Source organism: Schistocerca nitens, chromosome 9 (genome assembly GCF_023898315.1).
Source record: "Schistocerca nitens isolate TAMUIC-IGC-003100 chromosome 9, iqSchNite1.1, whole genome shotgun sequence".
Taxonomy (NCBI): Eukaryota; Metazoa; Arthropoda; class Insecta; order Orthoptera; family Acrididae; genus Schistocerca; species Schistocerca nitens.
Window position 1 is genome coordinate 206369018 of NC_064622.1, and position 72089 is coordinate 206441106.

Genomic DNA, 72089 nt, shown 5'->3' on the forward strand with positions numbered 1-72089 from the left:
TGTCACAGATGAATAACCAGGGACTTATACTTGGATATTCGTGACATACTGTGTAGCTGGCGTGTGGTGGGCGACTGAATCCTCAACAGGAACCAGTCTTGGCTTGGTCATATTACATTGCCTCTGGAAAGGTGCGCTTTCATTGCTAAAACTGCATCACATACAAAATTAAGTTCAACTATAAATTTATTGTCTTGTATAGCCATGGCTAACCCAGTCTCCGGAGTTTCAGTGAGGCGTAATGAAAACTCGGAGGTCATGTCGTACGGCGCGCACATCACTGTCGTCAATAGCGGCGAGCAGCGAGACATCTCAACGTAACAGGAATTATGTAAGAGTATTGTATAAGGTACACAAAATAAATAAATAAATAAAAATAGAAAAAAGGAGAGTACTATATACTAGGATAAGTTAAACTTCAGGATTTAACAATAGCTAGATCCTTAAGATTGTGGGGGTTTTCTACCATAAGTGTTTGGCGCGCGCCTGTTGGATGCTATTTTTCAGGTCACCAAACCACAGACCCCAAGTGGAGGGACGATGGGTGAGCGAATGTAGAATAGTTGCATGTTCTTTATAACTCAGTAAAACTTCCACCTGCATAAGCACATAATTTATTCAAAAGACATAGAATGTAGATCGTTGGCAGTTGGTAGTTAACTCTTGAGCATGTCTACTGTCGATCTATATAAGTAATAGTAATATTGGTGCGGGCCCGCACATTTAGTTGTTCATCCAGTATAGCGTCACACACCATGTACAGTAGTGAGATCGGTCTTGACACAAATATCAAGATAGATTATTTCCATGTCTAGATTAGATACACCTAGATTTTGTTATAATGATTGCCATAGATTGATAACTATAAAATTAAAATAAGATTGTCTGAAATGACAGACCATCAATGTGTCGCTATGTAAATTATTATAACATAGAAGGTCATGGGAAAAAGTTAGGCATAAGATTTTTGTCAGAATTGTGCAGATGACAGGTATCGTGGCAATGCAGATGCCAGCCGGAGCAAAAACAAGAGGTCTTCGGCTACCTGCAAGAAGGGGAGCGTCAGCGCGCCACCTGACGAGAAGGGCGCGGGAGCGTCCGGTCCTGCAAGCTGACAGTCACCAGGCCGTATACCTGAGGGATTAGGCGGGATCCTCGCCGGGCCACAAGCGAAAGTGAGGCTAGCCGTTGACACTGACACGTGACCCACACACAACAGCCTGCTAGCCCTCCGGAAGCGGCAGCCGTTTGGAGGGATTCCCTGCAGCAGACCACGTTGTCGTGAGTACACGAAGAAGATCACATATCGTGTAAGAACTTGCACCTCATGTGCCTCAGGACAGAAAGGGACGCTATGTAATCACCTATTTGAGTGTTTACAACTCACTAGCATTGGCCGATCTGCATACACAAATCAGTATCATGCCACAAACTCTAACAAATGAATTGTCTCATTTTTAATTTCTCCTCTCACTTAGAGAGCAGTTGTAGCAATCGTTGCTCCTAGTTCGATCCTGTCTGGATCACCTCACACACTTGTGGAGTCACTCCACGTGCCATCATCACTCTTCGAACTGCAATATTGGGAAACTTAAAGTACTGTCCAGGGAGAGAAGAGACCTGGACTAGTGATGCATCCCATCTAGTAGACCTCAGAGACATTTAATCGACATGAGGAGAGCCTATGTCTTCCTACCGTACTGCCGTGATCATATGCGTGGGTTTTGCTGCAATCTCAACGGTGTACTGCAGATGCTCCAGCACACCCTATTGCTGTTGCAACAACGTAGCAACAACACCCGACGTTTAGCCCTATGTGATGTCAGTACTGTGGCCCCATCCCAAAAGCCCCCCCTCCGATGCTCAAGACATGGAACCACGTGCATCAATGCATATGACTCAACATACTAACCCCCTCAGAGAAACTGACGAATTTGTGAAGTGCTTCGAATATTTCCAGCAATGTGATTTAGTGCATCATTCTCAGCACAGTCGTGAACATTGTGCAATGTGACACCCCATGAACCTTGTTTTTTTTTCTTAAATTTCTTTCTCTAGTGTTGTTTTTGTAATGTATGTTATACCTTGTATGTGTTTGTGTTTTACACTGTAATTCTGATGTAAGTGATAGAGCAGGGCGCACAAATTACAAATTACTGTATTATTCTTCACACCATGTTTTTTGTTTGTATTTTGTATTTATTGTTGTGTGTATGCAAACAGTGTGCCTGAAGTCCCCATAAACTGAAGCAGATTTCCACCACTGTCATTGTGAATGGACCATCAGTCCAGGGAACATTTTGTAAAGGATATTCTTGCTGCAGGGAGACAGAATGAATCGAAGGTTGTAATTAGATTCTGAAAGCTCACAAAAAGAGATTGTTAACTTAAATAGTATCATGTGTGAGTGAATTCAGGTTAGTTTAATGATTCAAATTGTTGTAACATCTTGGGCATTTAATTGCGGAGCACTCCAACTCTGATTGTAAAGAATAAACTGCTCCATATTTGGCTCACATGCCCGGGCCATATTTAGAGCGTGAATGTCTGTATGAATCGGTGTTTGGAAGGGGCTCCCTGGGTATGGATGTGTGATGTGAGTGTTAGTGTTCCATATTAAAAAGGTGAAGTTGGCTACATCATAAATAATCCTCCCTCTATGAGCTGCATTTTTCAGTTGCAGTGATTTTCTTTATAGAGTGCGGCATGTGGAGTCAGTTTGCGAGATTGTTCTTGGGCGATTGACTCACTACCTTGTTCCTAAGTGAGCCAACCGCTCACCAATTACAATCTAAAATGGCGTAGGGGCTGTGAGAGGTGGCATGAGCCCCCTCTCATATTTCTATCTCACGATCTTCCTCTCGAATTGCATACGGTGAAAAGTCGCTATTCCTTCACACACGGACTTCCCACGCAGCGTCTCTCGTCACCCAGGTGGTCCGGTGACAGGAGGGCTCTGCTGATCTTGAAAGGGTTAAGCCGACGGGTGTGAGGGAGTCGAGTGAATGCTTTCCAGACGCTGACATTGTCAAAAGACACGCCCGCAGGGGCCTGAAGTAGCGGCTGGGCTAGAGGTTCCGTTACTTCGCAGAAACTTAGCGAAAACACTTTCTGGCGGGCTACCAGCGAGGCGTGGGAATGACTTGTGTACCCAGGCAGTTGTGGCGGGAAAATTCTAACGCTTTCTGCAAAAACGTAACTGTGATTGGCTTGCTCAGGGCGTAGCAAAATCAGGGCAGAAATTGGCGCCAAGAATCTCCATTGGTGGAATCGTATTGCTCCGGCAATAGAGTGGAATTTTCCGCCGGTTTTTGAGTTTCTGATTGGAACGTTTAACCATGGCCACTGTCGTGGGGGCGGGAATGTTCTGTGTTCGGCTTGTACGGGTGCTCTTGTAAGGAGTCGGCTCTCGCCTTTCGGTCGGAGTAGGTTACAAGACTGAGCTCTCACTGCTCTTTGTCAGCCTGCCTTCCGTTGGCTGTCTAATATACTTTTATTTAATTGTAACTGTTTGACGAAGTTGCTTTTGTTTCGACTTTCCGAGTACAGTTCGCAATTGAGCGTTCTGCGTACAAGAGGCCTATGTTGTCTGTCTTGAGCAGGTTTGGCTAAAGTTGACTCTATCGGAGTTACTGAGTGACTTCGCTTGTTAAAATCAATCACTGTACCGTCAATGATTGTGTGGCGACCCTTCTTCGTCTCCCTGAGAGGCGCATTTGTATTGCTAGGAAGTCTTTAGTGTGGAACAACCAGACCAGGATAATTAGTTTCGGGCTATACTCGCGACATTATCATCACCACGACGGGACGTCGAAGCAACCAGCCATCGCCTCCGGTACGCCAGATCGTGTTCTTGCAGTTAAGAAGACAGTTTGGTAATGTATGTCCACAGCACCGGCACATAGGGATTTTCCTAGGTGATAATCAGAGCTCAGCAGAGCGCGCCTGTTTGTCTTTTCTAACTTTGATCTGGCTTGGGTGTTCATTGTCTGAGTTCTCACTAATGTAGCAGCAATTAATGCTGGGTTGGCTGTGTGTCTCTCTTAAGACTTGAGTTGCAAGGAATTGGCTCCACATACCACTTGGTCATAAATGTCACAATATAGTTTAGGGACAACTTCACCTTCACAGCATTTATTTGAGTATTCAATTTGAGCCAATGTAATGTATTGTAAATGTTTCATGTGTTTTTGTTTATTATTTTGAGTTATAATAAATCATATTGTTATTTTGGACAGAACTTTCATTCTGTTAATCTTTAGAGCAACCCTATCATTTCTCACTACGTTAATGAAACTTTCCTTTATTTAACTTATTTATCAAATGAAATTATTGCAGGTGCCAAACTCTTTTCTACTCCACTTGCAGGGTCGAGTACAGTCAGTTCGCGTTTCTTTTTAATCCATGTGCAACAGCAAAAGTCGGAGTTAGAATAGGGGGGGCTTAGAGCATCATTTACATATGTAGATTCTAGAAGAATTTAGTGTTAAATACACTGCTAGCCCCGGCACCTCGCAAAGTGGAGGCTCTGGTGTTTCAAAACCGGCGAATTTCAATCGAGGTAATAGGGGAAAATGTATCACTCATGTGTCAGTAAAATTTTCTCGGGCTACCAGTCGCGTCAGGTGGTTAAAATGCCAGTAGCTTGCGATCGAGCTCTCCTCGGCCATTGTGAAGTGGTAAATGACTGCCGTGTTGCTGTGGCCCGCTGTTATATACGGTGCTGCCGGCTATGACGTAACTGTTGCTCTCTCCACAACTGTGGTAATGTTTTCGTCCCGAGTCCGTCGTGCCCGCTTCAACCTCGCGATGGCCAGGTCCCAGGCTGTGCTGATCGACAAATCGGTGTTTTCAGATATTTTTACTTTTACCGCTATCGTTATTAGCTGGCTCCTGAAATACAACATTTCATCAGCGTTCAGACCCACAGAAGAGATACGACAGCTCATGAGACCTTTACAGGCCTTTCGCCTGTACTGTTCGATCTGTACATCGAGGAAGCAGTGACGGAAATAAAAGAAAGTTTCAAGAGTGGGATTAAAATTCAGCGTGAAAAGATATCAATGATACGACGAACTGATGACAATGCTGTCCTCAGTGAATGTGAACGAAGAAACACCCATCAGTCGGATGGAAAGAAATAGCATAATGGATAAAGAATACGGACTGACAGTAAACCGAAAACGGCAGAAATGAGAACAGCGAGAAACTTTACAACAAAATCGGGGATCATGAAGTGGACGAAGCTAAAGAATTCGTCTATCTTCGAAGCAAAATTACCCATGACGTGCGAAGCAAGGAGACCATAAAAATACATAAAAACACCGGCAAATTGGGTATTCCTAGCAGAGAGAAGTCTACTCGTATCAAACAATGACCGTAATTTGAGGAAGAAATTTCTGAGAACGTAAGTCTGAAGAACAGTATAGTATGGTAGTAAGAGATGGACCATGGGAAGAACAGAAGAGAATAGAAGCATTGAGATGTGGTGCTACAGAAGAACGGGGAGAGTCAGAATAAGAAATGAGGAGGTTCTCCACAGAATCGGCGACGGAAGGAACTTACGGATACCGCTGATAAGAAAAAGGGGCAGTATGAAGGCATCAGGAACAGCCTCTATGGTATTAGGGAGTACTGCAAGGGAAAGCATTTAACAAATAATTGAGGGCATAGGGTGCAAGTGCTACACTAAGATGAAGAGAGCAATACGTGCAGGGCTGCATCCAACCAGTCAGAAGACTGATGGAAAAAAAAAGTCGAAAAAGAAATAGCTGCTCTGATGCTGAGGCATCAGTATATAGATTTCATCAACAAGTTGTTTACTCATCACGATACGGGCCACGCCATCCCTCACAACCCTGGCGATGTAGGAGAATTACAGTAAGACTGTGGGCTGGGCCAGGGGCTACTACTAAATCTTTGAGCCACCAAAATGTTGATTCATATGTGACTGGCAGCATTCCATCGGCATAACGAACGTTCCATTAATCAGTATCAATACACTCTGATTTTAGCAGAGAGAGGGGCAGGCTGGCAGCACCCATCATGACGCAACGTGCGACAGTTTGCAGAGTACGTATGTAGATCCAGATGCAGACGTGACGGCTGCGGCAGTCACAGCCAGGTTATGGATCAACAAGCAGCTGACACCGATCTGGGTCGCCGGCTCCTCCAGACTAGCTCCCAGTGCTAAGTCCACCATCTGGAGATTTAACACTTTGTGACAGCAGGACTTCTTCAGAAGCAGCAGAACTTCCACCGTGGAGGACAATGGTTCCTATCCGGGCAGGGTGGCTGCCGACACTCACCAACTGCGGGACGAGCACACCAGCAGCCGCCATTATCGCTCACTGCGATGATCACTTCTTCTGGGTCCTGAAAGTACCCATGGGACTTCTGGCGGTCATACGCACCACTGGCACGCGCCGAGCGACGCCACTCTGTGAAAACTGGTGCACTGGAATAACCTTAAGTAAATCTTAGGAACTGGTCATCAATCCGTCACCCGTATCAGTGTGGAGCAATAGAAGAGATAGAGAAGATCCAAAAAAGAGTGTCACGTTTCTTTACCAGATCGTTTAGTCGGTGCAAGGGCGTTGCGGAAATGGTCAGCAAACTCTAGTGGCAGACGCTACAAATGAGACATTTTACATCACGAACAGGCTTTCGAAATTCCAAAAGCATACGTTCCTGGAAAGAAGTTAGAGTTCGTGGGGAAGTTTCCCGACAATAATTCTTCCTACTCGTCGTTCAGGAATGTAACAAGGAAGGGGAAAAACATAGTGGTACCAGGAATACTCTCCACTATACACCATCAGGTGTTTTGGGCAGTATGCCGGAAAAGTTTTACTAAGAATGTTTTAGTGTTAGCGTTAACGCGCATTTTGCGTGAGGAGACAGATTTACGGAACGAAACTTTCCTTCTGCTACCCATTGTGCGCTGTTGTAGAAGTTCCTGATTGAGTAAAGCCGTGTGTGGAACCAGGACTCGAACATGTACTCTGACCTTCAGTGCAGAAAGTTCTTACTAAGATATCCAGATATGACTCATGATTACCCACTGACGCTCTTCTACATAACTTGCTGGACGAGGAGCCCTGAGGGGGAAGACTTCGCTGAGAATGCCTTAGCTGGAGCCTGCTGTCTGTTTTTAGAATTAAAATTGTACAGTGTAGCGGTGTATGTGATAGTGTCAGTCTTGCTCACAGACTGTTGGTTAAAATGTCGAAACAAAAGTCTTGCTATTTGACACGTCTTCACTGCGTAGAATATTACGCCTGCGATTCATATGTTTTCTCTTCCTCGTTACAACATGGCGAGTTGGTTTTGTGGGTGGAGTCTGCAAGTATTTCGTACTTGGATGGTGATTTCATTACATCATCCAGCGAGATGACACAAATTGATAAAAAACTGGACTCGTATTCGGGACGACGATTCAGATCCCCGACCGGCTGGGTGGTCAGAAAAATGGTGTTGCAAGAGAAGTGGTGCTGAAAAATAATTGTGATTTCATTACATCATCCAGCGAGATGACACAAATTGATAAAAAACTAGACTCATATTCGGGACGACGATTCAGGTCCCCGACCGGCTGGGTGGTCAGAAAAATGGTGTTGCAAGAGAGGTGGTGCTGAAAAATAATTGTCAAGAAGAACATTTGATAGGTTGTACCGTTTCAGAGTTACTTAGCATTGAAGTTAGCCAATCTGGTCGTCGCGCGCTCAAATTCAAGCACTTGCACGAATTTGCGCTCGATAAAATGCGATAATGCACAGATATATGCGGGTCTGTGAGTTACCACTTGCTCAAATGCTCATTACCATATTTTTCGTATGTGATAAATTTAAGCTAGGAGAGGAAATTAAACGAAGATCTTGTTTGGCGACACCGCCTCTGGTAGGCTCCTTGAACTTGCGTGCGCAACTAACTAATTGGCCAACTAGAGTGCTAGATAACTCGGGAACGGCGCAACAGGTAGAATTTTTTACTTAATAATTGTTTCTCAGCAGAGCCTCCCCTGCAACACCCTTAGAACCTCTTTAGACTGTTTCTGACCACCCTGAACTTTTTCTGTGCTATCCCTGACTCGCTTAATGCCAATGTCGGGGTAGTTCCTTTAAAAGGGCACGACTGATTACCCACCCCAATACGGACTTGTACTCCAATAGCTTATCTGTCTGTGCTCGCTTTCTTCATTATGTTTTGAGTCGCTATAAAATTGTATATAGTCAGCTCAAAATCGCAGAATCATAGTACCTTTCCAATGTCTGAACGCTGTTATAGTAGGGTTTTTTAATTCACAAACAGCGAGAATGATGAATGGGGTCGCTACAGTTATCGTCTCACAATCGCGTTTTACTCGTTTCTACATGACTCGCGCATTATATTCGATGTCTGTTACGATCCGACGCAGCAGTTAACGCAATACACCTCATTAATTTTCCGAACGCCGTAACCGCTACGGTTTAATTCCCTCCTAACCTTTAAATGGCGAGGCCACTAACACAATCGACTACATCTCCCTACTGATTTACTAGAGTCCTCTTTTTGGACCTTGGAACAAACCCCTTTCGAACTGCTGCATTTTATGGCGGGGGCCAATACACCTGAGCACTTCCAATGTGTTCTGAAAAGCTAGGCACGAAAATGCGATTTTTCAGGGGGTCATTTCACGGGTTTTATTGGTCACAGAGACGTGAGGTCAAATGTTTTGGATAGCGATGGGCCTAGCGATAATTTGTATACCTGCCCGAAGAACGGGTACACTGTAGCGATCAACTGTATTTCTCTCTGAAGAACGGGCGTCTGTAGCTACCCTGCAGTACAGAGACAAAATTAAAACAGTAAATGATTCCTCCAGATCAGGCTAACTGAGCAAATCGGTTGGCTCTTTAGCATTAGGTGTGATCCGGAGCGAACCGTAGACGGTTTATAAAAGCTTCATTTGTTCATGCACAGTTCCTGAGGAAACTGCGAAAATCTGCCATTTTTGGGTACAAAAAATACCAGTTGTTGGGTTGGCCACTTCTATGATTTGTGTGCACGGTAAATCGTCGAGGTTTTTACCATATGTTCTTAAGATAATAGTTTCGGGGAAATTCCGTTACTGAGACCCAGAGGCACAAATTCATCGTACTTATGAAGAAAACCACAAAAACAGGTTTTTATCTATTTTGCAGGGTGGGCCACAATTACAAAACAACCGAACATAGAAAATGCCTCAAACTTTAACTGTACGTTCTTTAGACATTTATCTTGAAACGTTATTTTCCCGTTTTCGAAAATCTTTATTCGGTATCAAGATATTAACCAAAAACTAAACTTTTTTGGTTACGAAAGTACCAGCCGTCGGAGTGGCAACTTATGCAATTTCTATCCATGACAAACCGTCGAAATTTTTAGCGTGTTTTCCTGATACGATTTTCTACAAGAACCTTGAATTTTTTTATGGCTTTCGTTATTCGTTATCGAGTTCCAGAAGCTTATGCACATAACATATGCATTTAAAACCCGTCTGAGGCATAAATGGCGTTTTAAATGACATAGTCAACATATGGCAAGAGGTTCTGTGGTCATCGCAAGAATTCTGAGGTCAGCAAACTCTGTTTTTAGTTTCAATTTTTCCAACAATAAAACCTTATGAAGCACTGTCTCTGTCTAATGGGCACTTCACGCCTACACAAGCCTTCTTGATCTCTTAAGTATTCGATGGTGCTACCTGGGGGCGTAAGCACCTTACAGAAAATTCTTTTGTCACAGGAAGATTATTGTGCTTGCAAACCAAACACCGCATATTTTTGTATATTGTAGGAGTAGCCTCGAAATGTACATTTTCATGTAAAGTGTTGTAAAGTGAACTTGCTTGGTTGGGAAATGATTTTGTTTCAGACTTATATTATGCATACTTATTTGCTGTTGTATGTGTCAAAGTATATGAATGTGTCGTACAATATAAATAAACTGTCAGAACCTCACTGACCTGCAGAGTAAGCCGAAACAGGGAAAAGCAGGCACCTGCTGCAAAACGCTCCAGCTACAGTTTAAAAAAGGCCAATATGCTCCTCTTTGAAAGACTGACACAAACGTGGGAAACCAACTGCTTCAGTCCTCATTCTGGCTTTCTCACCAAAAATTTTGGAGTGAAAATATATTCGCGCTTTTTTGTGCTGAAACAGGGTAGTAGAGAGGCAGTGACGGTGGGTGAGAGAGGAGACAATTGGTTTGAGAGAAAAAGAAAGAGGAGACACTGACACTGGGAGAAAGGGAGTGGCAGTGATAAAGAGAGTTGGATGAAGACATTAGGAATGGGACCCAAAATAGCGGAGACAGTGATGTTCAGTGAGAAACAGTGGCAGTGGAAATGAAACAGAGAGGTGACTGGAGACCATATGTAGAGTTGGGGGAAGGGAGGGAGGGGTTTGGACCGCCTCCTACCGGCGAACTTTGACATGAAAAATTTTTTCCACTTTCCTCTATTCACGTGCTGGAGTTTCCTGGTCTAGGGGTCAAAATCCCGAGCAAACCATTTCCAAGGACATGTGTAGAAAAGAGACAATGGTGGTTCAAGAGAAAGACAGCGGACTGTAAGCGAGAAAGAAAGAGACTGTAGCAATGGGAGTGAAAAAGAATGCGACAAAGAAACAGGCAGTGGGAGAGAGAGAGAGAGAGAGACGGTGAAATTGGCAGAGAATGAGACAGTGGTAAGGAAGAGCGAGGGGAAATACGAAGACAGTGACAGTGGAAGCGACAGACAGAAGAAAGTGCCAATGGGAGATAAAAGAAGACTCTAGGAGAGAGACATATAGGGACAGTGGCAGTGAGAGCGAGTTGCTGAGTTTGACGGTTTCATTACAAAGAAAGACTGGATAAAAGGATTTAGAATGTTTTGTGTTAAAAGAATGAGAATGAATATTTTCGTGTGCCAAAATTTTTGTTGGGGAAGGAGTAGCGGTACCGGCCACGAAAACTGACAACGGCCGGTAGGGGCGGTGTGCTGACCACATGCTCCTCCGTATCCGCATCTGGTGACTCCTAAGGGCTGGTGATGACACGGCGGCCGGTCGGTACCGCTGGGGCTTCAATGTCTGTTCGGGCGGTGTTTATTATCCTCGTTAGTGACGGCCAGCTATTTCCGCTTAGGGAGTCGAATAAAAAGGTAACGAAACTGACACGCAAGGCACCGAAGTGGGATCAGGTAGACCATGGTATTTATTTCACTTAGGTCGCCAGTGTGGTTGTCCTGCACTGGTTTCCATGTAGCATCCAGTAAGAGGTGGCTGCTCTGAGGATGAGTCCACTCTAACGAATCCATCCTTCCCCTGTCCTCTCCACCATGGAAGAAATTCCAAATCTCTGTCAGGGTGTGCTGTTCGAGACATGGTCAAGTAACAAAATGAAATTTATCTAACAGAGTTAGGTTTCTATAGCATGGAGATATAGCTCATTACCGTCGAGCACTCCGTGTCATATAGTGCAGTAGAGTTGTCATTACGTATATTGTCATTTTTTTGCGATGGTCGACGTCTGTGAACTCCCATCAAAGCATCAACCGGCTTTGATTGTAGCTCTGCCATAGTTGGTGGTGTTCTCGTTAGCCTTTAGTTGGGGTTCAGGATATCGAGGTATTTAAATCTTCTTCAGATTTTTACCTTTGATTTAGAGAGGTTCAGGAAGTGGAACTGTTTACAGGCACAGAGTTATTTAGTACTTGATACGTACGCATAAGATGTGCATGGCCCGACTTTTTGCGCCACGATGAACACTGGACCTGAGATATTCTGGCAATTCAACCTCACACATTGGTTTGAACTTAGAGATTTTTTTGTGTGTATCCACAGTACTTGTCAAAATTTCGGAGATGAGTCGCAGCCAAGGCGCTGACTTTATTTCATGGTTGCTTGGACTTGCGTATTTCCTGAGTACAGCCACTGAAAACTCGTAACATATTTCAGTAATGTATGCTGAATGCCACTGTAAGTACTTGTTTTTACTGAATGACCAGCCGAAACTTATACTTATTTGCGGATTCAGATCTGTCGAAACTTGTGCTTATTTGTGATTTAGTGAATATCTGAGACGTGTTTATTTGTGGATTATCGAAAAGTATTTCTTTTTTCTGTTTTAGAATCAGCACTCGGGACTTAGAAATTCTACAGTTTTGTCTACATTGTATGGCACTCATGAGATAATATTCAAGCAGTTCGTTTCGGCTACTGTGAATCGTAGTATCTTGCGCCGCTTCAACCTTATCGTTTATTTATTATGCATCTTGAGGAAACTGAGTGCAAATATTCTGTTTATTGTAATGACTGCGACGGATGAGACAGTCCTCGCAGATAATAAAGAGTCGAGGACAGTTATGGTGTTTGTATTTAAGGTCAGTGGGCGCTGTTAGATCCGCACTTTAGGGAAAATTTTGTTACCCGAGCTATGTTGTAGTGCTCAGTTAAAAAAATAATGAATTGTGATTAAAATGGGTTACAACAGTCGCACAAGACTGTCCGTGACTAAGATGGACAGCGCTAGTGACTGTGCTGGCTCTGGGTGAATATCTGTTGGCTGGACTGAAAAAGGCACACTGCACTTCTGAGATAACTTCTATTGTAATGTCTCTTTTTTCATTCATTTTGTTCTTAAAATATCTTTTTACACCGGAGTATTATAAGTAAGAACGCTTTATATTGTAAGTCAATCCCTTAGGGACATCGATTCTGCCACAAGAAATGGTTCTGAGCACTATGGGACTTAACATCTATGGTCATCAGTCCCCTGATTCTGCCACAGTACTATCATACAAGATGTGTGATCTTATGAGAAAGCTTGAAAGCCTTAATATGGTCACGGCAAAAAAAAAAAAAAAAAAAAACAAAAAAAAAAATAAATAAATAAAAAAATACAATTAAGAGTCAGAGTAGTCGAGGAAAGTAAAGTAATAACATTACCCAACACCTTTTAGTTAAGTTACTGCAGACATAATGTTACAACGGTAATGGATTACCACTTCCACTTCCAAAGCTCAGACCAAGTGCATCATTGTGGGGAGGCTGTAAGACCTACCGAAATTCCTGGCATTTGGCTGAAAGATTGAAAAGCCTCTGAAATGCGAGGCATTTGGTCTTTTACTGTTAAGAGTACATCAAATTCTTCACATAGCATCAGGGAAGGTGCACTGGCGTCAGATCTTGTGATATCGGTGATCACCCTACAAAAGAACCAAGCTTTCTAAACACACAAGTAACAATTTTCTACCCAGACAGTCTCATTCAAAGAAGCTTGTTTCGAAATGCTGACATCTCTATACTTAAATGGAAAAATTATGGTTATCTTTTTCTTGGACGAAATGAGCGTTCTTTTAGTTGATTTAATGGAACGAGGGTCTACATTTACAGCTGACGTGTAGTGCAAAGCGCTCACTAAACTGGCAACGAGGTATGCTATCCAGTAACAATGGTACAAGAAAATATCGTACGAGATGGCCCTCCCCCGTAAACCACTACACTTGCTATTAGCCAACTTCAAACCATTGTCTACCAAGCAACTGTTTCAAATCTGACAGACTAAGTGATGGTCTCTCGATGTCAAATCGGAATCGTAGAGCGGATGGTCGAATACTTCCCAACGGAAATGGTGAGCAGATGTGTCCTCAGTGCGTCTGTCTCGGTGTTCACTGGAAGAAAAGTATTTGAATATTTGAACTAAATCTATTTTATTTCCAGCTTCAGATTATGTAGGGAAATGAATATACGTAATGATCGCTTTCTCGTTTATTTCGGAAATTTTGTTTGGAAACAGACAAAGCCATGTGGTGCCGCAAGCTACAAAGTCTCATCAATAGTTCCAATGCATAAATTCTATTGCGCAAATCGAGTGCAAAGAAGTGTATTCAAACGCGAGTGATTTCTTTTGGTTGAAAAATTGAACTGTAAAAATGTTTCTTTTTACGAAAGGGGTCTTAGAACACATGGTGTAATAGTGAGCGTGGTTGATCATTGGGTAGCCAAATTATAACATCGAACGGTCACATCGTAATTCGCCGCCTCACGGCATAGTTAAATTAATTGTCGTTTCCACTCCCTTTGTAGTTAGATGTACCGTAGCTCCAACTGGTCGATCGTTCGTTGCCGGTGGGCACGAGTTTCAAATAGCGACAAAACAGATATTGCTCCCCTGTGTCAATGTGTTCAAATGGTTCAAATGGCTCTCAGCACTATGGGACTTAACATCCTAGGTCGTCAGTCCCTAGAACTTAGAACTACTTAAACCTAACTAACCTAAGGACATCACACACATCCATGCCCGAGGCAGGATTCGAACCTGCGACCGCAGCGGTCGCGCGGTTCCAGACTGAAGCGCCTAGAAACGCTCGGCGACATCGGCCGGCTGTAAATGTGTCTGGTCCCTAGTTTGTCCGTTATCCTCCTCTCATATAGTTGATGTTTTATATAAAGTAATGGTAGAATTGGGTGGTACACATTTGGCCAAACGCAGTTCCGTCTTGCCCTTAAAACAATAATGTGCGTGCAGATTAGCACACAAGATTGCCAAGCTATAAGTTGTAAAAACGTAATCTCTCTAAAGTGGAATAATTTCTGTAATTGCTGTAAAGTCAAATGATTATGTTTAAAATAAATAGGTTATGAATGATCATCAATCTTTTACATACCCTGAAATCACAATGAAGTCAATTTAAGAGAACTCATTTATAGAAGGAAAAGGGTTTTAAAAATAACAAAAAGATATAAGATGCAGGGACCCACACAACAGCGATTGAGTCCTTCAGCTCCCTGCTTAGTAACGTGCGAAATAGGACACGCTCTGTTCTCTAGGTAACGCTCTCATTTACCCCACCCCCAGTTATCCGTTGCGCCATTTCCATTGAGGGCTAGTTGCAATGAGTACCTCTGTTATTAATGCCGATATCAGGTGTCGGTTTCCACCTGGTTGTGGACCAGTATAGAAACAAGAAAATCCCCAAAAATCACGAGGGGTGCGTAAAGCGGAACTACCAGCGTGCATAGTTTTCTCTCCTACACAATAACACCGTTAACTTTCATCTGGCGTCCTCTGCTAGGTTTATTGTAACAAAGTTGGATTTCCACAAAACGGTAATCTTTCATCTGGCGTCCCTTTGCCACGATTCCCACGAAGAAGACGGTAATCTTTCAATTCTACTTATAAACTTTGCTTTCTAACCGGACACTGAAGAGCTTTGCTGTTATAGCGTACACAGTCCCTCGATCGAAATTCCATGGAAAAAAATCATGTTTTTGCTTAGAGATATTTGACTGGATAATGTGGAACAAAGGGTGTACTAATAAAGTGACAACACGTTTCCCTCTAAAACTTGCTTTTCATACAGATTCCAAATTACGAGCCGGTCAGAGAAAGAAAGTGAAATTTTGTGAATGTTTACCACCAGCATGTCGAACAGCTGTTAGCATGAAGCAGCTTTCCTACAACATTCAGCAGCACTTTCTTGAAAACAGAAATTAATTTTCTCCTTCGAAATCACTCCCAGAGAAACCTTTGTTTAAAGCCATATCCTTCTAAGCCATGGAACAGAAGTAATTAATTCGTAATTCTGCGCTGCTCCGGGCAGGACTTTCGAACTTTTAGATCTGGATTTGTATGTTTCATTGCTCTATTTACAGCACCCATAAGCCTTATTCACCCACTAGCATACTGCTGCGCGATGTGAGATCCTTGCCAGATAGGACTGACGGAGTACATCGAAAAAGTTCAAAGAAAGGCAGCACTTTTGAATTATCGCGAAATATGGGAGAGATTGACATAGAAATGATACAGGATTTGCGATGGACATCATTAAAAGAAAGGCGTTTTTCGTTGCGACGGAATCTTCTCACGAAATTCCAATCACCAACTTTCTCCTCCGAATGCGAAAATATTTTGTTGACACCGACCTACATAGGGAGGAAAGATCACCAAGATAAAATAAGGTAAATCAGAGCTCGTACAGAAAGATATAGGTGTTCACTCTTTCCGTGCGCTCTACGAGATTGGAATAATGGAGAATTGTGGTGCTTCGATGAACCCTCTGCCAGGCACTTAAATGTGATTTGCAGAGTATCCATGTAGATGTAGACAATACTTGCCACAACAGTTTGAAAAGCTTTCCATTGAGTTAGATACGTCTTGACTTTACCGTACTTGTCGAAAAACCATTGTTGCACATCCTTCGTCGTAGCAGATCGACTCCGGCAAATTTCAGCCTCGTCCTCTCCACTTTCTTGGAGACGCCCAACCTGTTGCAAGATCTCAAAGGCGCACCAACAGAGCCGGTAGTCTCAGCTCTATTTCGGCGATATTTGCGTCTTCGGATTACCGCACTTGGCCTTTGCGAGGTTCCGGCCGCGCCCTGTTAGGAGTTAATTTGCGCCCCGAAGGCAAACCAGATTCCGGAGCGAGGCTCGAGCGACAATGAGCTCGCCGCGCAGAATTTAAACCGGCCGATTAACCCCCGCCGCCGCCGCGGCTTCTGCAAGGGGGGCGGGGGCGGGAGGCGGAGGAAGCTCGGCGCGGTTGCGGGGCGAGTCAATAACGCACGTCGCCCCCGCCCTGTTCCTCCTCTACTCCCCCTGTTATCGGTCTCGACCGTTCCCCGCATGCTTCCTCGCGGCGCCTCGCTTCCATCCTCTATCCGCTCGCCGCACTGCTGGCAGCGAGCGCAGAGGCGGGAAAAATCGTTCTGGATTCTTCCCTCGCTCCCACCGCTTCCCGGCTGGGGAGGAGCCACGCGAGCGGAGGCGCGGAATAAATAATAAAAAGTCCCCCCCCCCTCTCCTCCCCCCTGCCAAGTCCCACCCGACCCCACCTCAGCCCGGACTTCCCCTCGCGATTACGCCGCCAAAAGGGGGCAACGCGCGCTCGGCCGGCTGGCCGGAGGGGCGTTGCTATGGCAACGGTTCGCAGCCAATGGGCGCGGCCCGCCGTTTCCACGGCGACGTAATAAAATTTCCCCTCGCTCTCCGTGCCGCCTCCTCCACCCACTCCATACGCGGGCGCCGCAACGCCGGGCGGCACTCCAGGGCTTTGATCAGCTCTTGATTTAGAGAATTTGATTGGTTAGGCGGAGCTGCGAGGCGAGATCCCCGCAGAGTAAATAGCGGAGATACGGCTACTGGCGGCAGCTGGAGGCCTGCGCGCTCTATCGTATGGCTACAACACCGAACGTGCGGTTGCATGTTGGCTCTCAGGATGACGTCAAAAGTTTTGCAGCAGTACTTGTCAGGGCGGTTCTGAGATACTGACATAGTCAACCTCCTATACAACGTCATTCATCGATGACGTTTTATTTTCACGTATCACGCTTAGTCATAGGCTTTTTTGTCGCGAATACGGCTTTAAGACCAGAGCCAGGACCACCAGTCGGTGAAACAGAAATGAAATGTTTACAGTGTAACATATTTGGAGCTATAGCTCCAAAATTAATTCTACAGAATTAAGTTATGTCACTTGCAGAGTAGACAAGGTGATTCAAAAGTAACTGTACACCCTTAGTGCTTTATTTCCGAGATATGCGCTACAGTTGGGCTCACAAGCGCACCACAAACAACCCAAAATTATTTCTTGTCAGAAAGCAACGATGCTAAGGGACCCGTACTATACATATTCCAGAACATGTTCAAAACGATGTACATGTAGACGAAGACAGCGACATACTCGACATCTTACCGCTCTCGGACTGTTGTAGGCGCTGTTCATCTAATTTTGCACAGTTGCACAGCCATTTTCAGTTCGGTGCTCCTACATGTGCTACAGTCTCAGTTGCAATACCATACAGGAGCTCCTCGAGACAGCCCCAAAGGTAGAAGTCCAAGCGGTTAAGACCCGAAAATCTGGCGGGCCAAACAACTGATCCTGCGTGACCTATCCACTTACCGGGTTAAGCAACATCGAGATACCCTATTGCCTCCCGACTGAAGTGTCCAGGGACACCGTCATGCATAAACCTTAAGTTGGCTCGTGTAGCGAATGGACCATCATGAAGCAGACTACCCAGTTCACGTTCCAAATCGATACATTCTGCCAGTCAGACACTGTCGAATAACATGGAATCCAAGTAACTGATTGTCCACTATGGCACAAGAAATGTTCGCTACAAAACAGTGTTAATATCCTCTTACTGTAGTTGTGCGATGATTCTCATACGCCCACATGTACGTGTTATTAGCATGCACGATAACCGCTTGGGTAAAGAAGCTTTCATCCGCCAACAGAGCCCGATGACCGAACAATGCGCCTGCATCATGGCGCTCGAGTAATCCCTTAAAGAAATTGTACTGTCTACGGTAGTCTAAGCGTGGTCTTCTGCAGGTAAAAGGGTGGAATTGCTGTCTACATCTACATCTACAAGCATACTCTGTAAATCACACTCTCGTGCCTGGCAGAGGGCTCATAGACCCACCTTCACAATAATTCCCTATTAGTACACACTGAAACAGCACGCAGAAAGAAACGAACACCTATATGTTTCCGTGCGAGCTCTGATTTCCCTTATTTTATTACAATTATCGTTTCTTCCTATGTAGGTCGGCGTCAACAAAATTTTTTCGCATTCGGAAGAAAAATTTGGTGACTGAAATTTTGTATGGCCAGCCGCTGTGGCCGAGTGCTTCTAGGCGCTTCAGTGTGGAATCGCGCGGCTGCTACGTTCGCAAGTTCCAATCCTGGCTCGGGCATGGATGTGTGTGATGTCCGTAGGTTATTTAGGTTTACGTAGTTCTAAGTCTAGGGGTCTGATGACCTCAGATGTTAAGTCCCATAGTGCTTAGAGCCATTTGAACCATTTTGAAATTTTGTAAGAAGATCACGCCGCAACGAAAAACACCTTTATCTTACTAATGTCCACCCCAAATTCTGTATCATGTCCGTGACACTCTCTCCGTATTTCTCGATAATACGAAACGTGCTTTTTTTTTAACTTTCTCGATGTACACCGTAAATCCTATCTATTAGTAATCGCACACCGCGCAGCCAGTACTCCTAAAGAGTACGGACAAGCGAATAGTGTAAGCAATCTCTCTAGTAGATCTGTTGCATCTTATAAGTATTCTGTAAGTAAAACGCAGTTTTTGGTTCGCCTTCCCCACAACACTTTCTATATCTTCTTTCCAATTTAAGTCGTTGGTAATTGTATTTTAGAGGTATTTAGTTGAATTTGCGGCCTTTAGATTTGACTGATTTATCGTGTAACCGAAGTTCAACGGATTCCTTTTAGCTCTAATGTGAATGACCTCACACTCTTCAATGTTCAGGGTCAATTGCCAATTTTCGCACCATATAGATGTCTTTTCTAAATCATTTTGCAATTTCTTTTGATCTTCTGAGAACTTTACCAGACAACCAAAGACGGCTGCGCAGTTTGTCTCCTAAATAGTTTACATAGATAAGGAACAGCAGACGGCCAATGGCGCTACTAGGGGAACGCCAAGATATTACTTCTATTTTAATCGATGACTTTTCGTCACTTAAAGCGAACCGTCACCTCTCTGACGGGTAATCGAAGGAGGCGTTGTACAGTTTATTAGGAACCTATACAGCGGCACTTACAGTATGTGACGGTACTTACGGCCGTATCTTCATCTACCATTACCAGGATTTTCTCCATACCCACTCCACCCAGTTGAGGCCGACCTAACCGTGGCACATCACGAATGCCGTGTTCCTTTAAACGCCTGTCCACAACTGTGGAAGTCTGCTGGTTTGTAACTCTCCTGTTTAGAAACATGTTCTGCTGCGCCGTAGTGGAGGTGCATACCCAAGTATTCACAGTTTGAGTTCTCCATCGTATCATACGCAATGAGTACAGTCTAGGAATTAACGACAGAATTAAAGTACAAAGGGCGTTCAAAAAGTCAGTTGCACAGTCGTCTCTAATATTTTTATTTTTTGCGGGAGGAGAATGAAATTTTTTGTTAACATACTTGGAACATTTAGCTGTAAGTTGGTACATAAAAGTATTTTCTTTTATTTATAGGTGAGCCATAATGGACCGTGAAGAAGATGTCAGGTTGCGACAACTGCCGATGGTTTTCCTCTTCAAGACCGGCGATGACTCTGCCACATCGATTCGCAGGAAGTTGTTCCCTGTTTATGGGGAGTCATACTAGATCTCAGCAGTATCCAGCGGTGGTTGCAGAGGTTTAAAGAAGGTGATTTCTCTCTACTGGACAATTCACGATGTGATAGGCAATCGACGGCAGTAGTGATGTTAATAAGGAGACCACTGATCAAATCATTCAAAATGTCAGATGGTGACGACTCGACAGCCTGCTGAAATGACTCGTTTGTCGTTGGGTAGTGTGGTATCACTGGTACAATCACTAGGGTATAGAAAAATCTGTGCACGTTGGGTGCCTAGATTACTCACAAGAGAAATGAAAACGTTGATTTTTGTCCGAACCTGAGAGCAAAATCCAGTCCATGGAGTGGCGTCATCCGGGTTCCCCTAGGAAGAAGAAACCAATACTTTCACGAGCAGCAGGCCGAAAGGTGTTGGCGTCCTTCTTCTGGGATCAGTGTGATGTCATCTTCATTGACTTTTGGGAACCGGGCTCCACAATTAACCGGGACCGTTACTGTTTGTCATTGGACAAGCTGCGACGTGCCATCAAGCCCCACAGACCACATCTCATCAGACTACACCATGACAATGCTAAACCCCATACAACCCTTATGACGCAGGAGAAAAATCAAGAAAATGGGTTGGAAAATTGTTTCTCATCCTCCTACAGTCCGAACTTGGCTCCGTCTGATTTTTACCTCTTTGATCGCCTGAAGGCCCACCTGCGTGGTAAAACATTTGAGAGTGAGAAAGACCTTATTTCCTGTGTCAAGCGCTGGTGTAAAAGTCAATCCGCAGAAATTTACCAAAGTGCATTTACATCATGGAAAGAACGTTGGGCGTCGCAACTGATGGAGGCTCAATGTATAGCTAAATGGTTCAAATATGTTCACAAAAAATTTCATTCTCCTCCTGCAAAAAATAAAAAAATTAGAGACTAATGTGCAAAACTTTTTGAACGCCCTTTGTACATAGTAAATGTAGTACCGCTACATTACAACAGCGCCACAGAGTACAATCGACCAACTGAAGTCAATTAAACAAAGGCAATTAGCTCTCAAATCAACCGAGCAGTAGAGGGGTGTACAAACCAAAATCAGTCGATATGCAGGAGAACATGACACGCCAAAAGCCTGTGCTGCCTCATAATGTAAGGCCTTCCACAAATGACATTATGCATCATTTGTCGGAAATAAAGCAGTTTCAGACAAAATTTTAACACTTCTCTGTTATTTTGATAACACACATTACGCTCTCAAATTGTTTACAGTGCTGTATCACTAAAATCTGTTCACTTTTTCCCATTCCCTGAGCAGCGAAGCGTTCGGTGCTAAACCTGTAGCACCCAGCACAGCTGAGTACTACGCTCTCGACGGTACCGTCGTCACTTTTCCTACACAAAGTGGAAGCTCATAGGACAGCGAGTGCCTTACATACAAATGTTTCATTTGTTGAAAAGAAGTGCGTAAATCACCAGTGCCTGTTTAGTGCGACTGTAGTACGGAAGGGAAAAATGGCTATGACCGAATATCGAGAATGCGTGCTTTCCGACACGCCACGGCCATGATTTATGACTCAAAACAAGCAGTTCCGAAACACTTTCCTTTACTGCACCGAAAAGCAATAAAATAAAAATAAAAAAATAAGTAAAGTTACTGGAAAGCAAACAGTATGTAATACGACGAAACTGGATAAACAGTTCGTGGACTGCATTTTAGTTGCTTCAGGCGCAAAAAAGAGTTTGGCAAGTTTTCTCCTCATTATCTCACATTTTAATAGCTATTGATTAAGGCTTCAGAGAAAAAGGCAATGAGGAAAAACTTAAAGAAGTTACAGACAAAGCAGAAAAAATTAATTTAGTGGACGCTGACGAGAAGGAAAGCTATGTGAATGGTATTAATGCACACAAAAGGGAAGGACCTCATATGCCTTTCATGTGTTACCGACCCATAATCGAACGTCTGAATTCAAAAGACTGTGACACGTAACGAGCAGTGCATAGTTTACTTATTCTTTTCTGTCAGCCATAGCCCTATAGGTATTTAAGGAACTGTTAGTCCATCATATGCTGATATTTATCTTGATCTCTTTATCATAAAGTTTTTCACTTCTGTAGGGGCTTTCAAGCTGATGTAGATTGCAAGAGATTGTAGGTGTATGGTGAAAATAGAGTTTGCTACTTTGAAAGACGTAATTAAAGTGACGAATCCCAGCACTTCCTCTGTTTCACAATATGGTAGACAATTTCCCGCAAGACAGTAGATTTTATGAATTTTTGCGTTTCCGACTTTTTCTCGCACTTCTTCATTTATACAAAACTTTCGTTATTTTTTTAATCCGACCCTATTAAAATTTAAGATCCACCAACCCCCCAAAGAACCTGTCACTCAGGACAGTGGCTCGATCGACCCTCCCCCTTCGAAGAACCGGCCCTGATACTTGGTTTACTCATCGTCTGACTCTGTTATCTTGCAAGGAGAGGCCAAACCTTACCATCTACTGGTTTTGGCCAGTTATCGCATAGTAACCGGCTCCTCACAAAAGTAACTAGTGGAAGGGTCTCAGTCACCACGCTTTTGTTCTCGAAAACGTAGATGTTAAAATCATAACACAAGGATCTGTTTCAGGCCAAGCGGAATCGTTATAACTCTCCGCAACAACTTATTTACGCTTTTTAGACTCACGGCCAAATAACTAACGCAATGTCATAGAATTAGTGACTTCGAGTCGTTGCATTTAAAGTTGGGGTGAAGGCGCTTGCTTGCAGAACTTACTGAAGTCCCACGTACATGTGTTCGAGTCACACCTCTCGAATATTTGGCAAGAGAATGAACGCTATTCCAAATTTTACCGTTCTTTTTAATGAAATTGTATTGTGGACAACAGAGAAAAGTGCATAATTGCGTCCAGATTTTGACGACGCAATTTTTACCCTCGTTGTTGGATTCAAATGATCTGTGCTTGAAAGTGTGAAAGTGGCGTGAAACTTTACGCATGCCAGTTCTTTTTTCTTTTTTTCCAAAAACGAAGACATGAAATCTTTCACTTGAAAATGACTATATGGTCTAAATTATAATCGTGATGATGTACTTTTTATTCCTCCTATGTGTGAAATTCTGAGCGAAATATGGGTAATATGCAGTATGTCCAAAAACCAAGAGTGGAAGGCCAAGTATGAAGTGCATCGTAGAAGCAATGTCGGAAATAAAAGAAATGTTCATGAGTGGGATGAAATTTCCAGGTGGAAGGATATCAATGATAACATTCCTGAGTGAAAGTGAAGAAGAATTACAGCGTCTGCTGAATGTGTCGCACAGTCTAACGTGTACAGTAAGTGGGCTGAGAATAAATCGAAGAAAGACGAAAGTAACGGGAAGTAGCAGAAAAAAGAACAGCGAGAAACTTAACATGAGAAATGGAGATCGCAAAGTAGATGAAGTAAAGGAATTCTGCTACCCAGGCAGCAAAATAATCCATGACGGACGGAGCAAGGAGGACATAAAGAGCAGACTAGCACTGGCAAAAAGAACGTTCCTGGCGAAGGGAAGTCTACTACTATCAAACATAGGCCTTAATTTGACGAAGAAATTTTATAGAATGTAGGTTTGGAGCACAGCATTGTATGGTAGTCAAACATGGACTGCGGGAAAACCGGAACAGAAGAGAATCGAAGCATTTGAGATGTGGTGATACAGAAGAATGTTGAAAGTTAGGTGAACTGATAAGGTAAGGAATGACGACGCTCTCCGCAGAATCGGTGAGGAGAATACGGAAAATACTGACAAGAGGAAGGGACAGGATGACAGGACAACTGTTAAGAGATCAGGGAATAACTTCCATTTTACTAGAGAAAAAAGAAACTTATATTTGCTGGCTCCTATAGCGGATAATCCTTGGAGCCCGTACATAGAAGGCAAAGAAATGACACAAAAAGGCATATGCTAGCTCCCTTACTATTGCTGCAAATGAAATTGCCTGAGTTTCCTTAGGAAAGTAGAGGGTAGATTAGTGTATAACGTACCGTCGACAGCGACGTCATTAGAGACGGAGCACAAACTCGGATTGTTTTTGTTAAGTGGATAGGGAAGGAAATCGGCCGGGCCCTTTCAAAGGAACTATCCCGGCATTTTCCTGGAGCGATTTAGGAAAGTTACGGAGGCGGATTTGAACCGTTGTCCTTCCGAATGCGAGTCCATGTTGTCATGTCTCAGCAGGTGATGTCCTTTGACGTTCGGAAGTCATTCGGTATAGTTTGATTCTGTCACCTACTGAGCAAAATAGCAGCTTAAAGAATACTGGAACAGTTTTTTAAGCAGCCTGAAGTCTTCCCAGAGTATAGAAACCAAGGCGTCATTCTTATCAGAGTGACGTCATCGGATGTAATGGTTAACATGTGGTGTACAGTATGGGTGCTTTTAGAATGTGCGTAAATGCTTTAATAGATAATGCAGAAAGCACAAAAAGCTGTTAATGGATGGTGGTGTTTGTGTACAGGAGAGCAGCGACGCCAGAAAATTACAGCGAAATGCAGGACGACTTGCAGAGAATCGATGCTTGGTGCAGTGTTTGGCAGTTGACACTAGACATAAGCAAGAACATAATTAGGCGGAAGGTCCTTTACTGTTTTGTTATATTGTTCGCGATAAATCAGAATGAGTATTCCTCCGGAATGATCTAAAATGGAACGACCACATCAAAATTAGTAGTACGAAAAACAGATACCAGGTTGAGAATGACTGGAAGAATGCTAAGAAAATATAATCATCTGCAAAGTATGTGACTTACAGAGCATTCTTTCTGTCGATATTTATTGTTAGGCGGTCCGGAACTGATACTAGGTGATGAGCTTGAGGGAGGTAATCATCGACTCTAGTGATAATGCTACACATGAGACGCTGTGATCAGGGCCCAGTTCACTGTAAAAATTCGAAGAACGAGCGCTCCGAGAAAATTCAAGCAACCCTTACTCGTACATATCGCGAAATGATCATTACGATAAAAGCAGTGGGATTAGAGGTCATACAGAGGCTTAACGAAAGTCGTCGTTTTCGCGTACCAGTCTCCAATTAACACAAGACAAGGGACTGATGATGGTGGCACACGAAGTATCCTCCGCCACACACAGCAAAGTACGAGGGCCGTTCAATAACAACGCAATACATTTTTACCGATCAGTTTCAGTGGAAAAAATGCGGAATTTGTTGTGGAACATCGTGGAATATTCCACTTCAATCCATACAGTTTCATGAAGTTCCGATATCTCGCGGTGCTATACGGCGCCTTCAAAATGGCGTCTAGCAGAGAGCTATCATCGAGTTTCTTTTCGCGGTAAACCAGAACATCGTAGATATTCAAAGGCGCTTTCAGAATGTCTACAGAGAGCTAGCAGTGAACAAAAGCACGGTGATGGTTGGGCGAGGCGTTTGTCATCATTGCAACAAGGTCGCGCAAGCAAACCTGTCTCACCACCCGCATGCCAGCCGGCCGCACAGAGCGGAGACTCCTGCAATCTTGGAACGTGCGGACATTCTCATTCTAGGTGATCGACGGATGACAATCAAACACCTCGCTGCTCAACTGGATGTCTGTTGGTAGTGCTGACACAATCGTCCATCAAATGGCGTGCTGAAAGGTGTGTGTCCGCTAGGTTTCTCCCGCCTATCAGAAGACAATAAAGAGCAACGAAGGATTGTCTGTGCGGAATTGCTTGCACATTACGAGGTTGATCGTGACAATATTTTGTCAAACATGACGATGAAAGATGGGGTCATCACTAGGAACCGTAAACAAAAGGGCAATCCATGAAGTGGCGCCGCACCACCTCTCCTTCGATGGAAAACGTTCAAAGCCGCAGTCTCAGCCGATAAAGTCATGGCGACAGTCTTCTGGGATTCTGAAACGGTTATTCAGTTTGTCTCCTCCCTCACGGTGCAAAGACCAACTCTGAAGTCTACTGTGCTATCCTCATGAAATTCAAGAAACGACTTCAGAGTGTTCATCGCCACAAAAATGAAAACGAACGTCTCCTTCTCCATGACAACGTGAGGCCTCACAGAAGTCTGCGCACCAAAGAGGAGCTCACGAAAATTTATTGGACTGCTCTTCCTTATGCACCTTTCAGCCCGGATCTCGTACATTCCGAATTCCACCTGTTTGGTCCAAAGAAAGGTGAACTCCACGGAAAGCAGTAGATGGATCATGGGGAGGTTACTGATGCAGGAAGAAGGTGGCACCGACGTCGAACAGTACAGTGGTACCATGCGGGGATACAGGATTTCCCAGTAAGGTGGCGTAACTGGGTTTCGTAGTCAAAACAGTGGGGAATAATATGATGTATTGGAATCCTGCATAAAGCCAACCTGTTTCCAGATAAAAAACGTGGACATTACTTGTTCAAAGTCCCTCGTAATTTACGAGGTAAAGATGGAGATATAGTAGGTACCTACCAGTAACATCCTAGCCAAGTTGGTCGGACAATTTGCGAGGAAAAGGTGTTGGATATAGAAACATAATTTGCTGCGAAGACATCTTATACGAACACGTTTCTCGGCAATGTGGCCGAGAGTGTTAACTTGTGGATTTTCCTGAAGGAAATGAAGAAACTCTGACTCTGTAATTCCTCTAATCTACCGATCAAGTTGGTTTCAATAGACAGGGTGTTCGATTTGTCTTGACCAGCCAAATAGGCTCCTATGAATTAAATTAACTCTGCACAACGGGTGAAAAATGTGCTTGAGAGGGTGGCAGTAATGAAATATGAGACCTGAGTTGAAACTAGTGATACATTTAATTAGTGCCAAGGATGTTATCTAATTACCAAACAGAATTACAAATCATATTAATTTATTACAAATTATGCTACTGAGGATGAAAAATCGCAAGTACACAAGCTTGTAAGTAGGCTGTTTAGGTTTTTTTTTATTGGTAACGCCACCTCTGTATAGAAAATCACTGGCTGTGCGGTGTGCAGTCTGTGGCTGCTTTGCATTGTTGTAATACTCGCCATTGTAGTGTTAGGCAGCTGGCTGTGAACAGCGCATAGCGTTGGGCAGTTGGAGGTGAGCCGCCAGCAGTGGTGGATGTGGGGAGAGAGATGGCGGAGTTTTGTAATTTGTCATGAACTGCTATATATATATGATGATATCAAGGTAAATACATTGTTTGTTCTCTATTAATATCTTTCATTTGCTAACTATCCGTATCAGTAGTTAGTGCCTTCCATAGTTTGAATCTTTTATTTAGCTGGCAGTAGTGGCGCTCGCTGTATTGCAGTAGCTTGAGCAGCGAAGATTTTTGTGAGGTAAGTGATTTGTGAAAGGTATAGTTTAATGTTAGTCAGGGCCATTCTTTTGTAGGGAATTTTGAAAGTCAGATTGCGTTGCGCTAAAAATATTGTGCGTCAGTTTAAGCACAGTCTTGTATATAATTGTTCAAAGGGGACGTTACATATGTCGACCCTTAGCCTAGGATACCTCACTGGAATCTTCTGATTTTTCTTGTAGTTTGTGTAATTAGTGTATATTTTGTTTATTGCTAGCGCGTAATTATAGAGAGAATTTCCATTGTAGTTGTAGTTTTTCATTGTTGTACAGTAAAATAGTTGTGGCATGTATGTAGATTTGCACCAAGTATTTCGCAGCTGCAATTAACTAGATATTATTTTGAGTGCTATGTTAATGTGTTCTCTTGTTTTTGCTCTTCAAATTGTGTTTTTCTGTGTTATCGTGTGAAATATTGTGACAATAATGGCGTGTGAAAAACGTAACACTAGGCTACAAAGTAAACTGAGAAATAATAGTGACGACGAGCGTAGCTTATCAGCACCACTGTGTAATGAATTAACAGACATTCAAAGTAGTAATTTGGTAACTGTGCATAGGGAAATGGAGCGGGCGTCAAATAATGGTGTAGACAGTGAAATAGGTAGTGAACGGGGAAGCATTATCGATCGATCGGTCGGCAACAGCTCGCCTCAGGAATCGGGAATGACAGAACACAATATTGCAAATACTGTAGACTTAGGTTTTGGGTCCTCACCGTTTTCTCAAATGAGTCAAGACACATTTTCTGCTTGTCAAAATGTGAATGTTGCCGGTGAAAATGCACTGCCAAAAAGCATAGAGAAACAGATTCCAGACACTAATACATTATTATTGCAATTAATGCAACAAATGGAACAAAATCAGAGACAAATGGGACAAAGGCTTCAAAAGTTAGACACAATGGAACAACACCAGAGACAATCACAGCAACAGTTAGACACAGTGGAACAAAATCTTAAAAAGTTAGACACAATGGAACAACACCAGAGACAAACACAGCAACAGTTAGACGCAATGGGACAAAATCTTCAAAAGTTAGACACCACGCTTGAACAAACACGTGAAGATTTAACTACTGAGTTACATAACATTGAATCGAAATGTCAAAAAGTCTGTAATGACGTAAAAACACAAATTTGTGAGCATTTTCAACCTATTTTTTCGCGGCATGAAAATGCATTACAGAATCACGAAGCAGCCATAAAAGAACTGCAAATTATTGTTCATGAAAATCATGAGACCTTGCAAGCTAAAATTGACTCAGTTGCATCTACCGATACGGTTACGCAACTTGCAAAAACTCAGGAAAACTTGAAGGACACAGTAGATTCGATTTCAACACAAATGGACACTCTGAAACTTGGTTCAGAAAAACACAGTGAGGAAATGTGTTCACTATCGGAGAAAGTAGCCGAACTTTCGGATCAGGTCACTAACTTATCTACAAAGGTAGATGATGATCTGAATGACAAAAGACCTGTAGCCTTCACTGACACAGAAGAGTATGAACAAATTAGAAAATTCAAATAAAATCAAAATCAAATCAATACACAGTACAAAAGAGAAATCCGGGAAGTACAAGATCAGTTGGCACAAGTAGTACAAGAATTACGTATTTCAGAGGACACTCGCGCTCCAACACGGGAAGAGGGACTTAGAAATACGGAAAAGCCGCAAAATAATAACACAGGGCATTTCGGAAGTTATGAAAGAAACTGGCAATGTGCACCGAATTTTGAGATGGAACGGCCGACACGACCTAACAATGACCGATATGCGACTCGCGCGACATGATGACTTTGACTATAAGCTGTTCATTACTACACGTAAATTTAAAACATTTAAGAATTCTGGCAGCGACATTCATCCACAAGCGTGGCTCCATCAATTCTCTAATTGTTTTCCTCCCAACTGGTCATTGGAGCACAGGTTAGAATTTATGTGTGGCTATTTAGAGAATGAACCAGCTGTAAGAATGCGATCGGTCATTCACGATTGCCACAGTGAAGGAGAATTTTACCATGCCTTCCTCTCAGCATATTGGTCTCAAGCCACACAAGACCGAGTAAAACATGACATCATAATGATGAAACATTTCGAACAATCTGAATTCTCCAGTCTTGCGAAATATTTTGAAGACATGTTGCACAAGAATCAGTACCTGTCAAACCCATACAGCCCCTCAGAACTCATCCGCATTTGCTTAATCAAATTACCTGAACATTTACGACATATTATTTTAGCAGGACGTTGCAAAGATGACATTGAGGCTTTTCAGGGACTGTTACAAGAACTGGAAATTGACACTGACAATCGCGGAACGCAGGAGCACAACAATTACAGATCATATCCGTCGCAATTCCGCGATGAAAGAAATAATAACTGGACGCGACAAGGCTATTCTCACAACACAAATCGTGACCGAAACAGACACCACCCGTATGACAGCCGTTGGCAGAGTAAAAATAATTACAGAGAAAGATCGCATTTCTATAGTAATGACTATCACAGAGACTACCAGAGAAACAGACAATATGGTAACCAGAACTATTATTATCAAGGGAGACAGAATACTTTCAGACGCAACAGTTCAGCGCGCAGTTACGATTCAGGGAGAAATTCTCCACCACATGACCGACAAGAAAGAAATTATGAAATCTACCGACATGACGACAGACGAGATATTCGTAACGACAGACCTGAATTGCATCAGAACTGGCGGGATTTAAACAGGGCAGGGCCTTCTCGTCAGAGTGAATATGTAGAAGTTAGGTCTCCTAATCCCAATAACGGCGCGCGCCAACAAAGAGACAGACAATGACTCGCACAAGCAGGCAGCCGCGTGCGCCCGCTGGCTCCGAGAAAAATAACATAAGACGCTAGCCTTGAGAAAAATTTTAGCATTCTTTACCGACGTATACCGCATGATAATTGCATTCAAGTTCAAACTCTGAGTACTATGAAGAGTAAAGGATTGCACCACACTTCACATGTAAAACCTTTTATTGAAAGATAATCTGCTTTTTAACTTTGTCTTTGCCATAAAACATTTCACTTCACATTTCTAGTATGCTTTGTCAGACTTAAGAAACTGTTAACATGCAACAATGTTTGAAGTTAAATATCCAGTCAAGAACCAAGAGAACTTATTTAAACAGAAATTACGAGTGCATTGTTATTGTGAACAGACGACACAGTGTTATTGTGTGTGTGCATTCTTGCTTGTTTGTTGCACGATTACGTAACGACTATAAGGCTCACATACTTAGAACGTTTACCAGTACTGCTAATGAGATTTTAATGCAACATTTTAGTTTATTTGCAAATACATTCTGAATTTAAAGTGCTTTCTGAGAGTTACCAGATGACACAGTGGTTAGTTTATGTGACAGCTACACGATTTTTATCACGACGCTACTAATGAGTGACAATTTACAATGTTGCTTTTGCGGTGTATCTGTTTTATATCTGCACAGTTTTTCTGAATTCTTCTGGAAAGTAAAACAGGTTTTAGTAGTAACTTTTGTAGTATAGCTACAATGAGACAGGGTTTTCTGTAGCACAACAATACGTTACAGTACAGTACTTTCTTCATCACAACAATAAGCGTAATAACTACGATATCTATACGCAAAGCATTTCACTTTTGTTTATCTTGAGGTAAGTACATTGACTTCTGCAGAACTTCGCTTTCGGAGGACGATAACTACGACACTTCCACAGAGATTATGTTGCGACAAGACGCACAGTTTAGCGCTACAGTACACGCATTTGAGTGATTAAGCTTATACTTAAAACACTTATTTTTAAAGATTTTTGAATTACAAAGAAAGTTTTCCGTGATACATTTCATTCCATTGCTGTAATTTGTAACACCTGAGGGTATAATTACGTTAATCCTCAGGGGGGTACACGCCTACTTTGTGTACCATGTGTTTGGCAACCACAAGGAGCCCTAGCTAATATGGTATTTGCTTACACAACTTTACACATCGGTACCATATTTCTCTAACACAGAATTACACAGCTATCTGATTATTTACCTGAGAGAGACAAACATTTATTTTACTACATCTGTGACAGATGTTTACGTAATTACACCGTTGGATAACTTCACTTACGAAATTGTATGTTGTTTGTACTTTGTGAACTGTTCATATTTTTTCAGAACCATTGTGATACTATGAGAGCTTTGAATGATGTATTGGGTATGAGATCATGATTTTTAAGGTACGTTTGAGGTCGATGACACTATTGAAATGAGCAGAGAATATTTTTTAGGGTTTGAAATTATTGCAGAAAACTACGACGTTTTTGAGATTTGACTTAGGTGTTATGATGTTATTTTTATGATGACGATGTGTATTATGCTGTTGAGGTATGTTTATGATCAATAAGCTGATGCTATATAAGGAATGTGATTACGTGTTTATATGTATATGAATAATGAATAGAAGTTAGGGACTATGGTTTGTGAAGAAGGTTGTTGGAAACCAAGAATCGTACTTTAAGAGTTATGAAATGTGTGTATATGCGTGAATGTATCACAATGCCGGCGAAAATTTTTTAGACACTGTTATATTCATAAGATTTTGTTTCTACACATTTGTAACCAAATTCTCAACCTGTGAATTTTTTTTATATGAGACTGTCACTGTAGCGAAAACTGCTGTCGTCAATATTTCGGTATGAAAGGTAAGTGACCGTGACGTAATTCGTTGTGAGCGGCCAGGTGTGCCAGCCGCCTTGAGAAAAAGCCATTACGTGGTAGAGAAAAAAAAGGGGAGTCCATTATCCTCGCTATTGACATTCCTTTGTAGAAAGCATCGTAAATACGACACGCTAATAATAACTTGGAAACATTTTACATCTGCACACCTGATTATGACAAGCGTCTTTATACGAGAGTTGAGAGATTTTCTGTACTACCTTATGAAATGCCCTATGGCTAATGAATGATGTTTCATGCCTTCCTTTGTACATATTTACTAATTTTGTTTAATATCTAGTTTCTAGCTGCACTGCAGCATTGGTTAAAATAAAATTTAATATATGTACTAATGTAGTTATTTTATGCCTACAGATCGAGTCAATAAGAAATTTATGATCTACTTCCAAGAAAACGAGGGCACATAAATAGACATTTCTCTTCACAGGAATTGCATAAATAATTTCTTTACGATTTGGTAACTTATCTGCTAGTGTAAGTTCTCGTGATGCATCACTCTAGTGTTAAGATGTGACATAGGTATTAGACATGGCCATTTTTAGTGTAATACTTTTTCTGCTTGAACTTTGTCATGTTTAGGTATAAGTTATGATGTTTGCCAGGCATAGTGTTATTGAATTTGACTTTGTATTATTCTGTTAAGCCAGTTTTACTAATGATTTATTTTTATTGTTTGCTGCACATTGCCTTAGATTAGTTGTAATATTACAATTGCTTTGCTAATTTCTTAATGCTGCTTGCTTCGCAAATCTGCGTTTTTTTTTCATTGCTGTTTATATTAATTGTTTTATGTGATGCTGCATTGCCTCGTCCCTTGGTATATATATCTGAGCTCAGTAGATTTAAGTTAGCTTAAGAGGGGGTAGACTATATAAGAAACTAACTATGATGAATTGGAAGCAATGCATTAACAAGGTATATGAAAAAGATTTGGGCCAAATGAGTATTGTACAATGAGAAATAATTATTTTGAGAGAAATATGAATAGAATACAGGAAGGAGGTTTAGATAGGACCTTTTGGAAATAATGAAGAACGCAGGGAGATCTCCGAGAAGTAAAGAAAGTTTTGTTTGCAAAATACTGCAGTAAAACAAACCCTGTCCTTACCTTTTGTGTTATCCCTCTATGTGTTTGTGTACCCTTGTGTATTTGTTTTCTTCCTGTCTCTGTGTAGTTTCATAGAATTTTTTCTTCTTCTAATACTAAGCTACATTCACTATGATGAGGAATACTGTTATCCTCAAATATAATTGGCATTAATAATATGTTATTTACCTTGTAAATATGCTTAGACATTATTTATTTTGTTTTATTTTAATGCTCATGTGTGAAGTTGATGTTTCGAAAGTTATTCTGATCTTTTATGTATGTACTCATGTCATAATTCCTGTAACACTGACGTATATGTCTATTTCTATTCTTTTGTAAAGCCCCTATTACCACAAATGTTATCTGTATTGTTATGTTCTTTACTGATGTGTTTTGTACCTTTGTTATTGTGTTCTTATGTTATAAAATTGTAATTGACACCAGTTCATCAAATTAAGCAACTTGTAAGTTACATTTCACTGCACACGTTTTTGTTGGTCATAGTATATGGACAATATGTGAGAAGTAGGGACTGATAGTGTTTGCACGTGTGTTAATAATTCAGCAAGGGACTGGATAACAGCATTGCTGGTTCTAAGGACAATTCCAAAAACTTTGTGAGTGCACAAGTGGTGGTTATGGACTTGCTATATTATCCGCAAGACTCTTCAATGGTGATTGTGCACCTGCACAGTCACAACAGATGGCTGCTGGCCATCTCTACAAGGACTGCAGTGGGTCTGCACCTCTGGTGGCCCACCAGTACCGTAATCTCTACAAGGACTACAGTGGGTCTGCGTCTTTGCTGACTCACCAGTACCATTATTTCTACAAGGACTGCAGTGGGTCTGCGCCTCTGGTGGCCCACCAATATCGTAATCTCTACCAGGACTACAGTGGGTCTGCTCTGTGATGACCTACCCACCAATACTCTTCAAAATTTCGACTGACTCCGCTGTGGGTTTACTCTGTTGTGGCCCATTACCTGTCTGCATGTCAAGAGTCAGCACTCTCTTTCCGTTAGAAGGACAACACTACTTCTTCAAGACTACATGGAAATCCACTACTTCCGTGTGCATTTTGTTTTACTGCTCAGACTTTGAGAAAAACACTGCTATTTTACTGTGATGAACGATCAGGACTGTCTTTATGGACAGTGAGAAAATTTTAGCTTTTGACCAAATTGTATCAGTAAGTGTGTGCATTTGATTTCTTTGTAATTGTAATTACGATTATGAAAAATTTTAACAAATATGTATTGGCCAGTGCCCAAAAAATTTGTAAATTTTTTTGTGGGTAGCATGGGGGCTATGTAAGTAGGCTGTTTAGGTTTTTTTATTGGTAACGCCACCTCTGTATAGAAAATCACTGGCTGTGCGGTGTGCAGTCTGTGGCTGCTTTGCATTGTTGTAATACTCGCCATTGTAGTGTTAGGCAGCTGGCTGTGAACAGCGCATAGCGTTGGGCAGTTGGAGGTGAGCCGCCAGCAGTGGTGGATGTGGGGAGAGAGATGGCGGAGTTTTGTAATTTGTCATGAACTGCTATATATATGATGATATCAAGGTAAATACATTGTTTGTTCTCTATTAATATCTTTCATTTGCTAACTATCCGTATCAGTAGTTAGTGCCTTCCATAGTTTGAATCTTTTATTTAGCTGGCAGTAGTGGCGCTCGCTGTATTGCAGTAGCTTGAGCAGCGAAGATTTTTGTGAGGTAAGTGATTTGTGAAAGGTATAGTTTAATGTTAGTCAGGGCCATTCTTTTGTAGGGAATTTTGAAAGTCAGATTGCGTTGCGCTAACAATATTGTGCGTCAGTTTAAGCACAGTCTTGTATATAATTGTTCAAAGGGGACGTTACAAGCTGACTGATTGTCGAACATGAATGATACTACAGTATTGGCAAAGACTAGAATAAAAGTGGGATGCGATAGGTTATCCTATCACAAAACATCCGTATAAATACAAACTCGCGGTACCTGCCCAGTGATTGCGTGATTACACCCAAAGAATGACTATCTAAAACACGCACACTACATTGTGACATAAAATGAATGTCCCCTCAAACTCTCCATAAAATAACAATGTCCGAAACTACAGCTCAGCTCTAACATCGCGTCTACCAATAACTTCTGAGACTCCTCATCCATTTGCAGAAGCTCACACGTCTTACCAAGTTCTGCACGTAGTGGTGCAGAAGGCATAATGAGTTACTAAGTGTTGCTGGCGGTCAAGTAGCCAGCCCTCGTTGGCTGCCGGCGGAGAAGTGTTCAGTTCGGCGTTCAGAGGAGGAGTGAATTCTGTTCGGTGTCTAGGGGAGAAGTGTTCTCGTTGCCTGCTTGAGAAGAAGTGAATTCTGTCCGATCTCCAGACTGACTATCGCTCCGGTGTCTGTGCCCCTTTTGATGTGCCAATCAAATGATTTTACAAGACTCTGCCCAATGGCAGGTAAGCAACAATTTACGAGTTTGCAATGTTAACCTGTGGAAAGATCCACTTGATTCAGTTCTGAGCAAATTGTATTGAAGCCAGTCCATTGGCTCCTTATTTTCGACTGTTTTGATGGTAATGCTTGGCTCTTTCCTTCTACTAAATTATTACTATTATCCCGTAAGGAGACTAGTTCTAAATTTTCAACAACTGTCCAGGCTGTCCCAGGTGTAGACTGGGTCTCTTCTTTTCGTTTCTCATGGCTCTGCAAGGCGCTAGCAATCCTCACACCACTCGCTTCTGGGAAAGACTGCCCAACTTGAAACAAACTTCTATTGTCAAACAGTCACGCCGACTCGCTAAGCTCAACGACCTGGCCGTACTGTTCTGCTGCTACATTATCTGCTTTCCTGAGAGATCTCCTGGACCACACCTACAGAAAAAAGATGACCTATTTCTCACGAAACCTTGTTGGACAAACTTAAAGAACCAGTCGTTCCAGGATGACTGTGCGACAATCTGCTGCAACCATCGTATATCCCAAATAGGAACTGCTACCATCAGATAATAAGGGCGTATTCACAGACATGTACACCATTTGGTCAAAATGCAGACACCCCTACGTCACTCACTATTGACAAATAGATGTCACGAGAGCTGGCGTCAGTAAGAAAGCAGGCTGGGAATACTGTGTTAGTCAGCAGCTCGTTGCTGCCTCTGGATCACGGGGTCCCGGATTCGATTCACGGCCGGGTTGGAGATTTTCTCTGGCCGGGGACTGTGTGTTGCTCTCATCATTTCTTCATTATCATCATTCGTGACAGTGGCTCGAACGGACTGTGTAAAAATTGGACTGTGAAAAAATTGCGAGTTTCTACGGGCGCTGATGACCGCGCAGTTGAGCGCCCCAAAAACCAAACATCATCATTATCAATACCGTGTTATCAGCACGCAAGCAGTAACAGCAGACTGGATCGGTCATGAGAGCTCGGTGACTTAGAAATAGGCTAGTAATTGGATGTCAATAACAAATCTACCGGGGACATTTCAGCCCTTTCAGAGCTGCCCAAGTCGACTGTTGGTAATGTGACTGTGAATTGGACACGCTAAGGAACTCATCTGATAAGGGACAGGGACCATAGAGTACTGAGGAAGGTGACTGTAAAAAATTCGCACGAAATCAGCGGAAGGAATCACTCGTGAGTTCCAAAGTGCTAGCAGCGGTCCAGCTAAGACAGTTACTGCGCGTAGAGTGTTAAAGGAAATTCGGTGCAATAGTCCAACAGCTCCTTAAAAGCCACACGTTCCTGCAGTCGCTGCTAAGCGACGCTTGAGGTGTACAGGGCGACACCACTGGACGGTAGATGACTGGAAACGCTGGATATGGAATCATGACAACATGCCCTGCGGAAATCCGATAGAAGTGTTTGCCCAATGCCTAGAGGTCATTAACCTGCCGTTACGTATAGCACCATCAGTGAAGTACGGAGGTAATGTTACGGTATTTATGTGTTTTTCGGGCTTGGTGTGTGGCCCTCCTGTTGCGCTTCAGAAAACGATAAATGAGGAAGGATGTGAATGCATTTTAAGGCATTGTGTACTTTGTACAGTAGAGGAGGAACAGTTAGAAGATGATGAATGTATCAGCACGACAATGCATGCTGTCATAAAGTAATACTTCTGAGTAAATGGTTTGTGGATAATAACATTCACGGAATGAACTAGTCTCCCCAAAGTTCCGACGTGCACCCAATGGATCACCTTTGAGATGAATCAGAACGTCGATTTCGATCCAGAACCAAGTGTGCGACATAACTACCTCGTCTGGTTTCGGCTCTTGAATAATGGACTGTCGTTCCTCCACAGGCATTCAGATACCTCATTGAAAGGGTCCCCAGCAGAGCTGAAACAGTCATAAAGGCGAATTGTGGACAGACCCCATATTAATGTCTACTAACAGGTGTCCGGAAACTTTTAATCAAGTCATTTTTCCATCGATGTACGAGAGACAAAAGGACAGAAAATCGGTAATGTCAGTACAAGCTCTCCACCACCATGCAATGCCGCTCGGAGTGGCCGCGTTGTTTGACGCTCCATGTCACAAAATAAGCCTTTCCCGCCGGAGGTTCGAGTTCTCCCTCAGGCATGGGTGTGTGTGTTGTTCTTAGCATAAGTTTAAGTAGTGTGTAAGTGTAGGGACCGATGACCTCATCAGCTTGGTCTCTTAGGAATTCACACACATTTGAACCATGCAGTGTACCGTGGCTTGCAGAAATCCGATAATAAGATCTTTTTATAAAAAAAAGGTAAAAAAATCAGCGTTTAACGTCCGGTTGACATCGAGGCCATTTTTACTAAGTGACCTAGCAGTAATATACAATGCTTCACTTCCTTTAAAAGGTTAAAGATTTGTCTGACATTTCTACGAAATAATAAAAGAGGAAGGATACTATGGTAACAGTAATCAATAAAAAGCTTAACTATTCGTTCAGAGTATACCATAAAAGTAGAAATAGCTGATCTGCTGCATGTGTCTATATAATATGGCTCTTGAAAGCGGACAAATTAACACAGAAAACCGGAGTTTTTCAACCTCTGTTCTCACCATTTAGCACTTTCTATTCGTAATGCCCAAAGAGTCACATGAACCTCGATTACAACATGAATTTTGAGCAGATTTACAAAAAGTTAGAGTCAATAAGAGAATACTGGTGACATTTTGTAGTATTCAACCACTTATGGCTTTCGAGAAAAGCCGCGAACGGTGCGATGAGTAAATTTCCTTTTATTTACGTATTTATTTAATATTTTGAGTCTGTGTATTTTCAAAGTGCGTGTGCAGCGCGTCACCGCCTTGGGCACATTTGAAAAATCCTGCCACCTTTCACGCGGGGTGCTATCCGTCAGCCTGACGCTTCCTGGCGGCTGTTACCACGGCCTCACGTGTGCAGCGGCCTGGGAGTAGTGATGTACTTAGGTGTTTATGTGACATGCACGATATGGCGACGCAATGGGCAATGAAGTGAACCGTTTAGTATTCTGCTGACTATCTATAGTCAGTTAGGTGTCTGATCAGTTCTACAGTCGTGCTTCTCACCTCTGAGTGTTTGAAGTGTTAGATTGTTGTCCATTTATGCCCCCTGCCCTAACAGTTTGTTTAGTTAGTATAGTGCGCGACTGAAAGTGGTAGTGATTTTTGAATTGTTCTGTCCACTGTTACGCTATTTGTTGACTTATTTTGAAATATGGAATTACTGTTTAGCCGCGGTTAGGTTCCACCAGCACAAGATTACAGTTGTCGCCGGTGGTTGCCAACTCGTACGCAACTGTAAGTGTGCTTTTGTAGGGAGATTAAAACGCTTATATGTTCGGGAATCGGGTTTAGTTCGATGGGGAGTGGTTTCACTGCAACCTGTGAGCAGCGATTAGGTACACAAGTCGGGTGTGCATTGGTAGTCCAACGGTTAAAATTCTTCCTGTGGTCGGCGCCTGCAAGGTGTAGTTGTCAGAGCCGGTTTGCAGTGAGTGTCAGTGGCATATGTGTTCGTCGTTGGTCTGGGATGGCGTGTTTTGGAATCTAATGGCTTCACCCGGAGTGGTTCTTCTGTGACGTGTGATCGGTGATGAGGTACACATGTGTCGTGTGTGTTTGCTAGTTCAATCTAGTAAGAGATAGTGGCGTATAACTTGATTGTCTGTTGTCTGTGTTAGCCTTGTGTAGCTACTGTTTGAAATCTGACTGATTCAGTGACTTAGTGATATGACACGAATAGTGTTTATTGACAAGGAAATAGCTGGCACGTTTCCGACAGAATTACAAGAAATCATCGAGTGTGTGTGCTGTGCACAATACCAATCACTAAATTGAGACTAGGGATACCATTGTGAGTTAGATGTCCACTTAGTGGCAGGATCTGTGGACATGTTGTGAGAGTGAAACGTCTCCTTTCAAAATTTATACACGACTGTGCTTAAACTGACACACAATATATTTTTTTTTAGCGCAACGCAATCTGACTTTAAATAATCTCTACAAGAGAATGGCCCTGACTAACATTAACCTGTACTTTTCACAAATCACTTACCTCACAAAAATCTTGGTTACTCCCACTACTGCAATACAGCAAGCGCCACTACTGCCAGCTAAATAAAAGATTTAAACTATGGAAGGCACTAACTACTGATAGGGATAGTTAGCAAATGAAAGATATTAATAGAGAACAAACACTGTATTTACCTTAATAGTCATAATATATATAGCAGTTCATGACAAATTACAAAACTCCGCCATCTCTCTCCCCACATCCACCACTGCTGGCGGCTCACCTCCAACTGCCCAACGCTACGCGCTGTTCACAGCCAGCTGCCTAACACTACAATGGCAGACAACAATGCAAACTGCCCACAGACTGCACACAGCACAGCAAGTGATTTTCTTACAGAGGTGGCGTTACCAATAAGAAAACCTAAACAGCCTACTTACAAGAGCTGTGTCTACACAGTTTTATAGTTATCTAGTTGTATATTAGTTTGCAGTCATATAGTTCCTTATATTGGTTTCTTGTTTTCCCGTTGTAATCTGGGGATGACTTGTAGATTATTGACGTGTGGTCTCAGGATTTCTGTTGAGCATTTCGAGTGATTTTAAAACTGCAAGGACTTTGTGTCTCGTCTGAACATATTTTATGCTTGTCCATTTTGTTTATATGCGTCTCCACAGTTACTTAGTTGACATCATGTTGTACTAAGGAACAACAGACGTGCAACTGTTGTCGTCGTTCTCGTCTCTCAGTGGCACGAAGTACATTTTTTCTGATGACCTACGCCAGGAATTTTGCTCACTTAATGATGCCCGAATAGCCTAAGGTGCACTTTACTGTTGGGGTTTCCTGACCACTCGTATGTTATAAGGTGCCTAAAAGGATGGTGCTTTCTCGGATATCCGAACAACAATTCAAGCAAATCACATTAATAGTTTTTGTTATAATAAAGAAGATTGACAAAACTTTGGATTTGCAACGAGTTGTCGCAAGCGATGGGCAACATGCAAACTATATACCATGTCCATGTAAGCATTCACACTCTCTCATAAGTCACTGCAATCGTTAATATCACCGCTCATCTAGACATCTTTGCTAGTCTCCGTCTTCTACTCTCCCTTTACTGTCGTCGCGGCTGGCAGGAGTGGCGCTTATATTCTCTTCGTATAGAGGGCGCTACTGTCGTGGTGAGCTATTGGCTGACGTCGTCTCACAGCCTTCTCTGCTCTTGCTGTCTCCATCTTCGTGCCGCCGCTTTTCCTTACGCCGGAACAACTATTATAGTGCATTTTATTTTAAGTTATTGCTAGTATCGGTACTTTTAAAGGAGTTGTGTCCCTATCTTGAACTGAAGCCTAGTTTACGTTAATGCTAGTGTCTGTAACAGAAGAAATAGTTTGTTACAAGGCCTATTGACGTAGTCGTAAGTGGCACCAATTTAATTAAGGTACTGGAAGTTAGCTAGTTTAAGCTATGTTACTGTTTGATGGTGAATGCTCTTTTGTCCATTGCCTTTTTTAATGTTCAAATTTTACTGTGACCTGATTTTCATTTTTTAACGTATTTCAGATTTACTTTAACAGCAATGTGTAAGGCAATGTCAATAATAAATGTGAAGTCAAAACTTGTTCAGGTTCTGACAAAATTATACGCCAATGCTTACGTAATGGCCGGCCGGGGTGGCCGAGCGGTTCTAGGCGCTACAGTTTGGAACCGCGCGACCGCTACGGTCGCAGGTTCGAATCCTGCCTCGGGCATGGATGTGTGTGATGTCCTTAGGTTTAAGTAGTTCTAAGTTCTAGGGGACTCATGACCTTAGAAGTTAAGTCCCATAGTGCTCAGAGCAATTTGAATCTTACGAAATGTTTTGCTGTTTCGCTTTTTTAAATGTCATCGAACAGTGGCGCTGTGCTTTCCCTACTCACTGCCTTCTGTGCTTCGGATCACGGTAGTTCCGTTTTCCATGCGTGTTGTTCCTTCGGCACGTGACGGAGTGCATGTCATCGTTGTCAGCCATGCCGCATCAGTACTGGCCATACAGATCCTTGCTTCCAACATTGAGTCAATGGAGGGACATTGATCGTCTGGATAGGCGCTGCATTCAGCCAACTGTTGATGCACTTCAGAAAAAAGAAATAAAATACAGAAAACGAAATTTTACGGTAAAAATGTCAGCCATGTACTAGTCCTCAGTCGTGCACATCCAGCTTTCCAGTCCCCCTTTCCCACGTGCTCTGCACGTTTTACTGTGACATAATTTTTCGATCTTAGTTAGATTTCTAAGTTCATTATGGGAAATAATAGAAATAAAATACCGAAAATCTGTTACTTCAGAAACTGGTTATTTTTACCCGTTTTAAGTCAGGTTAAAGTGAAAAAAATATAATCCATAACTATTTGCTTCAGCGATAACCACCATCCCTAGTGCGCTAACCCCTGCGACGCCTCGCTGGCTGAAAGTCCTTTCTTGCTTCCTTCTTGCAGAATGTATCTATTAACAGTGGTCAACAACTAATTTTACCAAGTCGTGAATGCTGGATTTGAAAATGGAGTCAGAATTTCGCTAACAGGCTGTTTTCTCGTCACGCTACCCTCTACCTTCCGGAATTCTTAAAGATGCGACAATGCCACATATTTGTTATTCTTGTGTGGCTTACACACACGAGCCAAAATGTTGTGACCACTTGTTTAATAACTTGTTTGTCAGTCCTTGGAACGAAATGTGGCAGCAATACTGCGCATCGGGGTTCGACAGTTTGTTGGTATGTTTGTGGAGGTGTGTGGCGTTACATGTCTACGTACATATCATGTAATTCGAGTCAATAACGAGCCACTGATTTGCGTACCCGGTGATTGCGCCATATATCGATCATGATAGGTTCCATAGGACCTACAGCAAGCGAATTTTGTCACCGAGACATCAACGTGCCCTACAAACCCCTGTAACGCGGTTTTGTCTCCGAGACACGGACAATTATACTGCTGAAATATGACATCGCCGTCGGGGAAGAAATAAAGCATGAAGGTATGCAGGTGGTTCACAGCTGTCAGCGTGTCTTTGATTAATACCGCAGCTCCCATGCAAGCGCAGGAGAATGTTTCCCATAACAAAGTACTACTCCCACCGGCCTGCGTGCGTGGCACGCTGCACGTATCGAGCCGCCATTCTCCTCGAAGATGGCGTTTGTGGAGACGAGCATCGACCTAGTGTAGCAAAAAATGATTCACCCGAACAACCGACACATTTCCATTGATTGACGATCGAACTCCGATGGCCCCGTGGCCACCGCAATCGTAATTGACGATGTCGGTGCGTCAACATGTATGTAAACACGTAGGTGAACGAACATTCGACCAGCTTCGCCATTTTAGAAATGCTCGTTCACAGGCTCTGCATAATAATAATCTGCCCTCTGTCAAATTGCGATTTTCCCATTTGCTGCCCATATCTTCGCTAGGGTTATCCCCCTTCCGTGTCTGTTCCGCTTACATACTTCTGCTACGACGTCGCGTTCCCACAACGCCGCGGTGGGCAGTCTTCATAATGTTTTGGTTCATCAGTTTGAATGTTCTACATATTTAATTGCTGAAAAATAACCGAAATATATACTAGGTTTTTCATGTTAGTTCGGGAATATGTCTCTAGCAAATGATTGTTTGGTAGCACTGCCTGTAAGTCATGCTTGGAAACGTAGGTCATGTTATGTTTGCTGCCACATTCATCTCATTACTGGGAGTTCTGTCAGTTGTTCGAAGTGACAGCTTATTGTTAAAAGTTCGTGAAGGTTTGTGTTGTGTGTTGAAATCCCTCATGACTGTCAAAAAAGACAATTCTTTTTGTTGCGTGTATGCAAAAACAGAATCTTAATTCTCTTGTAAAGAAGTAGGTTGTAAGGTTGACGACTAGGGCACGAATTGGACCGCTCACATATGCTATTAGTCAAGTATTATATTGTAGCAGGATAGCAGAGGAGGGGACACATTTCTGACAGCAATTATAACGAGTTTGAGGAATGCTCGAGCGTGGGCGGCGGTTCTCTGCCAAAGATGGATACAGGTAGAGCAGCAGAAGACAGTCCGTAGATAGAAGTCCTTTCATTGTTACTATTTGTAATACACGTCACGGCGTGTCCGGCTCAGTGTCAGTAGGTGATAACGCAGAGCGTCTGCATCTGATGCGGCTGCCACGTAGAGTTACTCTCTATCCAAACTACGATCGGTACTTTTGGTACACTACATAACTGCCGATAGTATTGGTAGGGAAGAAACGTAAATGAATGTATAAGAGACGAACTGGGAGCCGACGACTTGTGTCTGTTTTTTTTTGCTTGTTTATTTTGCACATAATTAGAGCTGCACATTATTCAGTGTTAGTCATTGTGTATCTTATTCTTACAGAATATAAATTGCATTTTACAAGCAATAAGAATTTCGATCGCGTAACTTTTGCGCTTTTATGTAACGAAAGCAATTACTTTTGATTCAAGTACAGTTTACGTGCGTACCTCAATAGAACATTCTTCACCATGAAAAGGAAGAGTTTCGTAGTATTACTGATAAGTGCGAAAGTTGTTTATGAATAACGGAAACATCATTCAGTGTTAGTCCATTGTGTATCTTATTCTTACAGAATATAAACCGCATTTTACAAGCAATAAGAATTAGTTGAGCACGTAACAGCAGCGCTTTTATGTAACGAAAGCAATTACTGTTGATTCAAGTACAGTTTACGTGCGTTTCTCAATAGAACATTCTTCACCAATAAAAGCAACAGTTTCTGAGTATTACTGATACACGCGAAAGTTGTTTATGAATAACGGAAACATGTTTTGTATTAGTTTGACGAAGTATCGAGGCGATGATTGATATACATTGGTTTTGCGCTTCTTTTTTATTTTACTTTTTTTATTGAGGAAGTTGCGTTCTCTAGCATTATATGATAAATCTGTATTGTTTTCTTTATTTTTACAACTACATCCCTCTGTTTCATGCTACAAATCAACAATTTTCGAATAAAATCTGAATTAAACATTGACAATTTCAATTTTGCTCTAAATACTGTTTATTTTTAAATAATACAAATGTTCCGTAGGTTACCTGGCCCTTTATATATCCTCACTCAGTCTCTAAACAGCTGACCGCGGCCGCATTTTAAGGGAATCTAGTAAGACAGTGATCGCACATGTAAAGAAAGCGATCGTTATGAGGTAACGCCCAACTGGTATGCAACACACCTAACGTAGAAGACACGCGGCTACGACTTTAACTGACCGAAGCTACTACGAAAACTACCATTATTTACGTTTATTTATGAGAGGCTACGGCAACCTACGGTAGTTTTACAACTATATTACTATGTGGAGGGAAGACTCACATTTCCCGGCTCGCGGCGTACTGGCCTAGTGTAGCTCACCCGCTGTGAATACGTGAGGCTGTGTCACGCCCAGTGGTGCAGGGTATCGATGTCTTTACTTGATACCTCGGCAGTCGGTGATGGCTGGATACCCCACGTCGTAGTTCCGTGATGGCGGCCTCAGTGATGAGCTGTCCATCTACTCAGATGCTAAGGCGGCGGACAGATGTTCGGAACTCGTGACGGTAGAGAAGGCTACGTCATCGGTATGACATTGAAAAACACAGGTGGTTCAACACATTGCTGCCCAGTGGTTTGAACCGTAATGGCTGGTCTGCGAGATATTTAAATGCGCCTACTCCCAGCCTACTACGTGGAAGTGATCGCGTTTGTATATCACGCGGAAATAATCTGGAGCAGAGACATATACAGTGCAAAATCACGCGCGTGTGTGTGTGTTTGTGTATAAGGGGGGGGGGGGTATATATTTAACTGAATCGGAACTAATCGTGATACAGACACACTCTGGAGACGTGAATCTCGCATTTTTTGTTGAAAAATAGTAAATGTGACAAGGGAGGCAACTTCTACATGAATCAGACATGGTTTAAGTGAAATTTTTATTTTCTTACAAAAAGAATCAAAATTGACAAGCATCTGAATAAATCATCAAATCACAAAAATTAAAAGCATAGAATATTATTATGAGAACCAGAAGAGTGAACTATTTATTGACAAAGTAGGATTAGTTAATGATCATACGTCTCACTCGGTGAAATTTTTCCCGACCTGCCTAAACATCGATTACAGTGAATGTATGCTTGGAAACCCGAAGAAACCCACGAACATGAGAATGCGATGACGAACGTGGAAAAGGGAAGTTGATCATGAATCTGCACTTCTACTTTGTGATGGTCCTAACAGGCTGGAATTACTAATTATACTCACAGTTATCGTCGGTGCGATATGAGTAGAAGGGTGACACTTTGCCTGGCTGCCATCAAGTACGACTCTGCTGATGGAGTCTGCTCTTACAGTTGAGAGCGCGTACTGTGTAGTACCGATGTGTTCAGTGCCTCCCTTTCTAGTCAGCAAAGAACTGACTGAACGCCTATTCCCGCCAATAATTGCAGCAACGAATGCTGTTAAAGTTATTGAAATGGCATGGCAGTGGATGAAGGGAGTGGTAAGGTGCTAGTAAAAACCAACAGTTAACGACATAACAGAATTTTTATTTGAATAATTTCCCAAATTTTTCCTTTTGTATAGTTTTTTCCTTTGGTATAAACAATTTTTATGAAAACATTGAAAGATCTCTTTAATCAAAACATTAATTATACTGACCCAGATCAGTGGCCTAAATCCATCAAAGACTTCTATATCAAATATTGCAAAGCACAGATGGACATGTGTACTCCTTAAAGAAAATGGGCATTTACTGTAACATCATAAAAGTCTCTAAACAACATGTGTGTTGATTTTAACAGAATAAAAGTACAATTTATCAAAAAGTGACTTACCGGATGATCAAAAAAGTATAAATTCGAAAACTGAATAAATCACGGAATAATGTAGATAGAGAGGTACAAATTGACACACATGCTTGGAATGACATGGGGTTTTATTAGAACCAAAAAAATACAAACGTTCAAAAAATGTCCGACAGATGGTGCTTCATCTGATCAGAATAGCAATAATTAGCATAACAAAGTAAGACAAATGAAAGATGATGTTCTTTACAGGAAATGCTCAATATGTCCACCATCATTCCTCAGCAGTAGCTGTAGTCGAGGAATAATGTTGTCTTTCAGCATCCTTAGAGATGTCGGTCGATCACGATACACTTGCGACTTCAGGTAACCCCAAAGCCAATAATCGCACGGACTGACGTCTGGGGACCTGGGAGGCCAAGCATTACGAAAGTGGCGGCTGAGCGCACAATCATCACCAAACGACGCGCGCAAGGGATCTTTCACGCGTCTAGCAATAAGGGGTGGAGCGCCATCTTGCATAAACATCGTACGTTCCAGCAAGTGTTTATCAGCCAGGCTGGGGATGATGCGATTCTGTAACATACCGGCGTACCTCTCACCCGTCACGGTAGCAGTTACAAAACCAGAATCACGTATTTCTTCGAAGAAAAAAGGCCCGATAACTGTAGATGTGGTAAATCCAACCCATATCGTGACTTTCTCGTCGTGCAATGGAGTTTCCACGACAGTTCTAGGATTTTAGGTAGCCCAAATTCTGCAGTTGTGGGCGTTGACAGACCCTCGGAGCGTGAAATGAGTTCGTCGGTCCACAACACGTTACTCAAACAATCGTCATGTTCCGCCATCTTTTTAAACGCCCACACCGCAAATGCCCTCCGCTTCACTAAATCGCCAGGTAACAGTTCATACTGCCGATGGATTTTGTACGGATAGCATCGGAGGGTACGCCTCAGTGCCAACCAAACAGTAGTGTATGGAATGCCGGTGCGACGTGCGCCTGCACGAGCGCTGACTTCCCCGTGCATAGACGAACACGCTACAGTTTCCATTTCTTCCTGAACTGTCACAACAGCATTACGCCTTGTGCTCGGTCGGCCACTACGGGGTCTATCGTCTAAACAACCCGTGGCTTCGAACTTCGAAATCATTCTCGCCACAGCTGCATTTGTCAACGGACCTTTACCCGTTCGAATCCCCTTCCTATGTCGATAGGATCGTAACGGTAGCCCAAATTCTGCGGTTGTGGGCGTTGACAGACCCTCGGAGCGTGAAATGAGTTCGTCGGTGCACAACACGTTACTCAACCAATCGTCATGTTCCGCCATCTTTTGAAACATTCCCCATTCTGATAATACAGCTTCAATAAAAGCGCCTTTTCAGATAACGTCAACACCTGATTCTCTCTCTCACTACAGTTCCTTTTATACACCATTGTCATGCGCAGTCACTGACGTTTTGCTGTCTAGCGCCATCTGTCGGACATTTTGTGAACTTTGGTTTTTTTTTTCGAATAAAACCCATGTCATTCCAAGCATGTGTGTCAATTTTTACCTCTCTATCTACATTATTCCGTGGTTTATTAAGTTTTCAAATTTGTACTGACTTTTTGATTACCCGGTATATCACTTTGTAGGAAGGCAAGATTTTACTTAAACTGTATCAAAGATACCAAGTAGCCAAACGTGAGATATGTCAATCTTAAGAAATAGGTTTTCCTTAAACAGAACCAAGAGAGATAACGTGGTTAAGCGTGGGGCATGTCACTTTTAAGAAAACAAATTTACTTAAACAGAATTACAAGGTATGATATAGGTTAGAAGTGACACACGTCACGCCAGGTTCTAAAGAAAAACAGCACCCTTAATTGAAATGATTTCAAATTATACATTAGCTGGCCTTGAGTTGTGTCGCCACTAAATGGAATAAGTCTTCTCTTCTCATTCTTATTTAACAATTTATACCCATGTCAGGCATGCAAAATGACACTGCCTTGCGCCGCTGTAGGATGGAACAAGAAACTTTAACAGCCAAGGCTATCTATGAAACACGTAATCTCAAATGTCGAATACAGGTCAACATTACAGCAATGTGTCAAAAGTTGGGAATAATCACATTCCACATGAGACCTTAGCAATAAAGGCTTAACGCAAATACTTCAGTGGCATAATAAAATATCAGAACAGGTTAAAATTAGTGCTAAAGTTTTAACTGGGGTGGGATAACGTGTACTGCTAAAATGATATTAGTTAGCCTTAAAACAAGGTATTAAATCTTCAAGATAATGATATTGAAGGAACCAAACTACTGACCGGGATATTAGCCTCAACAACCCTATATACAAGCACCTTAATTATAGTTATCAGTACCAACGACAAGAGAACTCGTCATACTGCAAGGCAGAATGGTGTGAACGATACACAAATTTGAACTGTGCCAACGACTTATCACCGCCAGGGTTCAATGGACACCCGTTAACTATCAATTGTGTCTTCACACGTAAATGGGAGTATTCAGAAAATTACAGTAATCAAGTAAAATAAAAAGTAAAAACTAAAATCACTTTAGCACGAAGTATTGACATCAGCGGACACAGTTTTGCGCTAATACAGTCACTGCAAGTGAGTCTGATCATTAACAAACCTCGTGCGAACAATATGTCCATATATCTGGTACATATCAATACTGCCGGCCGGAGTGACCGAGCGGTTCTAGGAGCTACCGTCTGGAACCGCGCGACCGCTACGGTCGCAGGTTCGAATCCTGCCTCGGGCGTGGATGTGTGTGATGTCCTTAGGTCAGTTAGGTTTAAGTACTTCTAAGTTATAGGGGACTGATGACCTCAGAAGTTAAGTCCCATAGTGCTCAGAGCCATTTGAACCATATCAATACTCAAATGTTTTCAGACCAAATTAAACAAACGTACCTGAAACTTACAGTGACAGACAAGGCTACAAAATATTTTGACACTAAACAGTAATCAAGAAACGCCTACAAGGCCAAAATTCATTGTAACTTATTTAGATACCGGAAATGTCTGGTGTTATGGACGAGCTAAGATCTTTCTCATGTAGGTTAATGACCATTGCTTGCACATAATCTTGTCTCAGAATCTGACCAAACACACTCAAGTAATAAACTGCCAGATGTACATACACTAGGCGATCCTCACTACTGTGACACTGGTAGCGAACAGGAAAGCGAATGAAACCCACAGGCTTGACGTTTATGTATTTCCAACAACGAGCTTTTCATAAGGCTTGCAATTCCACAAGGGCAGTAGTGAGTAGCCTGTACTTGACCCAGGTTCTGTCAATATTAACAGAACTTCACGTACCTCCATTCCACGTCGCCCAAACATTGGTTGCTGCCACCAGCAGTCATCAGCGCAGTTTATCCCAATGCCCACGGTCACTCGGCTCGACACCTTCCCTCTCCCTACTCTCACTCTGCTAAAACCCCGCTGGCTTCAGCCGGGCATTAAAGTCCTTCGTAGCTTGTAACTATGGATATATGGATAGCCAAAACATTGATATATCCGCTGCATGGCACAGTTATATTGGCCCACCAATGGCGTAATTGTTTCCTTAACAAAATACGTCGATAAAAAGGATCAGGGTCTCTTTCATTCAACTCCTATCAAGTTGAGATGTTTATTGTAAATGAATGAAAAGAGATACGCTGAATAGCTTGCACCTTTTCATCACACCCTACTTGCGCAATAATTTTGTGCAGGAGAGGTCCATCTAAAGAAAGCTAGTGTGGCATCAACAAGAAAAATTTTAAAATGAACTGTATCTGGTGAGACGGACAAGTTTAATTACTCCCAAAGTCATCGGCTCAGGAGAGGGTGAAAACAAAAAGATATCTTCGACCCCCAGAGCACTGAAATAAAGTTTGTTTACAGGGAAACCAAGTGACACGTTCGTTCTTAAAGCCGGCAGAGATTGTGTAGGCACTTACTTCATCCTACTATTGCGGACTGAGGTTCATCAATACTTGACAAATATGAAGTGGCTATCTGTTCAAACCATACGCTCCTCTACCAGGGCCAGAGTTGAAATTATGTTACAAAATTATTTTGTTACTCTGTCTTTTTATTATTATTGATATATAAATCTTTTTTTTTTTTCTTTTTTGAGTCATCAATCTGTTCCCTGGTTTGATGAAATCCTCTAAAATATCTCTCTTGTGCCTACCTGTTCATCTTAGAGCAGCAATTGCACTGTGCATCCTCAATTATTTGCTGATATATTCCAGTCTCCATCTTCCCCTATAGTTTTTGTCCTCTACAGCTCCCTCTAGTACAACAGATGCTATTTCCTGACGCATTAACACATGTTCTACCATTCTATTCCTTCTTCTTTTCATCCGCATGTTCTTTCCTTCGCCGATTCTGTGAAGAACCTACTCATTCCTTATCTGATCAGTCCACTCATCTCCAACATTTTTCTGTAGCACCACATTTCAATCGCTTCAGTTCTCTTCCTTTTGGTTTTCTCCCTTCCATGAATCACTGCCATAAAATGCTATGCTCCAAACATACATTCGCAGAAATTTCTTCTTCACATTAAGGCCCATGTTTGATAAAAGTAGACTTCTCTTGCCCAGCAATGTCCTCTTTGCCAGTCGTAGTCTCCTTCTTATATCCTCCTTGCACCGTCAATCATGGTTTATATTGCTGTCTAGGGAGCAGAATTTCTTAACTTCGTCTACTTCGTGATTCCCAGTTTTGATGTTAAATTTCTCGCTCTTCGCATTTCTGCTACATCTCATTACATTTATCTTTTTCCGGTTCCCTCTCAATCCATATTCAGTACTCGTTGGACTGTTATTTCCATCCAACAGATCCTGTAATTTTTCTTCTAATTTACTGAGGGTAGACATTAGCGAATCTTGTCATTCATATCGTTTTTCCCCGCATATTAACTCCACTCTTGAACCTCCCTTTTGTTTCCGTCATTGTTGTTCGATGTATAGATTGAACAGTATGGGTGAAAGACTGCACCTCTGTCTTACACCCTTTTTAATCCGAGCACTGCCTTCCAGTCTCATTGTTCCCTTTTTGGTTCTTGTATGTATTGTATATCACTCGTCTTTCCCTATAGCTTAAACCTATTTTTCTCAGAATTTCGAACATTTTGCACCATTTTACATTTCCTAAAGCCAAACAGATCGTCATTTAACAGATCCCCAGTTTTCTTTTCCATTCTGCTGTATATTATTCTTGTCATCTGCTTGGATGCATGAGCTGTTAAGCTGATTGCGCAATAGTTTTTGCATTTATCTGCTCTTTCTCTCTTCGAAATTGTGTAGATGACATTTTTCCGAAATACTGATGATACGTCAGCAGTCTCATAGGTTCTACACAGTAGCTTGAAGAGTCGTTTGGTTGCCATTTTACCCAATGATTTTAGAAATTCCAATGGAATGTTTTCAATCACTTCTGTCTTATTTGATTTCAAGTCCTCCAGAGCTCTTTTAATTTCTGCCGCCAGTACTGGATCTCCTATGTCCTTCCTATCGAATCCAATTTATTCTTCTAAAACGTCATCACAGATGTCGTTACGCTCATAGATGCCTTCAGTGCACTCTTCCACGTACCTGCACGCTCTTCTCCATTTAGATGTGGAATTCCCATTGCATTCTTAATGTTGCCACCTTTGTTTTTAATGTCACCGAAGGCTGTTTGACTTTCTGTTCCTTATCTTAACAGTTGACCTGATCGTCAACATTCTTCTGTAGCACCACATTTCAAACGCTTCAGTTCTCTTCTGTTCTGGTTTGCCCACCTTCCATGAATCACTGGATCAGTTCTTCCGACGATTATATCCTCTTCGATTTTTTCACATCTTTCCTGCGGCCATTTCGCTTTGACTGCCCTGTATTAGCTATTTATTTCGTTTCTAAGGGATTTATATTGCTGTTTTCCTGTCTTTCTCTAAATATTTTTGAACTTCTCCTTTCGTTCATCAACTGAAGTGTTTCGTCTGTTACCTAAGGTTTCTTCGCAGTTAACTTTCTTGTACCTATGTTTGTCCGCGCAGCATCTTGAAAGGTGGCTACACTGAGCCACAGCGCCAGTGATCGCGCCAGAGAGTATTATTCAGCCGCCTCCACTAGCAGTGATTATTGAGAAGTAGCGGTGGGCAGTGTTTGCCGAGATGTCGTAGTGAAAAGTTCTTGTCGAGAAGTCGTAGTGGGCAGTGCTTGTGGAGATGTTGTAGTGAGTGCTTGTTCCATGTTTTATGCAGTTGTTTGATGGGCTAGACAGCAGATGTTGTTCTAATGGAGATATTGTAATGATCAGAGTGCTTTTCATCAATATATATGAAGGTAACAAAACTCGCTTTTTTTTCATTATTTCAATGTCTTGAATAATGCGTCATTACAGGTTCAGTCAACAAAGCATCTGGCTTGTGTTCTTGTATTAGAGTGTAATTCTGGTTTTCTTGCGCAATTATAGTATTTCTATTTTTTAATTACTTCAGTATAAATATTTAAAATTTCTTGTCTTATTGGAGAAGAGCCGTGCCAGATGTGTACGTTGAATTACACTTCCACACACAGAACACCTACACTTGTGCTTTGTTGTTTCGTTGGTTTTATAGTTGCTGGGGACTTAATTAATTAATTGTGTTAACGGAAATTTTCTTTCATTGTTTGTTGTTATTCTATGCAGTCAGATTGCGTACAAAAACTAGTCAGGGCCAACCGTTTACGACACTTCGTAAGCGGACAGACAGCTACTAAATCAAAAATTTAAAATTATTTGCATTATAAATAATTAAGCCCCCATGCACGTGGCGACCGCTGCTTCGGATCGTCCCTTGGAATTCTTCTGATTGTAAAAATAGTAGACAGTAGTATTGTTGTAGTAATTTGTAGTTTAGTAATTGTAGTCTATATTGCATGTGTGGATTTGGTAATTGGCATTCTTCTAATGGTATTTTGCAAAATTTAATTTTTGTTGCCTTGTCTACGGGTTTGACAATTTAGTGCAATTATTTCAATTGTTCGTTAATCGTGTTTGCGGGAAGCATTTCGTGTGAATGGTATTGTTGGAGATATAGTGTCATTGTGTGTAATTTACATATAGTGACGAGTTTTGAACGTTTTGTATATGATTACGCGTTCGATGAAAAAGGCAAAAATGATGGATAGTGAGAATGACGAAATTGTTAACATGGCGAACTCGCCAACAGAGGAAAACAGTATCATGAATAATGAAGTAGAAAACAATTTAATAAGCAGGGAAAATAGTCCAGAACCAGTTCAAAATTTTTCACAATCAAAAAATTTTCAGAATACGAGATTAACGACACAAGATTCTGTAGTAGTATCGAACACAGATAGCCTTACAGCTATGACGAAGGAAGCTGGTTTTGTGGGAAATGTTAGGGGCGAAAGGAATTTTGAACTAGTTCATACGGAGCAGTTGATGGGTGCAATATTAAATTTGGGATCACGATTAGACTCACTGGGATCACAGTTACGATCTGAATTAAAAACTGATATGGGAAGAATGGAAACACGGTTTGGATCTGAATTAAAAACACAGATGGGGACAATGGAAATACGGTTAGACTCATTGGGATCACAGTTAAGATCTGAATTGAAAACAGTGGCAACACTGCTAGAAACAGAGATGGAAACAATGGAAACACGGTTAGATTCACGAATAGGGACATGTTTCAAAAACATGAAAGATGAATTAAAGAAAGAAATTAGAGAAGAAGTACAACCGATTTTGAATTCTCACAATAATACGAGGGCTATTCCGAAAGTAAGGTCCGATCGGTCACGAAATGGAAACGACTATGAAAATCCGATAAAGCTTTGCACAGATGTGTTGGGTAGTGTCTCTAGTATAACCCCAGTTAGCATCACGTCGCTCTTCTCATTTCTGAGCTCGCAGTGAGTGCGTAAAGATGTCTAGAAAATAGTGTCTGCCGCCAAGTACGGGGGCCTGGTGAGAAATTTCCCCTGAAGCTATGCAGCTAACATTACATAACTGTCGTGCTGTTTCGTCTTCAAGACAATTCTCAGCCGCATTCTGCAGGGGCAATGAAGATGCTCCTGCATCGTTTTCAAATGGAAATGTGAGATTACCCACAATACAGCCCGTAATTGTCTCCCTCTGAGTTTCAGCTCAGGTCACATGAACCGCTGGTTATGAAGACAACATTTCGGCACAAGACAACGAGCCGTAGGCCAGCGTAGAGAATTGGCGGAGAGCACTGGCGGCTGCCTTCTATAGCGAGGGTATGGGAAAGTTGGTACAACGCTACGATACACGTCTAAGTCGGGTCGGCGACTATGGAGATAAGTAGCTGCAAGGTGTATCTAACTGTTGCAAATAAAACATTTTTGATTTTTACCGTGGTTTCCATTTCGCGACCTATCGGACCTTACTTTCGGAATAGCCCTCGTAGATTAATTGCAGTAGAGATTAGACAAAAGGAACAGGATAGAGAACAGGAAGAAAGAGATCGCGTGATAGTACAAAAATTTTCAGAGTTAAATTTACAACGTGCACATGATAAGGAAGAAATATTTGAGAGAATCGAGGAATCCGTACCAAATGACAGATTAAATAACCTAACACAACAATATGAACAGTTAACTACCAAATGTGTCAATACCGAAACCCGAGTCGCGACACTTACGGAAGATGTAAATAAACAGAAAGAACAGATAGGTGACTTATCGGAAAGAAGTGAGGAGATTTCAGATAAATTGACAAATCTTAGTTTAAATGGGGACAGAGATTCGGATGATACAGCTCCATTACCATTTGCAGAAACCGAAGAGTACCAGAACATAAATAAGCATGTTGAAAAACAGGGAAAATTTAATGAGCGCGTCAAAAGGGAATTTGAGGCATTACGAAAGCAAGTCAAACAAATTGAAGGCGAAATAGTAGGAAAAGACAGTAGAAGAAATTTAGAATCATAGATAGTAGAAGGGTTTGAAGAAAATAATTTGTTTCATTTACGGGATGCAACAAGAGAGCGCCAGGCGCGCGAACTTGACAATAATCGACATTCGGACTGGGACAGACGCGGTAGGTCTTGTCGCCACGAGGCGAAAACTTTGACTATAAACACTTTTTGACGGTTCGGAAATTTAAGATCTTCCGCAATTCTAAGAATGACATACATCCATGTGCATGGTTAGATCAATTTATGTACGCACTTCCGCCAAATTTGCCACTAAGTCACAAACTGAAATTTATGTGCAGCTATTAAAGTCCTCAGGGGATTCACTACACTAAGTGAATATGTGCCGTAGCGTGCATAGGGCCCCGAGCTGTAGTGGTGCTATTTCCCTTTTAGTTTTCTGCACCGCTGCCTACTCTTTTACTATTCTTTGCATCTGTCAAAACAACTCTTCTACTATCAGTCTATCTAGAGAGTCGGTAAAGATTAACCGGATATGACGATTTTACCCAAAAGTGACTTCGGAAATTACCGTTTGGACTTATTATATTTTCTGCAGCATTCATTCGTAGTTTAAACGAAATTTTACCTGTTTGTCTTCGTCACAATATTACTTCATATGTTGACGACATTCTTATTGCTAAACGTTCTTGGAGTGAGCACAACAAAATTTTGGATTCATTATTACGTATTTTTGCAAGAGTTGGCATTACAGAGAACTTGGAAAAATCTGAATTTGGTCGTTCTCAGGTGAAATTTCTCGGTCACATTATTTCTACAGAAGGTATTCTTCCTGATCCAGAGAAACTAGACGCTATTCGTAATTATGCTGTTCCTTCCACAAAACGTGATGTTCGTAGTTTCCTTGGTGTCTGTAATTTTCTTAGACGCCTTGTTAGATTGGATGATTTGGCCACACCTCGTTTACACATTTCAGTTATGCACATTTTGGTCCCAGAAAATGCTTTCATAAATTGCGAGAAAATTGCTACTTCAGAAATATGGAAAAACGCATTCGATCTGTTCTTGCCCAATGCAAATTATGTCAAAAGGCTAAGCCGCCAACTATTTCTCACAGAGCACCGTTGTTTCCTATCATTCCAGCGAAATTAAAGGACATGGCTGCAGTCGATTTGTTCGGTCCAGTGGTTCGTTCTACTAATGGTTTTGCGTACATTTTGGTAGCAGTGGAATTGACATCAAAATATGTGTGTTTTACACCTTTACGCAAAGCAACAGCTCGTTCAGTATCTAACGCTTTCATCAAACATTTTCTTAAAGAAGTTGGTCATGTTGATAAGGTTATATCAGATAATGGATCACAGTTTCGCTCTAAAATTTGGCCTCGTACTCTACGGCGTCGTAAGATTAAACCAATTTTCATTTCACTTTTTCACCCTCAATCTAATGCTTCAGAGAGATGGATGAAGGAAATCAATAAATTGTGTCGACTTTATTGTCATCAGAATCATAGAACGTGGGATCAGTATCTTCATATTTTTCAAAACATTCTGAATGAACTTCCTAATGACTCAACTTCTTTACCGCCTATACTGATATTAAAAAACAAAGCACCGACAAATCGCATTTCTGAAATCGTTCCTTTTCCGCCTTCACGGAAACTGCGGCATTCTGAAGTTGTGAACCTGGCTCTGCAAAATATTGCATCTGCGGCTGCTAGAAGAGAGAAATCAGCTAAGCGTCCTGGTCGTTTAAAAACTTTTTCAGTTGGTCAAAAGGTATTAATTAAGTCTCACCGTTTGTCTCATAAAGGAAAAGGCTTGTGTCGCAAATTTTTTCTGCTTTATAACGGTCCATATAGGATTCGCAAAATTATTCATGATAACACTATTGAAGTAGAAACTCTTAAATCTCGGCGCTCTAAGGGAATACATCACATATCTAACGTTAAAATTTTTGTGGAATGACATACTTTCGAGAAACCAACAGTTATACGTAAACATACAGAGAATACAAGGGTACCGCGCCGTGTTCCGGCGGCGGCACATACTCAAAGCAACAGTCAAGTCTGCGCGGCGCACAAGGCAGTCGTTGACCGCAAACAATTACTTCCTACGTCACGCGTACCTACAGCTGATCGAGCGCTCAGTGCGAATGCACTGACAGCCGTAAACAAATACACAGTCGAATTTCTCTGATTAAATTCAGTATAAAGCTATAGTGACTTGATAAATTATATTATTAACGTTCAGTATTTTTCAGGATACGGTTGTATAAAATATTTAAGACCTTCAGGTAAATTCTGTGTGTGTCCGACGTTAAGAGGACTTGCTATCGAGAAAATTTCAGGAAGAATGTAATTTCGAAGAAGAAACTAATACACTAAAAAGGTAACTATTAATTGAGTTTATTTTTCAGGTAACATATTTCCACTTAGGTACGTACTTTAGACGTAATTTGCTGCTCGCGATTACGTGATTCATACTTTGTACTAAATTTCATGTTCTATGAATTTACTTGTGAAGCGACGTGCTTGCGTACATTAACTGATTTTGACAATGATTGATTAATGAACAGGGTTGTTACTTATGTATATTATGCATCGCTTGGCTGCACTGCTTTTTCAGTGATGTCACATTTCTTTATTATGTGCCTGCTGTGCTTATTTATTTAAATTATAATTGTCACATGATTAATTGTACTGATATAATTATGTATGTAAGTTATACTTTGTGATTTATCTGCTTGCGCCTTCATGTTTACTTATTAAGATTACATACGAACATTTATTTGCTTATGCTGATATGATGCTAATGACCTGTTTATTACATAAGATAGATGTTTGCTGCTGTGCGTATGGATTGCATATTTACACATTTCTGTTTTGTTGTCATAACTAATCTTTAATTTGGTATATAGAAATTCTGATATGCGGTGTACGAACATGGAGTTTAGGTCACACTATGGTATTAATTATAGATTGTTCGCTTGGCAGAGCCTCGTTGTAGGAATTGTGCTGCATTCACTTGTTGACATTGTGTTCTCCACTGGTATATTTACTCGCTATTGCATGTTTTGCTTACGCTCAGTGCCTTATATTTTAAGATAAGAAAATGAACTGCTATAATTCTGCGAACGACATTGGTACAAGAAACTTCATCGAAGTCACATGAGCTGGAGGTTTTATGGAAGCTGTATAAATTTATGCTAATAGAAAGGAAGCTAATGACATGAAATACCAACACTAGGTTTAGACCATTGACAGTTATTACACTGCATTCTTCTTGAGCAATTGAAATAGTAAGTGACACTTGACACAAAAAATACTCCACATGTTTGCTTCTGCCATGATTCTTGAAGTGGTGTGCACACTGTGAAATATTATGATCATTCACGCTTCGTAATCGTACTTACTTACTGAAAGTTCTTCGAACTAAAGTCTGTTAGAGGTCATGTATGCATTTCTTTTATTTAATGATGGACTAGGTAACCAAAATGTATTTTATGATTCATAATGAGTAGAAGATTTGGGTCAGATGAATTACACAGAGGTTGTGTGTGGACACTGTGTCTTCGGATTGTATGGGATGCTGAATTGAAGTTTGCACTAGGATTTTATCTGTACTTGTTCGAGGAGACTGACTAGAGGAAAGAGTTCTTATGGAAGTGAAATGATATTGGTGCTGAGGTTGATATGTATCGACGTATTGAAGAGGTATTATTGAGGTATTGAGATTATTATTGGAGTTTTCGTGGACAAGAGGTAAGGTAAATGATATTGATGATAAGGTTTATATGTATCGACGTATTGAAGAGGTATTATTGATGATATGTATCGAAGTAAGAGGTATTATTGAAGTATTGACACTATGTGATGCTGATGATTATTGGAGTTTTGGTGGATAAGAGGTAAAGTAAGTGAGGAGCATATTTTTTTTGTTGGTCTATATGGAACAAGGAGGATGAAGATGGCAGACTAGAACACTCAAGTAGAAGGAAGATTGTCTACACACACACTTTGTTAAATCAATAAGCAGAACATACTTTTTTTTGGGAGAGGAAGCATTTGCATATCTTGGCACACTGACAGTTGTTCAGCAACCGTACATTTTGATCTGGCTTGGCAAACATTGGTCTTGAAATGATGACTATGACGTTGACTAACTATTACTGACTGTTATACATTGCTGCCGCTACTACTTGATACACATGATGAACATCAAATTTTGACAGAATTGCATTTACACAGTTAACACTATTCAATTACACAGTAGCACTAATGTGGACAAAAGATGAGTGAGTGTGTTTTGTGTGTTTTCCTTTCCCAATCCCAAATTGGTACCGACCTATCTCCCAAATATTATCTTACTTGTTTGTAGTGGCTTGCACTGACACTCATAAATATTATAGGTTTACTGTTATTTGTGTATTGTATTAGTTAATAGGACAATTATCTGATATCATTTGTGTGTTTATTATGATTTGTATGTTTAGTGTAAGAGCATTGATAATAATTTTGTTAAAGCAATTGTGTGTGCATTCAAACTATTGTTCACGATTAACTGACTGATTAGTGATAGTGAATGTTATGGACTGTTATCTGCACTTGCTCAACATTAATGGGTAACACTTAGAAATGTTTAATTACTGCTGATGAACTGTGTGATTAGTGATAGTGAATATTATGGACTGTTACTTGCACTTTTTCTACATGATTTGTGCCACTAGGGCATGTTTAATTTCTGCTGATAAACTCTGATGAAAAGTGTGATTAGTGATAGTGAATATTATGGACTGGTGTCTGCAGCTATTCAACATTGCTGGGTGCCACTAATGGAACTGTTTCTGCTGAATGATGTCACTTGTTGGTGTCTGCACCTGTTCAACATTGCTGGGCGCCACTAATGGACTGCTTCTACTGAAATAATGTCACTTGTTGGTGTCTGCACCTGTTCAACATTGCTGGGTGCCACTGATGGACTGCTTCTACTGAAATAATGTCACTTGTTGGTGTCTGCACCTGTTCAACAATGCTGGGTACCACTGTTGGAATTGCTTCTACTGAAATGATGTCACTTGTTGGTGTCTGCACCTGTTCAACATTGCTGGGTGCCACTGGTGGAACTGCTTCTACTGAAATGAAGTCACTTGTGGTGTCTGCACCTACTCAACATTGCTGGGTGCCACTAATGGAACTGTTTCTGCTGAATGATGTCACTTGTTGCTGTCTGCACCTGTTCAACATTGCTGGGTGCCACTGATGGAACTGATTCTACTGAGATAATGTCACTTGTTGCTGTCTGCACCTGCTCAACATTGCTAGGTGCCACTGATGGACTGCTTCTACTGATATAATGTCACTTGTCGGTGTCTGCACCTACTCAACATTGCTGGGTGCTACTGCTGGAACTGTCAACTACTTGTTTATTGATATATTGACAAGATTTTATGTGAACATTTGTATAAACTGATTTTTGTGTATTGTGTAAACTATTATGTAAAGTCGCATGTATGAAAGAATTTGTATTGCTTACTGTATTTTATATATTAGGTTATTGAAAGGTCAGTGCAGAGCCAAAATTTTATCTAGTTATATGATATTTATGTATTAATATTATCTTTTATTTTTGTCTGTATTTTTTGGACGAATTTGGTGGTATTTTCACCACCAATGCTGGCAAAAATACCATCAAATTCTAGCCCGTGGAGGAGGGGCATATGAAAGGTGGCTACACTGAGCCACAGCGCCAGAGATCGCGCCAGAGAGTATTATTCAGCCGCCTCCACTAGCAGTGATTATTGAGAAGTAGCGGTGGGCAGTGTTTGCCGAGATGTCGTAGTGAAAAGTTCTTGTCGAGAAGTCGTAGTGGGCAGTGCTTGTGGAGATGTTGTAGTAGTGAGTGCTTGTTCCATGTTTTATGCAGTTGTTTGATGGGCTAGACAGCAGATGTTGTTCTAATGGAGATATTGTAATGATCAGAGTGCTTTTCATCAATATATATGAAGGTAACAAAACTCGCTTATTTTTAATTATTTCAATGTCTTGAATAATGCGTCATTACAGGTTCAGTCAACAAAGCATCTGGCTTGTGTTCTTGTATTAGAGTGTAATTCTGGTTTTCTTGCGCAATTATAGTATTTCTATTTTTTAATTACTTCAGTATAAATATTTAAAATTTCTTGTCTTATTGGAGAAGAGCCGTGCCAGATGTGTACGTTGAATTACACTTCCACACACAGAACACCTACACTTGTGCTTTGTTGTTTCGTTGGTTTTATAGTTGCTGGGGACTTAATTAATTAATTGTGTTAACGGAAATTTTCTTTCATTGTTTGTTGTTATTCTATGCAGTCAGATTGCGTACAAAAACTAGTCAGGGCCAACCGTTTACGACACTTCGTAAGCGGACAGACGACTACTAAAAAATAAAAAGTATTTGCATTGCATTTCTTTTAAATAATTAAGCCCCCATGCAATCTATGACTGCCATTTTTAGAGATGTTCACTCCCCTTCAGTTGAGCTTCCTAGTCTGGTGTTCCATGTCGCAGTACTTTCAACGCATCTCGTCATTGCTCAATAGTGTAATATCATTCTTCGTTACACAATGATTCTATGATTCTTTCGGACGATTCTCTTAAACTTCAGTCTACTTTTCATCATTACTAAATTGTGACCTGAGTAGTCTTTATCTGCAATTGGGAACGCCTTACTATCCAATAATTGATTTTGGAATTCTCTCTGAACATTATGTGATCCAAATGGCATGTTCCCGTGTCTCTGGGCCTTTCCAAGTACACCGCCTTCTCTTGTGATTCGCGAACAGCGTATTCGCTGTTATCACCTACATAACTCGGTTAGTCTTCCTCCTTTCTCATCCCTACTGCCACGACCGTATTCCCCCTTAACCATTTCTTCTATTCCTTTCTCTACGATCGCGTTCTAATCCCCCAGACTAGTAGATGTTCATCTCCCTTTACACATTGAATTACCCTTTCAGTATCCTCACATACTTTCTCTGTCCCTTCATCTGCTGCTTGCGACGTTGGCATTTGTTCTTACACCATCGTTGTCGACACTGGTTTGCTGTGGAGTCTGATGAGAACAGCCCTATCACTGAAAAGTTCGCAGTAGCTCACTCTCTGACCTACCTTCCTATTTATAACGAATCCCACCTCCGTTATTACCATTTCCTCCTGCTGTTGATACAACTCTATACTCGTCTGACCAGAACCGTATCTTCTTTCCATTTTTACTTCACTGACCCTCAGTACACCTAGACTGAGCCTTTGCATTTCGCTTTGCAGATTTTCTAGCTACCCTACTACTTTCAGACTTCTAAAATTCCATGCTCCGACTCGTAGAATAGCATCTCGTGGACGTTATTCCTTCTTTTTCTCATTGTCACTTGTCGCTTGGCACTCCCCTCCAGGAGTTCGAATGGGGGCTAATTGGGAATCTTTTGACAATGGAGAGACCATCATGACACTTTTTAATTAGAGGATATCCTGTGGATATTCATTGTATGTCTTTAATGCAGTGGTTACCACTGCCGTCTACACCTTCATGCCGTTGACAATTACTGATATATCCGCCTATTAGGCTCATTTTGCCACACCAAGGGCAAGAGAGTGCCATGAACCAGCCCACTCCTTCGTCCTTTTTGAGAAGGCCTTTGGCAGAACGGTTTTAACCTCTTATGTCGGAAGTCTTCGGCCACCAATGCAAACGCTTATTACTAAAAATGTAAGCATTGACTAGGTTTTTACTGTATTTAAGAAATGACTGTTAAATGTATTTGCTACGTGTGACTCATCATTTATTGCCCTTCCATTCAATTCAATCGTGATGTTATCCTACTCTGTGGCTGTTGTCCTGCCTCTCGTTTCATTACATTCCCCATAACCTTAAGTCTGCCGTCGGAATTACTGATTTCTGACTTTATGTGAATATTTCTTGGTTTTTAATAACTTCTATTAGTAATTTTGAGACGTTTTGGAGTGCGCAATTTCTGCAATCTCTCTACTTGTGCTTGCCAAAAGATAGATTTCCCTTTTCCTCTCATATGATACTTTAATACCTCTAGTGATACACGGTTTGTTTATAAGGTTGCTTAATGTTCTTTCTGATCGGACCATGCAGAAAGCTGTTTTGAAATAGTGGTAGGAATATATCGTGGACGAGGTTACATTTCATATTAGCATTTGGTTAGTTATAAATTTCATCACAGGTCATTTCTTGTAAACTATTCTCAAAAACATTTGTCCTGGAGTCGTTAATTATTCTAACTGATTTCCACTGACAAGTATGCATCTGTAAGACGCTCTCTTATTTATTCTAACTAACTATGCGTCATGATCAGAGAGAAAATTTGCTACTGGATGAGCAACAGCTTCTTGGTTTGAGTTTCAGCAAAGGAAGCAATTGGTTAATGTGGAGGGAGATGCCAGGTCCCAGCCACAGGCTGTGCGAGCATGTTCAGAGTTGAGCGAGTTCAGAAAGCACTTGTTACATGGCTCTCGCGTTTGGCTGAGCACCGGAGATGACATCAGCGATATACTTAGGAGTAGTGATGTGCAATATTGGTGATATGATGCGTACGGTATCTATTACTTTGCTCGTTTGGCATTGTGTCTCCCTCTCAACCATCATTTCGTGGCAGTTATTTTAAAGGAAGAGATTGACGGCCATTCAATGGTTTAGCTTTTTCAAATGATTAACGTAGAAGTTAACTTCAGCATTTGAATAATCGGTATAGGATGTTACTCGTGTTTCTCTATGGCAATTGTAAATGGGCGTGGTTATAGCAATAAAATATAGTGTCATTTCCACTTTTATTTATTTCAGGGTTATTACCCGGTGTCGATCTTAGCGTTTTGATAGCCACTGTTGGTGCCGTGCGCCTACTGTATGCAGAATGCTAAGTGTAACCGTTGTGCGAACTGAAGCAATGGATTGTGAAAAGTTGTATTAGCACATTAAGAGGCACATTTCGGTTCACTAGATCACGAAAGTGGCGGTATTCCGTGTGCACTGACATAGCAAGTACACGGCGATGCACACCCGGTAATACTAACCATACTAATTCCTTCATATAGGTTTTATTTTCTCGCTTTTTTAAATTTTTATGTCATTTCGATTATTTTGGAGTTCTGGAAAAATCCTAGCTCTCAGTATATCTATTCATATGGCTGAAAGTGCAGTAAATATGTGAGTGACCTGAAGAAATTGCAGGTTTTTCTTATCACTTGTGACTAAGTACTTCGCTAAAAAAAAATCACGTTTCTGGAAATACTGAAAATGTCGTTGACTTTCAATTCGTAGTAATAGACCTGAAGAGGCTGATTGCGTTCCTCATAGGTGTCTGCAGCTCTAAAACAATAAAAGAACAATAAATCTTTGAGTGAGTGAAACACGTGTATTTTAAATGAGTAGTGCAGTATGAGAGGACTATTATACACCACTCGCGTTTTTATTGAAGTGTAATAAACTGCATACTAGTGCTGAACGCCGTATACGACGGGAATGTTATCCAGAATCTTACAGGAGTAAGGAAAATAGACATTTATGATAAGTGTATCAGAATGTATGTACGAGTGACACAGTATTAAATTGCGACGTAGCGTATTTGTTACGTCCTCACGTAATGAAGAGTACCGTGGGCGGCAGAATTCTTGGGAGGTGCGAGCGGAAATTACAGCGAATGTTATCAGCCATCGCGGCAGACCGCCGCCGCGGAGGCATTCGGAGAATTTAAATAAGCTCTGCGGCTAATCAGAAATTTTATTCGGTTTCCTGGAATTCCATACCACAATCCCTGCAGAGGAGTCTGGCAGACAAATGAACGGTGCGCCGCGCTCAAGTATAAAACACCTGCCACTGAATTTGTAGGCTGGTGTACCTCGGTGTGTTACGGCTGTGCCCCGTATAACTACATCGTTTCTTGTTTCCAAAAGCTAGCGATCTGTAATACTTCGTAAGGTGGAAGCTTAGGGAACTGCTCGTGTAAAATAGGAGGCAATAACTAGAGTAATAGATCTTGTCACGCTTTTTCACATCAGGACATAGAAAGTCTCTGATAATCCACAGTACTTAGGACGAATATTGTGTCGATTTACCAAGATATTTAATTTAAATTACCCCACATAATATAAATAGATGTTTTGGAGATTTTTTTAAAAGTCATAACAAAGAAAATGAATATTCGTCGATTCTATCATGTTCTAGAGCTTGATAATCACACAATCGTATTTGAAGCATCAGTTGATTCTCACTAAGTGGTGTTTATTAATTCGTACTCGATGTCACTGACGCATACTTACGCGTTGGTGCACGACTCGGTTGTAACAAGTTCGAATCTTTTCGAATCTTGGGGGAGGAAGAGATTTTAGACACCAATATTTAACAGGTGTGGGAATATGATTTAATTGAAGGGGGAGGGAGGAGAAAGGAACAGAAAGGGAAGGGACTAGTGATATCAGCTGCATAATAACTTTGTGCGGCATCAGCGGCCACGAGTGAAAATGTGTGCCTGACCGGGATTCGAACCCGAGATTTCGTGCTTACTAGGCAGTAGCTTTAAGCATTGCGCCACCTGGGACACAACGATTATGTCAACTGCGAGGATTATGTCGGTACGACCCACACTCCCACAGAGCGCAACCTATCAGCAGTCCCTGCCCAGGAGATCCCAGCAGGATATCCCGGGTTCGAATTTCGGTCCAGCACACATTTTCACTCGTCGCCCCTGATGCCACACAAAGTACTGATGCAGCTGATATTACTGATCCCTTCCCTTTCCGTTCCCTCCTTCTTCAATTAAATCATATGTTTCACAGCTGCGGATTCAGTGTGGTGTCTGTTCTTTTGGACATATCAGCTACCGGAGCATACACGTGTTGTTTAACACTCCACTCCCTAAGCTCACTATCTGTGTGGTATACCACTTCACCAATGACTTACTATCCTCGACAACCTCCTCCACAGCCTCCATTGTCCGTTCAGTTCCCTTATGTTACTAGCATCTGCTGTTACAAACGTGTCCTTCAAAAGCCTTTCCCCTACGTCTATCCAGCCTCTCTTCTGCTATCATAGCGAATGAAGCACCACCTGCACTATTTGCTGCAGCTCTCCTCGTAACTGCTTACGTGCTTTGTGAAATTTCTCGCACTCCCTAAAACTTCCAGAAAACACCTCTCCCAGCCTCCCTATATTATCCAGGAATTCCCATGCTTTAAACACTAAACTCAGCATCCATTGATGACAAATAATCACCACATCCTCTTGTCTGGCAAACAGATTTTGGTTCCACAGCATCCCAGTTCACCCCAGGTGAAAAGGTACATCACCACCGCCGGCCGGAGTGGCCGTGCGGTTCTAGGCGCTACAGTCTGGTACCAAGCGACCGCTACGGTCGCAGGTTCGAATCCCGCCTCGGGCATAGATGTGTGTGATGTCTTTAGGTTAGTTAGGTTTAATTAGTTCCAAGTTCTAGGCGACTGATGACCTCAGAAGTTAAGTCGCATAGTGCTCAGAGCCATTTGAACCATTTACATCACCACCATCCTTCCCATCCCTGTTCTTGGTGCACAGCAACGTGAGAACCAGGATTACCATCATTTTCCATCTCCCCTAAGAAATCTGTGTCACCAGTGGATATATTTCATAAAAATGAAATTAAAGAACCATTACTCTAATATAAAATTCATATATTTACCCCGAACGTATTACTCCCGGTATCCCACACATAACATCCTAAATAATCAACAACAAACACAGTAAAAATACACCTGCTGCTTCCTTTACCTCCGTGCATATGACACTTTTTGCACAACTTCATTTACACTACCTTGAGTACTCCTCAACTTCCTCCATTTCGCTTTTTCCTCTCTAGTTCCACTCTTACTATTGAAACGTCCCCTTTTGAAAAAATTATACATACACTAAGCTTAAACTGACACACAATACTTTTAGCGCAACGCAATCTGACTTTCAAAAATCCCTACAAAAGAATGGCCCTGACTAACATTAACCTATACGTTTCACAAATCACTTACCTCACAAAAATCTTGGTTACTCGAAGTACTGCAATACAGCGAGCGCCACTACTACCAGCTAAATAAAAGATTCAAACTACGGAAGGCACTAACTACTGATAGGCATAGTTAGCAAATGAAAGATTTTGATAGAGAACAAACAATGTATTTACCTTAATAGTCATTAAAAGTCATAATATATATAGGAGTTCATAACATCCATCTTACAAATATCAAAATTCCGCCATTTCTCTCCCCACATCCACCACTGCTGGCGGCTCACCTCCAACTGCGCAACGCTACGCGCTGTTCACATCCAGCTACCGCTGCCCAACACTACAATGGCAGACAACAATGCAAACTAGCCACAGACTGCACACAGCACAGCCAGTGATTTTCATACAGAGCGCTACGTAACGTTGCCAATAAGAAAACATAAACAGCCTACTTACACTATCCCTAGGCTAGACTCCAGAGCACCTCTGAATGGTCCTAGGTGTCCAACATGTTCTATAGTCGACCTCATTGCCAGCTGTAGCCTAATGTTGACTGGTTTTACTACCTGATAATCACCTTGGTATCTCATCACTAATTTCTTCATTTGCCATTCGATGTGTAAAGACTAGACAACATCACCCACTGACGCACTGCAGTAAGCTTTCAGCGCATCTGACAATTTATTCCTGTCTCTTCAATACCTTCATATTTGCAGTATATTCGCTTCAATACCTTCCTCACTGTTCTCATTAACTCATGGACGGAATCCCCATTCTTGCTTCTTTTTCCCTTAATCATGTCAGATGGTGGTATCATGGCATTTTCCTCCTATGCACCACTTCATACAGTGACAACCACGTAATGGTGTAAACCTTTGAATCGTAGCGCACACTATAAATGGAAGATACATGGCCAACCATTGTGGTGAGAGATCACACAGTAGACGAGCATTTTACCACTCATCAGATGCATCCTTTCCATCTTCCATTCGACTGAAGATGAAGTGGACTAGTTTTTAATTTCTTTGCACATAACAAAATGGCGTAATTCCTTTATCAAGTCTGACAAGAAGTTCGTCCCCTGATCCATAATCATAGTTTCCGATACTCTAAACTTCAGTATCCACCCCCTGACCATCACCTGTGTGACTGTAACTGTTTGCTGGTTTGGCACGGGCATCATCTCGAAGTACCAAGAGAAATGGTCAATCATAGACAGCATTAAACGATTCCCCACTGGAATCTGGTTAAACAGTCCTAACACATTCACCTCAACCATCTGAAATGGTTTTGAAGCTTTTGGCAGTCTCTGTAATAGTACTAGCTTACAACTCAAGTCCACACAGCGCACACAACATACAATTCTTCACATACTGATCCAAATCTCCTTATCTTCCTTTCCCCCAGTATTTCTCTGCAACCTTTGGTTCGTTGTTCTGCATCTGCCATGAGGAGACAGCACATGATCACGCACTTCCTTTAGTAATTCTTTATTCAACTTAATTGGTAACATTACTTTTGGCGCTGACCTTGTTATTGTGCACAACAGATCATCATACATTGTGAACTACAGATACTGTGGTGTCACCGCTAGACACCACACTTGCTAGGTGGTAGCTTAAATCGGCCGCGGTCCATTAGTACATGTCGGACCCGCGTGTCGCCACTGTCAGGATCGCAGACTGAGCGCCACCACAAGGCAGGTCTCGAGAGACTTACTAGCACTCGCCCCAGTTGTACGACGACGTTGCTAGCGACTACACTGACGAAGCCTTTCTCTCATTTGCCGAGAGACAGTTAGAATAGCCTTCAGCTAAGTTAATGGCTACGACCTAGCAAGGCGCCATTTGTACCATTGCATGTATCTCAAGAGTCTCACTTGTATCATCAAGAATGCTGTATACCAAAGGACGATATAAAAGTTAAGTGTTCTAGTAGCTACGTTCTTTTTTTTATCACATTCATCACGTATCCTGTTCCAGACTTCGCGCCAGTCGGCGTGTGTGTACGCGTGCCCTTTCGGCTACTTCACTGTGGACTGGCTGCCTTAACAGTCCACTACAGATACATCTTGTATTCTTTGCAGTCATTGTGAGCAGTCTGTGTCACTTGCCATTCAGCAACACCCTGTCTCAGTACCTGCATTACAGCTACCTTCCTGCTGGATGCATCTGAATTTCCATGTTTATTTTGTGGCCTAATGAACTACTTCATAATCAGACTCACTGAGTTTTAATGCATATATTATTAGTCTGCTAACTGGATCCTTCAACCCTAATAACCATTCAGAGCATTATTATTGGTCGCCTCTGTAAATTTCTTCCCATAAAGGGAGTATAGTAATTACGTCACTTCATATATGACATTAAGCAGTTCTCTCTCCCTGGTTGAATACTTTCACTCAGCCCTGTTAAGTTGCCTCATGGCAAAAGCAGCAGGGTGTTTCTCATCGTTGATCTCCTGACTCACAACACACTCGAGAGCATGATTAGATGCGTTGCAGGACAATATAAACTTCCTCTGGCAATCTAGGAACACCAATATTGGACTCGACGCCAAAAATCTCCTCAACTCTTTGAACGCCCCCTGACATTTCTCCATCCATACAAACATCGCGCCCCTTTTCAATAGTTGCGTGAGTGGTCACGCTGAATCAGAGAACCCACTTATGACTTCTTATAACAGTTTGATAGCTCCAACAACGATTATAGTTCTTTATTCATCTGTACTAGTCTTGAATCCTTTCTCATACTTTCTTTGTTAATCGTGTGCTCTAAGTAACTTACCTCCTCGAACGTAAAATGACACTTCTCCGTATGCAGCACGCTTCTCAACACACTTTGAAACGTGGGAGGAGGTTTCTTCAGCCTGAAAAGCCTCCTGCAATGCTGGTACGGTCTCGGGGTAACGAAAATCTGTGTTCGCTTGGTCCTCTGGAACCACATCGTACTGATGGTACCCTCTTCTTAAATCCATGATAGAGAAATACCTGCACTGCCCCAAATTATCAATGGTCTCTGTGATGTTGGATACGGGTTATGCACCAGTAACAGCCTTATGATGAAATTGGCAGTAATCACAGTAAAATCTGTTTGTACTGGGACTGTGCGTTGCCTCTCCCGTTATACTTAACTTCGCTGCTTGCAAACAAGTGGTTATCGGGCCAACGCCTAACACTCGCTGACGTTGTCACGTCCTCCACGAGCGACATATCCTCAGGCTACCTTTCAGAAAAGGGAGTGACTAGGTTAGCGGCTGCTGGATCTCTTACAAAGTCCGATGCCCTGAATAACGCTGTCTTCTCATGAGTGCTTATTCAGCAAGGCCCTATTTTCCTCACAACATCGCGAAATATTAACTAATGCCTACATTGCCTCCAGCCCACTGAATCCCTGTGGGTCTGACTGTCATTGAAACATTCATAGACAGTACAAATAAACAATATTTGCCAACTGGAAAAAGAAAACAGTTACATCTTGCTCCATATCATCAACCATCTAAATTCTCTACACTGCTTCGAAACATGACCAAAAAGATGGCAGGTAAAACATATTACAGATAGAGATTCAGCACACAGTGCGAAATGCCCAAGCAAATTACACTGTGAACATCTCACGCCTCTAAATACTGCTTACTGCCACGAAATTCAGGCATATCAGCAGATTATTGTGGACTAAACAAGTCGACTCTCCAGTCATGATGACCTACCAGCTTCGATCCCATGCCTGTCACATACATAAAAAGTCACAAACAGTTTCGCCACTCACTCCACCATGTTGATACTGCATATCGTCGTCCAGATGTCACGCAGCATGTGGGACGCACCTTCTTCTGCTCATTGAAGGCGACCTCAGTACTTCTAACACCACTATATAGCCGACCCTGGGCATGGTATGGGGCCGCTACGTTGTCAGGAGGATGAGTGGCCGCAGTCTGAGGTTGGATGGCAGGCTGACGAGGCGTAGGAAGAAGCGGCTGTCAAAATTAACGCTTGCTTTCTTATCTATTGGTTCTGTGGCGTGGTGGGGAGGCTTCACGCCTCTGCCGCACAGGAGAGGGCCGTTAGTCGGTCAGCGACGGCTAGCTTCCGTCCAGTTGTCAACAGTGTGAGCCCTACTTTGCCGTCGTTCGCACTCGACGCCGGGACCGCGGCATTGTTGCGTGAGCCACAGCACAGGCGTCAAACGCTCTTACTGGAATCTGCAGAGACAGCCCCTCTTCGATGAATGACCGCACGCAGGTGGCCAAGGCGAGAGGCAAGCGGGTCCCACTGCACTGTCGAAAGGCAGCTGCTGTACCCAGGATGCGACCCGCTACCTCGCGGCAAGAGTTCGGCTGCTGCTGGGATGGACCAGTACGCCCGCTGCAGTTTAGCGTTACGTCCAGTGCACGGAATTAATGCAGGAAGTAGTTACTTCAGTCGAGACTCGAACAAGTGGCTGCAGCTGGCAGTTCCATGTCGACTCCTGCGTCCTGTTGGCACTGCTGGAATACGAATGCATCTGCTACAAAATCAATGGTTACTTTTATCAGATAGCAGCGCACGTGTACTACTCGTAATGTGTCACTCCTGGTCACGTACTAGACAACATCATGAAAACCCCACTGATGGAGATATT